Genomic DNA, 72,089 nt, shown 5'->3' on the forward strand with positions numbered 1-72,089 from the left:
TCACGTTTTGAATTTCAACGGGATCGAATGAAATCAACGGAATCGAATGAAATTTGTATGAGGGCTATACTCAAAAGTGGTCCGATATGGCTCTTTTGCATACCGTCGGATCTACATCAATAACAACCACCTATACCGGACGAACATCGCTAGATCGACTCAGAATTTCAACACGATCCAGAAAACATATAAACTTTATGAGGTCTGAGACCAATATTTCGATATATTACAAATGGAATGACAAAGTTATTATACCCATCCTATAGTGGAGGGTATAGAAATAACCTCAAAGATCAGAATCCGTTTAGATTTGTTCGGGAGCCACCGCGATGCAATGGTTAGCATACCCACTTTGCATACATAAGGTCGTGGGTTCAACCCCAGTTTCGACCGAGCACCAAACAGTTTTTCAGCAGTAATCCTGGTGACAAAGCTGATGGCCCCAGTTGCCAATGCTTTTTTATATCTTTATACTAATATTATATTTACAATAAATTTAGTATCAACTATAAATAAATAAAATAAATAAAGCTTTTCTCACAATAATGCTGGTGACAAAGCTTCTCTAAGTTCTTTAACCGCAATATGGAAAGCCGTTCGGACTCGACTATAAAAAGGACGTCCCTTGTCCGTGAACTAAAATAGAATCGGGAAGCACTCAGCGATAAGAGAGAAGTTCACCACTGTGATATCTCAATGAATCGGGCTGCCACTATACCTGACCTGACCTTGTGCGAATTGGTTACCTTTGTCACGAATTATGGCCTTTGCAACAGGATCTTACTTCGGCTCAAAGATTAATGCTATTGATTTTGGAAAAAATTGGTTCAAATGTACACCCTCACAAAAAATCGCTTCTGTAACATATACTCCCAAACATATTTTGCTTCAAGCATATACATTTTTTGGTATTGCCCAAACATTTATATGTTTGATCTCTTCCAATATATAATATGTTTGAAAGCATATTGGTCTAAACAATATATGTTTGGGTAGTCTAAGTCCCAAACATTTTGTATTTTTGCATCCAAATTCAATAATGTTGTCTTCCAAAAATCAATATGTTATTATGTGAACATATAATATGTTTGGAAGCATTTTGCACCCAAAAATATTATATGCTTAAAAAAATTCTCCCAAACAATATTGTGCTCAAAATTTTATTTATTTATTTATATATTTACAATCATAATGAATTATGAAAATAAACAGGTAATATAGGTGCTAACAACATAGGTTTTCGACCTGAATGCTCAAAATTTTGTTTCTGCCTAATTGTATATTCCCCCACATCTTTCTCACTTCCACGAGCTTTTTTAGTTCTTAGCACCTTTTTCTGTAATACAAACATTGTAGAAGAAATTATTCAATTGTATGATTTTTTATTTTATTTTAATTTTACCTTTTGCCGGACGGGGATTAGAACAGCGGACCACACAGTTTGTAAGGATCAAAGAAGTAGCCCAAGGAAAAATAAAATGTTAATTTTGTAATAACAAGCAACAACCACCAACTTAATTCAATATCGCTCCCTGTTCAATAGCGCTCCAGGCTACTAAACACATATATGTTTATAGGCTATTTCTAAATTAATATATGTTTGCATCCAAGCATATTATATTTACAAACATTTTATGTCCCAAACATAATATGTTCTAACATATTAACATATATGTCCCAAACATGTCATGCTAGCTTATGAACATTATATGCTTGCACTCAAAAATATTGTGTTTAAAAATTTGTGTTCCAAACATATAATGTTTATAGCCAAACATATAAAAAACAGTCTTTTTCATCCGTGTAGATAAAGCTGTCATATATAGTTATCACCAATCTGGTCATAATTTGCGTGTTTAAATTCGGTACATCCGAATATTTGATGACCCTTACAAAATTTCAGCCATGTCGATACAGATTTTTAAAATTACGTAATTGCAAACAAAACTTCGTAAAAACTTCAAAGGTTTTACGAAAAACAAGTATATACGGCCGTAAGTTCGGCCAGGCCGAATGTTATGTACCCTCCACCATGGATTGCGTAGAAACTTCTACGAAAGATTGTCATTCACAATCGAATTACTTGGGTTGTGGTATCTTAAAACTTCTTAACATCGTTTTCTAAATTGTGAGTTAGTCCATACGTGGTATATATTAGACAAAAAAGTTATGTATAGTTAAGTCTACAAATAATTACGAATCGGTATGGACTTTTTGCACGGTACGTAGAGAGCCAGAATTGAAATACGGGGGTCGCTTATATGGGGGCTATATAGAATTATGCACATGATATGGACCAATTTTTGTGTGATTGGGGATCGATTTATCGATATAGACCGATATGGACCTAGTTAGGCACGGTTGTTAACGGCCATATACTAGCACAATGTTCCAAATTTAAACTCACTCGGATGAAATTTGCTCCTCCAAGAGGTTCCAAAACCAAATCTCGGGATCGGTTTATATGAGGGCTATATATGTTTATGGACTGATATGGACCACTTTTGGCATGGTTGTTAAATATCATGTACTACCACCACGTACCATATTTAAACCAGATCGGATGAATTTTGCTTTTCCAAAAGGCACCGGAGGTCAAATCTGGGGACAGGTTTATATGGGGGCTATATATAATTATGGACTGATATGAACCAATTCCTGCATAGTTGTTGGATACCATATACTAACATCACGTACCAAATTTCAACCGAATCAGATGAATTTTGCTCTTCCAAGGGGCTCCGGAGGTCAAATCTGGTGATCGGTTTATATGGGGGCTATATATAATTATGGACCGATGTGGACCAATTTTTGCATGGGTATTTGAGACCATATACTAACACCATGTACCAAATTTCAACTGAATCAGATGAATTTTGGCCTTCCAAGAAGTTCCGGAGTTCAAATCTGGTGATCGGTTTATATGGGGGCTATATATAATTATGAACCGAGGTGGACCAATTTTTGCATGGTTGTTAGAGACCATATACTCACACCATGTACCAAATTTCAGCCGGATCGGATGAAATTTGCATCTCTTAGAGGCTCCACAAGCCAAATCGAGGGATCGGTTTATATGGGGGCTATATATAATTATGAACCGATGTGGACCAATTTTTGCATGGTTGTTAGAGATCATATGGTGACACCATGTACCAAATTTCAGCTGGATCGGATGAAATTTGCTTCTCTTAGAGGCCTAGAAAGCCAAATTTGGGGGTCCGTTTATATGGGGGCTTTACGTAAAAGTGGACCGATATGGCCCTTTTGCAATACCATCCGACCTACATCAATAGCAACTACTTGTGCCAAGTTTCAAGTCGATAGCTTGTTTCGTTATGAAGTTAGCGTGATTTCATCAGACGGACGGACGGACAGACATGCTCAGATCGACTCAGAATTTCACCACGACCCAGAATATATATACTTTATGGGGTCTTAGAGCAATATTTCGATGTGTTACAAACGGAATGACAAAGTTAATATACCCCCCCCCCATCCTATGGTGGAGGGTATAAAAAGTAATATACACCCTCAAAAAAAATCGCTTCTTTAACATATGTTCCAAACATATTTTGCAGGAAGCACATATATTATTGCATACTGCCGAAACATTAATATGTTTGTTTTATGTGAACATATTATATGTTTGGAAGCATTTTGAGCCAAAAATATTATATGCTTGGAAGAATTTTTCCCAAACACGATTGTGCTCATTCCCTAACATACTCGTAATTTTCACTTCCACGAAATTTTTTAGTTATTGGCACCTTTCTCTGTAATACAAATAATGTTGAAGAAATTATTCACTTTTATAAATTTTTTAAATTTTACCTTTCGCCTGCACGGAGAATCGAACCGAGGACCATACAGTTTGTAAGCCAACACACTATCCACTGGGCTACGTAGCTGTTATAGTCACCAGTAGATAATTATCGTTTTAAGTTACATTTATATAGCATAGTTTGCAGCGCCCACGAGCCCATGCAAACATAACATTATTTAACAGAAACATACATTTGTTTGCCACGTGGAGCAGTGGTTAGCATGCCTGCCTTGCATGCAAAGGGTCGTGGGTTCAATCCCTGCTCCGACCGAACATTTTTTTTTGTTTTTTTTTTTTTTAATTTACACATTTATATTTATACTATATTAATTTTTTTTTAAATGAAACATCGAAATGTGCGTTATTAAAGATTTATAGTCAGTAACAGTGCTTGATATAAACGAAATTGAATGATTTTTGGATAAAATATTATTTTTTATTGCAAAAATAACAATCTTGTAATAAAAAACTGTTTTTGTACAAAACTTTAAAATTTGGAAGGAATTCAAAAACTAACAAAAGAAGAACGTGGAGTCGAGTATAAACATACATACATAATTTTATAATATAAACATAAATTTATTTAGGAGTGAACAGTTTTTTACTAGCATTTAACACCATCGCTCTAAAATTCCTTTTATTTTTCTTTAATAATTCATTTTAAAGAAAATAAACTTTTTAAATTGTTTTAGCTGTAAAAGTCGAACTTAATACCCGCTTTTATATTTGATGGTGTCCGTCAACTCCTCTTGGACTACTTTTTAATAAAGAGAAAGTAAACTTTGTTTTTTTACATTTTACTATGTAATTTTTCACTATTTCCTCCTTATTTCATTTTACCGTCCCAACTCTAAAAAGAGTATAGTGCCCTTTCGTTATTTTTATGAAGACCCCTGATTTCTTTTAACGAACCAAGAAAAAAATAATGCCAAAATGATAAACAAAACACATGTCCACACATACATAAAATGCTGCTCTCAAGGCGAAAACATAAGCTGTTTGTTTTTCAAATGTCTATTCTCTTGGTTCAGAATGTATATTCTCTTTATTCAAATTAAAAAATATTTAAACTTAAACATATCAAATTTTTGGCCTTATCATAAAACAGTTTTCCGAAACAACATACAAGCGGTTTCACAGAAATTGTTCTCTTTTGACTCTTTTGCTGTGTTATATTGATATCTTTCGTCAACTCTCCCGGTTTCCATCTCTATTTCTCTCTATACTCTCTCTGTCGCTTTGAATAAAATATCACAACATATGTATGTTTAGTTGAAATTTGTAAATTTATATATGTTTGTATTCACACATATGATTTTTATGAAACATTCATTCCCCAAACATAATATATTCTAACATATTAACATAGATGTCCCAAACATTTAGTGTTAGTTTAGGAAAATTACATGTTCGCACTTAAATATATTGTGGTTTAAAATCGTGCCCGAAACACATTTTGTTTATATCGGAACATATGAAAAACATATTTTTCTAACAGTGTAGTTAGATCGTTTCGTATAAATATTTTGTGTTGTTTTGTTTTCAGCTTAAAACCATTGCGTTGTCTAAACTACAAGACTAACTTAACCAACAGAGGAAAAGTATATTTGTCACATTTATAGATTGCAAGATGATTGGTTGGACAGCCGTTTCTTAATGGCCACGTTCCTCATCAGCATCCTCTACTTGCAGCAAAACTATCAACCAATCATCAGAATAAATTCGGGTAGTTCACTAAACCCAACGAACCTCCCGAAAAAAGATGTTCGATAGTCGGCATTGCCTAAATATTCATAAAAAGCTCCCATTCCTCCATACGTTCATTCCACATAAAGCATAAACACACATGTATTGCTTTTTATTTATAAACTAATTTAAAGCCAATTTTTATGGATTTTCTTTTTCATTGCTTTACAACAATTTTCCATAAATGAGAAGCCAGCGAAATTCCATAAACATTCCAGGATAAAAAGATTTTCTTATGCTGTGGTCGACATTAGCGATGACAAAAAAAAAAACTCTAACGTCTTCATTTTGAATTCAGCGCTAAACAAACACATTTATCCGCATTTCAATAAAAGGCCAATTCACCATTAAACCAGTTTGCCATTGTGTATATAATTTTTTGTCTGTCTTTTTAATAAATAACGACTTAAATGGCGGTAGGAGGCGTCAGTAATCGTTTGTCAGACGCGTCCGCTTGAAGGTCTTCTTCAATACAATTCAAGAAGCCTAAAAGTGCTAGGTATTTCCCTTTAGAATACCACTCTTTAAATTTACATAAAGCAAATATTTACATTTGCTTAAGTGCGAAAAATGTTTATTTCCTCAGTATTGTGTAAATATTTTTATAGCATTCATTTTCATTCGCTTACACTTGATGTACTTGTCGTACTGACTCAAATCTCGCCTTCTCTCTCCGACTTCAATTTAACCTCATCACCATCAACGTCATCAGTTGAGCCTTTCGTAGCAGGCGGTGGATGTTATAAACCAGCGACGGCGACCCATTGTATGGCATTTCCAACAAAAAACAAAGGATGATTTCTAGCAATCACACCACCCCCCCATCACACTTCTTACCCCCTGCCTTCAACTTATCATCTTTCTTTTAACATTCCATTGAAGGTCTTTGTCTTTTGGTCTTACGAATCATCGACATCCTTAATTTTTCATTAATTAACATAAGTTAACAACAAAGGCAGAAGAAGATGGTGTTGTCCTTGTTACTGTCATTTGGTGTTTGGTGTTTTAATGTTGCAAAGTACGAATTTATTTGTTCGCTACAATGAACACGTAATTGTCATAGGGTTGCCCTACTCGAATTTGGTGTGAATTTTCTGAGTAATGTAACAAACACATGTAAGCTGCAATACAAACCCAAAGAGGGTGGGACGATAATGGCGGAAAAAAATCATCTAACTCAAAAAAAAAAAACAAAACAAGTATATACGGCCGTAAGTTCGGCCAGGCCGAAGCTTATGTACCCTCCATCATGGATTGCGTAGAAACTTCATCTAAACACTGCCATCCAAAATCGAATTACTTAAGTTGCGGTAACGCTTGCCGATGGCAAGGTATATTAAAACCTCCTAACACCATCTTCTAAATTGTATGTAAGTCCATACGTGGTATATATTAAATCAAAAAAGATCGATCCAATACGTATATAATTCAGTTTGACAAAGTAGACATAAAATTTTGACAAAATTTTCTACAGAAATAAAATTTTAACAAAATTTTCTATAGAAATAAAATTTTCACAAAACTTTCTATAGAAATAAAAATTTTGACAAAATTATCTATAGAAAGAAAATTTGACAAAAATTTCTACAGAAATAAAATTTTAACAAAATTTTCTATAGAAATAAACTTTTGACAAAATTTTCTATAGAAATAAAATTTTGACAATGATGAAAATTTTTTATGAACCGAATAAAATTTTAACAAAATTTTCTCTAGAAATAAAATTTTGAAAAAATTTTCTATAGAAATAAAATTTTGACAAAATTTTCTATAGAAATAAAATTTTGGTAGATTATTTTTGGCTCTAGTGGCAACCATGATTATGAACCGATATGGACCAATTTTTGTGTGATTGGACCAATTTTGGTATGGTTGTTAGCGATCATATACTAACACCACGTTCCTAATTTGAACCGGATCGGATGAATTTTGCTCCTCCAAGAGGCTCCGGAGGTCAAATCTGGAGAACGTTTTATATGGGGGCTATATATAATTATGGACTGATATGGACCAATTCTGGCACGGTTGTTAAAGATCATATACTAACACCATGTTCCAAATTACAACCGGATTGGATGAAATTTGCTTCTCTTGGAGACTTCGCAAGCCAAATCTGGGGATCGGTTTATATGGGGGCTATATATAATTATGAACCGATGTGGACCAATTTTTGCATGGTTGTTAGAGACCATATACCAACATCATGTACCAAATTTCAGCTGGATCGGATGAAATTTGCTTCTCTTTGAGGCTCCGCAAGCCAAATCTGGGGATCGGTTTATATGGGGGCTATATATAATTATGGACCGATGTGGACCAATTTTTGCATGATTGCTAGATACCATATACCAACACCATGTACCAAATATCAGCCGGATCGGATGAAATATGCTTCTGTTAGAGGCTCCACAAGCCAAATCTGAGGGTCCCTTTATATGGGGGCTATACGTAAAAGTGGACCGATATGGCCCATTTTCAATACCATCCGACCTACATCGATAACAACTACGTGTGCCAAGTTTCAAGTCGATAGCTTGTTTCGTTCGGAAGTTAGCGTGATTTCAACATACGGACGGACGGACGGACGGACGGACGGACATGCTTAGATCGACTCAGAATTTCACCACGACCCAGAATATATATACTTTATGGGGTCTTAGAGCAATATTTCAATGTGTTACAAACGGAATGACAAAGTTAATATACCCCCATCCTATGATGGAGGGTATAAAAAAACACAAGTATATACGGCCGCAAGATCGGCCAGGCCGAATCTTATGTACTCTCCACCATGGATTGCATAGAAACTTGTACTAAAGACTGCCATCCACAATCGAATTACATGGGTTGCGGTAACACTTGCCGATGGCAAGGTATCTTAAAACTTCTTAACACCGTGTTCTCAATTGTAAGTTAGTGCATCCGGGGTATATATTAAACAAAAAAAAACGGCCGATTTAATATGTAAATAATTCAGTTTGACAAAATTTTCTATAGAATTAAAATTTTGACAAAATTTTCTATAGAATTAAAATTTTGACAAAATTTTCAATAGAAATAAAATTTTAAAAAAATTTTCTATAGAAATAAAATTTTTACAAAATTTTCTATAGAAACAAAATTTTGACAAAATTTTCTACAGCAATAAAATTTGACAAAATTTTCTATAGAAATAAAATTTTGACAACATTTTTTATAGAGAAAAAAAAATTTAAAAAATTGTCAATAGAAATAAAATCTTGACAAAATTTTCTATAGTAATAAAATTTTTACAAAATTATCTATAGTAATAAAATTTTGACAAAATTTTCTATAAAAATGAAATTTTGGCAGATTATTTTTGGAGATCGGCTATATATAACTATAGACCGATATGGACCAATTTTGGCATGGTTGTTAGCGGCCATATACTAGCGCAATGTACCAAATTTCACCACGTACCAAATTTCAACCGGATCGGATGAATTTTGCTCCTCCAATATCTCCGGAAGTCAAATCAGGGGATCGATTTAAATGGGGGTTATATATAATTAAGACCGGTATGGACCAATTTTTGCATGGTTGTTAGAGACCATATACTAACACCACGTAACAAATTTCAACCGGATCGGTTGAATTTTGCTCTTCCAAGGGGCTCCGAAGGTCAAATCTGGGGATCGGTTTATGTGGGGGCTATATATAATTAAGGACCGATATGAAACATTTCCTGCATGGTTGTCAGAGACCATATACTAACACCACGTGCCAAGTTTCAACCGAATTGGATGAATTTTGCTGATCCATGAGGCTCCGCAGGTCAAATCTGGAGATCAGTGTATATGAGGGCTATATATAATTATGAACCGATGTGAACCAAAGTTTGCATGGTTGTTAGAGACCATATACTAACACCATGTACCAAATTTCAGCCGGATCGGATGAAATTTGCTTCTCTTAGAGGCTCCGCAAGCCAAATCTGGGGATTGGTTTATATGGAGGCTATATATGATTATGGACCGATGGGGACCAATTTTGGCATGTTTCTTAAAGACCATATACTAACACCATGTAACAAATTTCAGCCGGATCGGATGAAATTTGCTTCTCTTAGAGTCCCCGCAAGCCAAATTTGGAGGTCCGTTTATATGGGGGCTATACGTAAAAGTGGACCGATATGGCCCATTTGCAATACCATCCGACATACATCAAAATCAGCTACTTGTGCCAAGTTTCAAGTCGTGATTTCAACAGACGGACGGACGGACATGCTTAGATCGACTCAGAATTTCACCAAGACCCAGAATATATATACTTTATGGGATCTTAGAGCAATATTTCGATATGACCCTATGGTGGAGGGTATAAAAATAATAGGATTAGAGAATTGTGTCTTAAATTGTTCGTTGCAGTTAGTATTCACTTTCACACGGTACTTTAAATCGAAAATGAGCCATAATTTTTGGTTTTGGGGTTGATTTTCATGCTTCAGTTATATTTTGTTGGGACTCCGTTTCATGGGGCTCATATTTATTATGAAACGTCACCCCACATTTGTACGCCTGTTTTATTTGGGGTTTGTGGCCTTATTTTCATTGGTTCCATATTCATAGCGCTCTTATAACCTTTTCAGATTAGTTGATATTCTAGACAACTTTACCCAGAGTAAAGTTCGTTTTTGTTAAATCTCGCAACTTCTCCAAGCAGTAAGAACTCATACCACAATCTAATCAGTAAAAAATTTAATTTTCTTCATTATGCTTCATTGCTGTCGTGATTTGGAGTCTTGAGTTTTCTCTACAGATGTTAGCTCGTTTTTATATCATGACCGAGAACATTTTGCAGATTAAAGTTAAATAAAGTTTTATATTAATGTTAGTTAAAAAAATGACTTTATAAATGTTGGGCATGGTATCACGACATAATGCAAATCAAAACGTTTTATCCAAATCAAACATTAAAATTTATATAAATGCAAGATGTTCGACTCAATTTCCAAAACGCATATTTGCCCTTTGAATATTACGTCCCTAAATCATATTGACATTAGGGAAAAATAAATAATTTTCAAAAATTACTTCAAGCAAAACGTATGCAATTAATAAATTATTCTAAAAACTAGAATTAAATTTCCTCTTGCACTTTCCTCAATTCGCTGGAAAACACATAAATCATGTTCAACACAAATATTTTCACTTGAACATGAAAAACGATCAAAATCCTTTGAAACTTACGTTTGATGGCGGGTAATCCTTCGTTGGTTGCTTGGCTGCCTGGCTCGTTGGTATGTACACTGACACTGAATAACTTCAACTAAAACCACACAAAATCATAAGAACGGAACATTGCTCCTGGCAATCTAATAAGCGAGTGAACAAACGAACGAACGCATACTCGAAGAATCTTTGAGATATTTGCCTTGCAAGGATGCCTTGCAATGAAGGTTGGGGGAAAAAAACCATGCTAAAGATGGATAAAAGCAAAGAGTGTGAGGAATATTAAAAACTACGAAGAAATTGAACTGACAAGAACTTGTGGGAAGGGCTTGAAAATGCGTATATGGTAATTCCATATGAAATCGGTGGTAAATTTATTTTATTGAATTTCATATGAAGTGGCATTGAGAAATAAATATTTGTGAACGCTCAATAAATTTTCATTTGAAATTTTCGTTGAATTTAAAAACAACCAGTAAGGAAAGTCTAAAGTAGGGCGGGGCCGACTATATTATACACTGAAAAAAAAGCATACTCGGTTCCAAAGATTTTGTCTTTACTTTAAAAAATTTGGTATTGATTGCGAGCCAAAGAAGCGGAGAATACAAGTAAGGATACTTTTAAGACACAATTCTCTTTTAAATTTAGGTTTTATGTACTTGCTTCTAGGAAGCAAATTTTAATTTTTCGCTTTCTCAGCTTTTTTTCTTCATATGCTATCAAAATCCTTTAAAAACGAGTTAACGGCAACTTTATTTTCCAAATTAGGACTCGACTTCCAGTAGAAATTATGCTATGTTTGAAGTGAAAAACTTCTTTAAAATAAAGTTTTGAAAAACATGTCCTATATTTGAACAATTTTTTGCTTTGTAGTCAAGATGCAAAAAGACAACAAATTTAAAGACAATTTCATTAAATTTAAAGAATTTTTCTGAATTATTAAAGTCAAGTGGATCTTAGCCTATAAATTTTTTCTTTCATGTTAAGATACCCATTTTTAAGTCAAATCACTTAATTATAAGGACAATACGACTTCATTGAAAAGTTTATCGACTTGTGGACAAGGAAAATAACTTTATTTTAGAGAAATGCGTCTTCTATGCTAAGCAAAATTTGTATTCGTATTTTAAAGACATGAAATCTTTGACCTCACGACAATATTTTTTTCAGTGTACCCTGCACCACTTTGTAGATCTAAATTTTCGATACCATATCACATCCGTCAAATGTGTTGGGGGCTATATATAAAGGTTTGTCCCAAATACATACATTTAAATATCACTCGATCTGGACAGAATTTGATAGACTTCTACAAAATCTATAGACTCAAAATTCAGGTCGGCTAATGCACTAGGGTGGAACACAATGTTAGTAAAAAACAAGTAAGGAAAGTCTAAAGTCGGGCGGGGCCGACTATATTATACCCTTCACCACTTTGTAAGTCCACATTTTCGATACCATATCAAATCCGTCCAATGTGTTGGATGCTATATGAAGCCATACACATATATTCTGTATATCTGAGCAGATCTGTACAGAGTTCCGCAATACTTATAGATTTTACATTTAAGTCGGCTACTGCGCTGAGGTGGAACACAATGTTAGTAAAAAACAAGTAAGGAAAGTCTAAAGTCGGGCGGGGCCGACTATATTATACCCTGCACCACTTTGTAGTTCTAAATTTTCGATACCATATCACATCCTATATATAAAGGTTTGTCCCAAATACATACATTTAAATATCATTCGATTTGGACAGAATTTGATAGACTTTTACAAAACCTATAGACTCAAAATTTAAGTTGGCTAATGCACTAGGGTGGAACACAATTTTAGTAAAAAACCAGTAAGGAAAGACTAAAGTCGGGCGGGGCCGACTATATTATACCCTGCACCACTTTGTAGATCTAAATTTTCGATACCATATCACATCGGTCAAATGTGTTGGGGGCTATATATAAAGGTTTGTCCCAAATACATACATTTAAATATCACTCGATCTGGAAGAATTTGATAGACTTCTACAAAATCTATAGACTCAAAATTTAAGTCGGCTAATGCACTAGGGTGGAACACAATGTTAGTAAAAAAATATGGGAAACGTTTAAATCTGAAGCAATTTTAAGGAAACTTCGAAAAAGTTTATTTATGATTTATCGCTCGATATATATGTATTAGAAGTTTAGGAAAATTAGAGTCATTTTTACAACTTTTCGAGTAAGCAGTGGCGATTTTACAAGGAAAATGTTGGTATTTTGACCATTTTTGTCGAAATCAGAAAAACATATATATGGGAGCTATATCTAAATCTGAACCGATTTCAACCAAATTTGGCACACATATCTTCAATGCTAATTCTACTCCCTATGCAAAATTTCAACTAAATCGGAGTTAAAAATTGGCCTCTGTTGTCATATGAGTGTAAATCGGGCTTTGCACACAAAAATACTTTGCACACAAAAATACATCAACAGACAGACAGACAGACAGACAGACGGACAGACAGACGGACAGACAGACGGACAGACAGACAGACGGACATCGCTCAATCGACTCAGCATTTAATTCTAAGCCGATCCGTATACTAAAAGGTTGGTCTATGATTACTCTTTCTTGGCGTTACATACAAATGCACAAACTTATTATACCCTGTACCACAGTAGTGGTGAAGGGTATAAATATGGGAAACATTTAAATCTGAAGCAATTTTAAGGAAACTTCGCAAAAGTTTAATTATGATTTATCGCTCAATATATATGCATTAGAAGTTTAGGAAAATTAGAGTCATTTTTACAACTTTTCGACTAAGCAGTGGCGATTTAACAAGGAAAATGTTGGTATTTTGACCATTTTTGTCGAAATCAGAAAAACATATATATGGGAGCTATATCTAAATCTGAACCGATTTCAATCAAATTTGGCACACATGACTATATTACTAATTGTACTCCTAGTGCAAAATTTCATCCAAATTGGGCCAAAACTCTGGCTTCTGGGGCCATATAAGTCCATATCGGGCGAAAAATATATATGGAAGCTATATCTAAATCTGAACCGATTTCAATCAAATTTGGCACGCATAGCTAAAATGCTAAATCTACTCCCTGCGCAAAATTTAACCAAATTGGGCCAAAACTCTGGCTGTTAGGACCATATTAGTCCATATCGGGCGAAAGATATATATGGGAGCTATATCTAAATCTGAACCGATTTCAATAAAATTTTGCACACTTGACTATACTACTAATTGTACTCCTAGTGCAAAATTTCAACCAAATTCGGCCAAAAATGTGGCTTCTGGGGCCATATAAGTCCATATCGTGCGAAAGATATATAAGGGAGCTATATCTAAATCTGAACCGATTTGGCTGATATTTTTCAAGATTTTCGAGTTTCATAAAATATTTGGATGTACGGTATTTCAAGAAAATCGGTTGATAAACACGCTAACTATGACCACATCTGGGATAAATATATATGGCAGCTATATCTAAATCTGAACCGATTTTTTCCAAAAAAAAGCGATTGTCTCGATTTGAGGAGGATAGGACTTAAATTGCGAGCTGTACTTTGTGCACAAAATTACATATACAGACAGACGGACGGACGGACAGACAGACGGACGGACGGACGGACGGACGGACAGACAGACGGACATCGCTAAATCGACTCAGAATTTAATTCTAAGCCGATCGGTATACTAAAAGATTGGTCTATGACCACTATTTCTTGGCGTTACATACAAATGCACAAACTTATTATATCCTGTACCACAATAGTGGTGAAGGGTATAAAGACCGATATTCAGTTTGACAAAATTTTCTATAGAAATAAAATTTTACCAAAATTTTCTATAGCAATAAAATTTTGACAAATTTTTCTATACAAATAAAATTTTGACAAAATTTTCTATAGAACTCAAATCTTGACAAAATTTTGTATAGTAATAAAATTTTGACAAAATTTTCTATAGAAATAAAATTTTGACAAAATGTTCTATAGAAATAAAATCTTGACAAAATTTTGTATAGATATAAGATCTTGACAAAATTTTCTATAGAAATAAAATTTTGTTAGATTATTTTTGGGGATCGGCTATATAACATATTACTATAGACCGATATGGACCAATTTTGGTATGGTTGTTAGCGACCATATAGTAGCGCAATGTACCAAATCTTACCACGTACTAAATTTAAAATGGGTATCGGGTATCGGTTTACATGGGAGCTACATATAATTATGGACCGATATGGACCAATTCCTGCATAGTTGTTAGAGACCATATACTAACATCACGTACCAAATTTCAACCGACTCGGATGAATTTTGCTCATCCATGAGGCTCCGGAGGTCAAATCTGGGGATCGGTTTATATGGGTGCTATATATAATTATGTACCGATGTGGACCAATTTTTGCATGGTTGTTAGAGACCATATACCAAAACTATGTACCAAATTTCAGCCAGATCGGATGCCACTTTGCCAAGTTTCGAGTCGATAGCTTGTTTCGTTCGGAAGTTAGCGTGATTTCAACAGACGGACGGACATGCTTAGATCGACTCAGAATATCACCACGACCCAGAATATTTATACTTTATGGGGTCTTAGAGCAATATTTCGATGTGTTACAAACGGAATGACACCATACACCACCATAGGTGGAGGGTATAAAGAGGTTGACAAGATAAATATTATAAAGATTTACTAAATTCGTATTTCCTTCAAAATAGCTCTTAATTTCTATTGCGAACTCCAAGATTTCCCTTCAAACTGCGAAATTTTCATTAATAAGGAAAAATAAAAATAATTATGTCCAATGAATTTTCTTGAATTTGTCATAAACTATTTACTTATTTTGTCATATCGGCGTGATAGGGAGACTTATAATAAAGTTTAGTTCAAATTTTCAACATTTTCCTTCGACAATGCCTTTGCTCATTTTCGTACAAATTTTGAAAATTTCTTCATAAATTATTCACATATTATGTGTAAAAATTAAATTCATATAATTTTATTTATCATGCCAATTTTTTTCATTTCAGATTTTTGAGTCGAAAATTTCAAAAATTTTTTTTTTTTTTAATGATCCGACATTTTGTTAAGGAATTGCCCTCGATATATACGCATGAAATACATATTTGTTTTTTATGATTTAATGAGAATCACAGAGGACAACAAATTTCCGCCTGGTTGGAAAATGTATTGATTTTCCATCTACAAGGTAAACTATGAATATTTAAATAGAGAAAATAGATGCACATACTAAGATAGTCATATTCGTGGAAATTATTATTTTTTATAAATGTTCCCTTGAAGATTCTTATCTTGTTGCTTGAAAGTAATTAATTGTAACATATTCGTTATCTACATAAACAGAACTTGTAAAAATAAGATTGTTTATTATTATTTTTTTCTTAAGAGTAGAATTATCCATCAAAACATGGAAAAGAAAAGAAAACTTTTTTGGTAGAAATAGTAAATAAATTTTCTCAAAAAAAAGAAAACAAATTAGGCATTTGTTAGCAATGAATTTTACTTTAAATTGTACTTAAAACTTTTACTTTTAGAAAGTAGGTTAGAAAAAAGTGTAAAAAACAACAAACCCAAAAACAAAATTTAAAAGACGGAAAAATAATAAATTGTTTCAAATTTACAACAAAATTTGAATGACAATAAAATCACTCTATTTGTGCTAAAGTGAAGAATCTGATATTTAGCGGATCGACACGTGAAGTTGATTTACCCACACTTTTATAAATATATGTTTTTCATATGTTCCGATGTAAACAAAATGTATTTCGGGCAGAATTTTTTAAACACAATATATTTAAGTGCAAAAATATTATGTTTCTAAACTATCATTAAATGTTTGGGGCACATATGTTAATATGTTACGAGAATATACTATGTTTGGGACATGAATGCTTCATAAAAATAATATGTGTGAACACATTAACACATAGTTAAAAATTTCGAGTAAACATATATATGTTGTGATATATTATACAGAGAGCGACAGAGAGAATATGGGGAAAGAAATAGAGATGGAAACCGGGAGGGTTGACGAAAGATATCAACATAACACAGCGAGAGAATCAAAAGAGAGCAATTTCTGTGAAACTGCTTGTACACAGAAAAAAATATCACCAGAATATTTCCAATTAAAAAGTTAATTGAAGTTGAATGTTTTTTCAATTAATAAATTAATTGATACAATTATCTTTTTAATCAAGATAGAAACATTAGGTTAAAAAAATTAATTGATAGAATTAACTTTTTAATCAAATTCAAAAGACTAAGTCAGTTAAAACAAGTATATACGGCCGTAAGTTCGGCCAGGTCGAAGCTTATGTACCCTCCATCATGGATTGCGTAGAAACTTCATCTAAACACTGCCATCCACAATCGAATTACTTAAGTTGCGGTAACGCTTGCCGATGGCAAGGTATCTTAAAACCTCCTAACACCATCTTCTAAAAGATCGATCCAATACGTATATAAGTCAGTTTGACAAAGTAGACATAAAATTTTGACGAAATTTTCTACAGAAATAAAATTTTAACAAAATTTTCTATAGAAACAACATTTTCACAAAATTTTCTATAGAAATAAAAATTTTGACAAAATTTTCTATAGAAAGAAAATTTTGACAAAAATTTCTACAGAAATAAAATTTTAACAAAATTTTCTATAGAAATAAACTTTTGACAAAATTTTCTATAGAAATAAAATCTTGGTAGATTATTTTTGGCTCGAGTGGCAACCATGATTATGAACCAAATAAAATTTGAACAAAATTTTCTATAGAAATAAAATTTTGACAAAATTTTCTATAGAAATAAAATTTTGACAAAATTTTCTATAGAAATAAAATTTTGACAAAATTTTCTATAGAAATAAAATTTTGACAAAATTTTCTATAGAAATAAAATTTTGACAATGATGAAAATTTTATTATGAACCGAATAAAATTTTAACAAAATTTTCTCTAGAAATAAAATTTTGACAAAATTTTCTAAAGAAATAAAATTTTGACAAAATTTTCTATAGAAATATAATTTTGGTAGATTATTTTGGGCTCTAGTGGCAACCATGATTATGAACCGATACGGACCAATTTTTGTGTGATTGGACCAATTTTGGTATGGTTGTTAGCGATCATATACTAACACCACGTGCCTAATTTGAACCGGATCGGATGAATTTTGCACCTCCAAGAGGCTCCGGAGGTCAAATCTGGAGAATGTTTTATATGGATGCCATATATAATTATGGACCGATATGGACCAATTCTGGCACGGTTGTTAAAGATCATATACTAACACCATGTTCCAAATTACAACCGGATTGGAAGAAATTTGCTTCTCTTGGAGACATCGCAAGCCAAATCTGGGGATCGGTTTATATGGGGGCTATATATAATTATGAACCGATGTGGACCAATTTTTGCATGGTTGTTAGAGACCATATACCAATATCATGTACCAAATTTCAGGCGGATCGGATGAAATATGCTTCTCTTTGAGGCTCCGCAACCCAAATCTGGGGATCGGTTTATATGGGCGCCATATATAATTATGGACCGATGTGGACCAATTTTTGCATGGTTGTTAGAGACCATATACCAATACCATGTACCAAATTTCAGCCGGATCGGATGCAATTTGCTCCTCTTTGAGGCTCCGCAAGCCAAATCTGGGGATCGGTTTATATGGGGGCTATATATAATTATGAACCGATATGGACCAATTTTTGCATGATTGTTAGAGACCATATACCAACACCATATACCAAATTTCAGCCAGATCGGATGAAATACGCTTCTCTTAGAGGCTACACAAGCCAAATCTGGGGATCGGTTTATATGGGGGCTATATATAATTATGGACCGATGTGAAGCAATTTTTGCATGGTTGTTAGAGACCATATACCAACACCATGTACCAAATTTCAGCCGGATCGGATGAAATTTGCTTCTCTTTTAGGCTTCACAAGCCAAATCTAGGGATCGGTTTATATGGGGGCTATATATAATTATGGACCGATGTGGACCAATTTTTGCATGGTTGTTAGAGACCATATACCAACACCATATACCAAATTTCAGCCGGATCGGATGAAATATGCTTCTGTTAGAGGCTCCACAAGCCAAATCTGAGGGTCCCTTTATATGGGGGCTATACGTAAAAGTGGACCGATATGGCCCATTTTCAATACCATCCGACCTACATCGATAGCAACTACTTGTGCCAAGTTTCAAGTCGATAGCTTGTTTCGTTCGGAAGTTAGCGTGATTTCAACAGACGGACGGACGGACGGACGGACATGCTTAGATCGACTCAGAATTTCACCACGACCCAGAATATATATACTTTATGGTGTCTTAGAGCAATATTTCGATGAGTTACAAACGGAATGAAAAGGTTAATATACCCCCATCCTAAGATGGAGGGTATAAAAAGTGATGAACATTTCTTAATCCAAATAAAAACTCTAAGTCAATTCAGAAAGTAGTTGAAAATAGTTACCTTTTTAAATAAAAAATTAATTGGGGGTTGCATTCAAAATCAATTAAATTTTTAATTAATTGAAAATTGCTAATGACATCAATTAATTTTTTAATCAAGGAGTTTTTCTATGCCCAATTAAAACTGTGATTGATACTATCATTTTCGTGATTGAAGACATTTCAATTAAAAAATTAATTGGATCAATTAATTTCATGATTGAATCAGAAAAATAATTTTTGTGTGTATGTTGTTTCGGAAAATTGTTTTATGTGTTCATTTGTTTTGGCCATGCGCTTGGTATGTTAATAAGGCTTCGCCAAAAATTTGATATGCTTAAGTCTAAATATTATTTAATTTGAATATTAAAATGAGTATTCGGAGTAAAGAGAATAGACATTCGGAATGAAGAAAAAAGACATTAAAAAAAAAACAGCATGTGTTTTTGCCTTGAGAGCAGCATTTTATATATGTGTCGACTTGTGTTTTGTTTGCCATTTTGGCAAAAGAAATCGGAACGTATGACGAGTAAGTCAAAATATTCAAACAAAGAAAGTCAAAACTAAACAAGTAAGGAAAGTCTAAAGTCGGGCGGGGCCGACAATATTACACCCTTTGATTACAAAAATGGACAGACGGACAGGCGTACATGGCCCACCCTGAGCATTTTTGCCAAAGACACCATGTGTCTATCACATCTCCTTCTGGGTGTTGCAAACATATGCACTAACTTATAATACCCTGTTCCACAGTGTGGCGCAGGGTATAAAAATGTCATTAAATATTAAATTGTATTCATAAAATGTGATTTGAGCACAGTTACAGCATTTATAGTTGCATCAGAAAGTCTATATCTGATTTTATTTACAAGTTGGCCTTACACAGAAAAAGCGCGTTCACTTTCCACAGATGTTCAGATTTAAAATGTTCTGTGATTTTTCACCACTACCCTCTAGAAATTTCAAATCTTTTTTTATTGAACATTTCCTTGGTGCATTAGTTTTATTATCAGGTGTTGTATTTGCTTTATTAATTGCAGCATTTAAGATGTCTTCGAATGCTCCTTTTTCAATATTTTCGTTATTCAAATCATTCTGATTTTCTTCATAAGGCGGTTCAGAAAACAGCAGACGTTCAAAAAGATTTTCAACAAAGGCAGTCACAGCATTTTTCGATGTGCGCGAAAATATTTTATTATACCCTAAACCACATAGTGGTCAGGGTATAATAAGTTTGATCGGCCAAAAAATGTGCCTACCAGAAATATTGATTTTAGACCCCATAAAATATATACCGATCGACTCAGAATCACCTCCTGAGTCGATCTAGCGCTTGGTGTCCGTCCGTCCGTCCGTCTGTCCATGTATTTGTTGTTCACAGGATTCCGGTCGCAATTATTAACCGATTTTTATGAAATTTGGTACAGGGAGTTTTTTGGGCACAAGGACGAACGCTATTGAATTTGGAATAAATCGGATCAAATTTAGATATAGCTCCCATATATATGTATCGCCCGATTTCGACAAATGGGGTCACGTTGCGCGTTTTTTCAAACGAATCGTCACCAAAGGTAATATTTTCCATCGCCCTTCAAGTCTGCAAAATTTCATCCAAATCGGTTCACATTTAGATGTAGCTCTCATATATATGTATCGCCCGATTTTCTCAAATTTGGCCACAAAAACCTTTATTTATCAACCGATTGCTCAAAGTTGGCTAAATATAATCTTCTATAGCACTAACTATATGTGCAAAAAATTATCGAAATCGGGTCAGATTTAGCTATAGCTCCCATATATATGTACCGCCCGATTTTTCTAAATTTGGCCATAAAACCCTTATTTGTCAACCGATCTTACCCAAATTTGGCTAAATGTAGTCTTCTATAGCACTAACTATATGTGCAAAAAATCATCGAAATCGGTTCAGATTTAGATATAGCTCCCATATATATATAGCCCGATTTTCCCAAATTTTGCCATAGAACCCTTATTTATTAACAGATCTTACTAAAAGTTGGCTAGATCAAGTCCGCTATAGTGCAAAATTTCATCGAAATCGGTTCAGATGTAGATATAGCTCCCATATATGTATCACCCGATTTTGAAAAATTCGCCCCTAATAACCTTATGTTTGACCATACAGGCCTCATTTCTTAACTGGGGCCAAATCACCGCAGTCGAAATCGAGTAATTCGTCATCGTAGTGTAGTTTACGCGGATCACCGCAGTCGTTATCGAATTGTTTCTACTCGAAGTTGAACACGATAGGTAGCATGCTATCGAAAACGAAGTATGTACTGATTTTTGAGCAGAAAAAAGGTAAACAAAAAGAAAAAAGTAGGTGAAAATGTAATTATTATTCTATTTTGGCAAAATACATTTAAGAAAATATAATATTACTTGCATTTAGCGACACGGATCAAAGAAAGGAATGCTCAGTAGCCGCTTCAAAAAAAACTTATTTTTTCAAGAACATATTTAAAAGTTTCTTTTGACAGATGAAAACGTTTTTTAAATCTATGGATGTTAAAAACACAATTAGTTAAAAGCACTCACTTTAAAATTTACTAAAATTTACTTTAAAATTACTCTACTTCAGGCAATGCTAAAGGACTGCTTTTGTCACGAATATTTTTCCTTACTAATGCCACTTTGTACTCATCCTCTGAATCCGAAGACGAGGAAAATAAAAAAAACAAGTATATACGGCCGTAAGTTCGGCCAGGCCGAAGCTTATGTACCCTCCATCATGGATTGCGTAGAAACTTCATCTAAACACTGCCATCCACAATGGAATTACTTAAGTTGCGGTAACGCTTGCCGATGGCAAGGTATCTTAAAACCTCCTAACACCATCTTCTAAATTGTATGTAAGTCCATACGTGGTATATATTAAATCAAAAAAGATCGATCCAATACGTATATAATTCGGTTTGACAAAGAAGACATAAAAATTTGACAAAATTTTCTACAGAAATAAAATTTTCTATAGAAATAAAATTTTCACAAAATTTTCTATGGACCAATTTTCGTGTGATTGGACCAATTTTGGTATGGTTGTTAGCGACCATATACTAACACCACGTGCCTAATTTGAACCGGATCGTATGAATTTTGCTCCTCCAAGAGGCTCCGGAGGTCAAATCTGGAGAATGTTTTATATGGGGGCTATATATAATTATGGACCGATATGGACCAATTCTGGCACGGTTGTTAAAGATCATATACTAACACCATGTTCCAAAATACAACCGGATTGGATGAAATTTGCTTCTCTTGGAGACTTCGCAAGCCAAATCTGGGGATCGGTTTATATGGGGGCTATATATAATAATGAACCGATGTGGACCAATTTTTGCATGGTTGTTAGAGACCATATACCAATATCATGTACCAAATTTCAGGCGGATCGGATGAAATTTGCTTCTCTTTGAGGCTCCGCAACCCAAATCTGGGGATCGGTGTATATGGGGGCCATATATAATTATGAACCTATGTGGACCAATTTTTGCACGATTGTTAGAGACCCTATACCAATACCATGTACCAAATTTCAGCCGGATCGGATGCAATTTGCTCCTCTTTGAGGTTTCGCAAGCCAAATCTGGAGATCAGTTTATATGGGGTCTATATATAATTATGGACCGATGTGGACCAATTTTTGCATGGTTGTTAGAGACCATATACCAACGTCATGTACCAAATTTCAGCCGGATCGGATGAAATATGCTTCTGTTAGAGGCTCCACAAGCCAAATCTGAGGATCGGTTTATATGGGGGCTATATATAATTAAGGACCGATATGGACCAATTTTTGCATGGTTGTTAGAGACCATATACCAACGTCATGTACCAAATTTCAGTCGGATCGGATGAAATTTTCTTCTCTTTGAGGCTCCGCAAGCCAAATCTGGGGATCGGTTTATATGGGGGCTATATATAATTATGGACCGATGTGAACCAATTTTTGCATGGTTGTTAGAGACCATATACCAACACCATGTACCAAATTTCAGCCGGATCGGATGAAATATGCTTCTGTTAGAGGCTCCACAAGCCAAATCTGAGGGTCCCTTTATATGGGGGCTATACGTAAAAGTGGACCGATATGGCCCATTTTCAATACCATCCGACCTACATCGATAACAACTACTTGTGCCAAGTTTCAAGTCGATAGCTTGTTTCGTTCGGAAGTTAGCGTGATTTCAACAGACGGACGGACGGACGGACGGACGGACATGCTTAGATCGACTCAGAATTTCACCACGACCCAGAATATATATACTTTATGGGGTCTTAGAGCAATATTTCGATGTGTTACAAACGGAATGACAAAGTTAATATACCCCCATCCTATGATGGAGGGTATAAAAACACACAAAAACAATATAAATATCTCAGAAATAACATAATTTGATAACAAAAAATTATTTTGAAATTCTTCTATCTTCCAATTTCTTATTACCATATGTTTACAGCAATGTAAAAAAAAGTAGTAGACAAAATAAATTATGATCGAATGCGGTGATCCAAAAATTTAATGCGATCGAAATGTTTCTCTATACGAAACAGAACTCGATGACGAATGCGGTGATTTGGCCCCTGATCTTACTCAAATCTTGCACAAGGTAACCTTTTGTGGTATTAATCAAACCCGCAAAATATTATGCAAATTGGTACAGATTTAGATATAGCTTCCATATATATGCATCGCTCGATTTTCCCACATTTGGCCATAGTACTCTTATTTATTAACCAATGTTACTAAAATTTCAAATTTTGATGTACTAGCCGATCGTACTTATACGTACTTGTAGCTCTTACATAAGAATATTGTCCACACTAATTTAACGATTTTCTCTTTTTATACCCTTCACCACTACTGTGGTACAGGGTATAATAAGTTTGTGCATTTGTATGTAACGCCAAGAAGGAGTAATCATAGACCAACCTTTTAGTATACGGATCGGTTTAGAATTAAATTCTGAGTCGATTTAGCGATGTCCGTCTGTCTGTCTGTTGATGTATTTTGGTGTGCAAAGTACAGCTCGCAGTTTTAGTCCGATTGTCCTAAAATTTGGTATAGGGTCCTGTTTCGGCTCGAAGACGATCCCTATTGATTTTGGTTCAGATTTAGATATAGCTGCCATATATATTTTTCACCGATCTGGTCATAATTGGCGTGTATATCAACCGATCTTCCTCAAATTCCCTACATCCGAATATTTTATTGGTCTCGAACAACTTGCAAAATATCAGCCAAATCGGTTCAGATTTAGATATAGCTCCCATATATAGCTTTCGCCCGATTTACACTCATTTGCCCACAGAGGCAAATTTTTAACTCCGATTTAGTTGAAATTTTGCACAGGGAGTAGAATTAGCATTGTAACTATGCATGCCAAATTTGGTTGAAATCAGTTCAGATTTGGATATATCTCCCATATATAGCTTTCGCCCGATTTACACTCATATGACCACAGAGGCAAATTTTTAACTCCGATTTAGTTGAAATTTTGCACAGGGAGTAGAATTAGCATTGTAACTATACGTGCCAAATTTGGTTGAAATCAGTTCAGATTTGGATATATCTCCCATATATATGTTTTTCTGATTTCGACAAAAATGGTCAAAATACCAACAATTTCCTTGTAAAATCGCCACTGCTTAGTCGAAAAGTTGTAAAATGACTCTAATTTTCCTAAACTTCTAACACATATATATCGAGCGATTAATCATAAATAAACTTTTGCAAAGTTTCCTAACTTTGTGTTTACTAACTTTGTGTTCCACACTAGTGCATTAGCCGACTTAAATTTTGAGTCTATAGATTTTGTAGAAGTCTATCTAATTCGGTCCAGATCGAGTGATATTTAAATGTATGTATTTGGGACAAACCTTTATATATAGCCCCCAACACATTTGACGGATGTGATATGGTATCGAAAATGTAGATCTACAAAGTGGTGCAGGGTATAATATAGTCGGCCCCGCCCGACTTTAGACTTTCCTTACTTGTTTAATAATACTCAATATTAGTGGCATACTAACTCCGTAGGCGCAATATCAACACAGCCAGTGTTGCAAGAAGTAGGGGAAATTCCCTATATGTAGTGTTTTTCTAATATTTAGCGTCTTGTAGGGACGTAGGGCCACAATGTAGGATATTTTCACTCAACACAATTTGTAATAATTTTTACTTTTTGGTGGCTCTAGAGGAGGAAACTAGAAGCCGGCAAGGCTTGATCTTTAACAATGTGTGGTAAACTTTATTCCTGTAGAAAATTTTGTCAACATTTTATTTCTATAGAACATTTTGTCAAAATTGTATTTCTATAGAAATTTTTTTCAAAATATTATTTCTTTAAAAAATTTTCTAAAAGTTTTATTTCTATAGAATTTATTGTCAAAATTTTATTTCTATAGAAAAATTTCTCACAAAAATTTGTTTATAGAAACTTTTTCCAAAATTTTATTTTTATAAAGATTTAGCAAAAAAGATTACTAATTTGGGTAGAATTCTACCAACTGTGGCAACCGTGGTGGTAATACAAATTTATATTCTAAGTTATATACGTTGCATATTCATGTTTTAAGATAATAAATTACTTAGAACCATTTTTGGTTTGTAATTTTTTTTTTTTAAATTTAACAAAAAATATAGCTGGGAAATTATTTGGGCATGTATGGGAAAGTAGGGAACTTTTTTTGTCCTTGTAGGGTAAACCGAACATTTTCCCTGGCAACATTGACTATGAGCTATAGTCAGATTGACACAAAGCACCCATAGACATGTACCCCTCAATTTTCTTAAATATGCAACTGCGGTTTATCTCCCAGACCTATATGTTACCCCACAAATGCTTGTGATTACTAATTCGGTAATGGTGGTTTAGGGTATGATATAGTCGGCCCCGCCCGACTTTCTACTTTACTTACTTGTTTTATTATTATTTTGGTCGTCGTCATCAAAATAATCTGGGTACTTCAAATAGTTAACCAATGTGTATAGTTTTTTATCACGTCTCTCTTCAATTCGTAACTTCAGCGCATTAAACATTTTTTGGCCCAGAGTACTCGGAATTGTTTGAATCTCTTCAAAAAGGGAAGTTAGAATAGCATCAGCTGTAATTATATTAACTTCCCGACAACTTAATGCTTCCACTGCCAATTTTATTGGTTTCAATATTTTAACCAAGTCATTTAGAATTATTATATTATCTTCTACCCACAAATCTCCGAGCTCCAAATCAATTAAACTCTTTTTTATTGAGTTTTTTAAAAGCAAAAATTTCTCGACTATGGGTACAATTCAGTTCCATCGGGTTACAGTATCCAACTCAAGTACAATCTCCTTTTTGTGTTCAGCAACTATGTATTTTTGTAACATACTGTTTTTAAAAGGGCTTTTTTAAAATATTTTTAAAATTTTTCGAGTATTTTGCAATACTTGTTTGTAGTCACCATTAATTGCAAAATCGTTTCGGGAAGTTTAAATGACATCTTCGAAATCGTCATCGGCTTCTGTAGATTCTGAGTTCGATATGCCTACTAAATCCTTTTTACAAAAAATGTCTGTGACAGCCAAATGTATGACATGAATTAAGCAAAACATTCCATTGACAGGACGAACGAATTTTTTCATGACATTGGGTCCGTCTGTCGTAGTACATACTATATGTTTTTCGAATTCAATATTGTATTCTCTTAATCGAGACTCCATCAGCTTTGTTATTTCGACGGCTCCACTCTTACCAGGAATACCAGGAATATGTACCATTCCAAGATTGAAAAATATGTTGTCGTCACCAAAGAGGCAAATATTTAAATATTTTCGATTGCGGATGCTGGTCCACTCGTCCATTGTCAGAGAGAATCTACCACGTTCATCGAGTTTGGTCTTAATTCGTTTTTTGATTTCGACTTTTACTTCCGAGTATTTATTTATTAATAGCTACTGAACTTGCCGTTCTTATTTCGGGAATTAAGGCTAATCGTGTGATTGACTGCCGTATAAAGACGCTTCTAGTAATTGCCCTTATAGAAAAGCCATCTATGGCAAACAACTTAGAAATAATGGTAGAAACATCTTGTTTTTTCTGCAGATCTAAAGTTGGCTGTGTTCGTTTTATTTTCGAAGGAATTTCGTCCTAGTCCTCGTTTTCTTCCAAGTTATTTTTGTGCATTGCTTTCAGGTGTCTCCTTACATGACAATATTTTGGAACACAAACTACATGTTGCTGTCTCATTACGGTTTTCCTTGAAAAATTTCCAAACGATTGATTTTTCCATCTAAAAAAAGTTATAGATTAATAAACAAAAACGGCGTTGCCAGAAAATTTTGATCTGGCAACGCCGTTATGAGCAGATAAATAAAATCGCGGTCGGCTGAACTAAAATTTGCTTTTAAAGTATAAAAGAACTGGAGATACATTAAAACGTGTAGAATATCTTCTATATTGATTTTGGAAAATTGGACAGTTAAAGGTTTTTGTTAATCAACATTATTTACTGAGCTAGTAGCTGAAGTTATATTCACGATACACATAACCTCAAACACCTGTTGCTGATTGTGTATATACATTATGGCTCCTGCTGATATTTGTGCTCTAGCTGCATGTGGGAAGAACATATGCAAATCTCAAGCTAGTGTAAGTTGCAGCTTGTGCTCGAAATGGTACCATGCCGCATGTGTTGGTGTTACAATGGATGAATTTAATGTCATTGCAAAGAGTAAAGGTGTAATTGGGTATGTTTGTACTACTTGCACTGAGACTTCCCGTTCTAGAGACCCTTTGGTTCTCAATGAATTGCGTAAGGGATTGGCGGATATCCAAGAAAAATTTGATTGAATACTGTCTGAAGTCAAGGCTGAAGTGGGAGATCAGCTTAAAGATTTAAGGAAGGACCTGGATGAATACAGGCAAGATGTGAAACAAGTTGAGGCTATGGTTGTTGATAAGTATCACATACTAGAGGATCAGAATGAAATATTGCAGAGACGCTTGAACAGAAATGACATTATTATAAATGGCCTGCAAAAATATCAACCCGATATACTTAATATGGTTATTAAAATATTACGTCGCTTCTGTGAAAATTTTGGAGAAAGTCACATAACATCCTGTACCTTCATCAATAATGGTAAATCAGTGCTTGTCAAGCTCAATTCTGCCATTAAAAGAGATTTAGTTATGGCAAATTACTTTAGAACTAGATCTCTATGTTTATCCGATATAATAGCTACTGACATTCAAAAACGGATATTTCTGAATGATCACTTAACAGTAAGAGCTGGGAGACTTGCTTTTAATTGTCGTAAACTGAGAAGAGCTAAACTAATAAGCAAGTTTAAAATTTTAAATATGAACGTTGCAACTGTGAAAGTGACTCTCAATGACGGAAATGAGAAGATTTTAGCACATAGACAATTTTACACCTTCTTCAAGCTGGATGATGCCGAAGTAGATGGGGGATCTGTTCAATAAGACTGGTTAGTCATTATATTGATTATATTGAATATAGTATTATAACCTTTTTTTTATTTTCAATTATCTCTTTATGAAATTATTTACTTATTAGTTAATAATATTCTACTTACTTTAGAAGATACTGTAAAGCTGAACTTTATTAAGCTTTTTACAGTACATGAATAGTGCTCAATGCTCTTGTCATATATATATTGTTATTTGTTTGCTCTGAACTTGTTTTTGTTGTACCATAAGAACAATGCATTTTTGAAGTTAAAGCTAACTCAGTTATTATTATCTGGCATTAATAGATGGCAATCAAGAGCGAAACATTTTAAGCTATGTGCTTGCATAGCATTAAATGTTTCATGGGCAAAGCTTTCTGTTGTATCTCATTTATTTTTAAGTAACTACAAATTAGTATATGTAGTAAATGTTCAACCGTAGCAAGGATTAATTTAACTGATCTCAAAGAAGATTGCACAATGAATTTTTCTTTAATAGAAAACCTTGGATCCATCATAAATGATAATAGCAAATTGAGAGAATTTTCTTTAAACTCAAATAAATTGTTGAAGGTAGGACATATGAACGTCCAGAGTTTAAATCCGTCTTTTCGTTCCTCTAAATTTGATGAGTTTAAATCTTTGGTGAATGATTCATTACGGGACGTTATAGCAATATCGGAGACATGGTTAAAACCCCATATATCTGACTATTCCATGAATATACATGATTATTTGTTGATTAAAAATGATAGGTTGGACATGAGAGGAGGTGGTGTGGCGCTCTTTATTCGCAAGGGTATATCTGCTAGAGAGGTGTATAGGTATTCGAACCCATCTACATATGAGGCCCTTTTTGTTGAGATCTGCATAAGGGGAGATAATGTGATCGTTGGAGTTGTATACGTACCACACGGCAATTTAGAGGGTATAGATATAGTGCTGGGAGATATTAGCGCAAGATATAAGGATATTGTTATTTTGGGGTATTATAATATGGACATGTTCAGCCCCTCTAAGGCTTGTCGTATACGAGATCTTTGTCACAGCTGTGGATTAAGTTATTTCCATAATCGTTTGCCTACCCATTTTGATATGCGGTATAATTCTACTTCATTGATCGACTTTGCAATCGTCAGTGATATTGATTTTGTGAAATCTTCTAGGCAATTTGTAACACCTTCTATATCACATCACTCGTTTATATATTTAAGCTTTGAGGTTTCTGTCAAAGTTACTGAGACATCGGCCTATGTAAAGGATTATACAAAGATCAATCTAGATTCTATATACGATTTTATGACTGAGGAGATTTTGGAAACTTTGAATAGAACGAACAACGTTGATGTGCAACTTGATATTTTTAACAGGCTGTTATTTAACATGCACGATAATGTTTCTGTCAGGAAAATAGAATATAGGGATAATACCTATTTTATGGACTTGCCAGACGTTAGAAGTGCTTGTAGAGTGCGTCATTTGTCATTTAAGGCGTTTGTTGAAAACCGCAGCTCAGAAACCTGGAGGACATACTGTAGGTACAGGAATAGAGTGAAATCTATTTTGAGGAAACATAAGAAAAGATATTGGACAGAGCGTTTTAGCAGTCGCGACAAGAGATACATATGGGATGCTATTAATAAAAGATTGTGCGGAAGGGCTAGACAAGCAACGGAACAGTTTGACTCTAATTCTCTTAATCAGTACTTTGTTTCCCAGCAAACAATGATATTGGATAGAGTGCCGCATTTTGAATCATTCCCTGATACTGGATTTTCTTTTAGATGTGTGGATGCGATCGAGCTGAGAAACGCGTTTTGTTTTATAAAATCGAATTCGTATGGTGCAGATAGATTACCGTTGAAATTCTTGAGGATTATCTACCCTTTCATTGAACCATTTCTTCTAACCATTGTGAATACTATTTTGACGACTTCCGTGTACCCTCAGAAGTGGAAATGTTCACGTGTTGTTCCGATAGGGAAGAAAAGAGTTGTGAACTCAGTTGAAGATTTTAGGCCAATCAGCATACAATGTACATTATCTAAGGTTGTCGAGATAATATTGAAAGGACAAATCGTGGAGCACTTGGATTCAAATAGTTTATTAAGTGACAGGCATTTTGGGTTCACCCCTGGACGAAGTACAAAGTTATTACTCTTGTCAATGACGGATAATGTAAGGAGAGCTTTGAATGAGAACAAACTCTGTACTATGGTCTCGTTACGTTCAATTTTGCTTCCACTTCTTGTAGGTTAATATATTCATATTTGATTAACCGTGAACAATTTGTTTGCGTTGGCAAAAGAGAGTCCTTGGTTGAGAAGTGCACGAGTGGGGTACCACAAGGATCCGTCCTTGGGCCCTTATTGTTCCTGATTTATGTAAACGATTTTGTTGAATTCATAGATACTTCGAACTGTTCAGTATATCCTTTTGCTGATGACATCAATTTGGTTGCTCGTGTGACAGGCAATTCAGTGATTCTCATCAGGCCACTATGAATTATGTTTTATCTAGAGCTTCGAATTGGGCTAGGGCTAACTATCTTAAACGAATAAAACTAAAGCGATAAACTTTTGCTCGCGGAATGATCATTTTGAATTTGATATTCGCTTCGATGGGATTGCAGTTGAGTTTGTTGACGCTTTAAAATGCTTGGGTGTTACAATTGATAAACAATTAAAATTCGAATATCACATTTCTGAGATATCTTCTAAAGTATGCTCCATATTACGTTGCTTATACAATTTAGATTGTTATCTTCCTGTTTCTGTTAAGATAAATCTAGGGCATTCTCTTCTAATGGCACATATTCTTTATTGTTTGGAGGTATATTCTGGTACTACCCTGCAAAACATAAAAAATCTGCGTGTTATATTCAATCGAATATTGAGATATATTTTTGGGATCAAGCCACATGATCATGTGTCAGATCGTGCTTAAGAATTTCTTCACTGCGGGCTTGAAAGCTTTTTGGTTATAAAAGATTTGTTAATGTTGCATGATATAGTTACAGCTCAAAAGCCCTTCGAAATTGCACAGTCGTTTTGTTTCTCACGATCAACTCGGAATCCTATTATTATAATGCCAAGAATATGATCAGCTGTTTTTGAAAAGTCTTTTTCGGTACGGGTGTCTAGATATTGGAATAGTCTCCCACTTACGTTGCGAAATTTTTCTCATTCCAAACATAAATTAAAATATCTATATTTAGATCACTTTCCAGTAACACAAATTTATATATATTTAATATAAATAATTATTAAATACCATTTATATATATAATCAGATATATAATATATTTAAATTGAATTATTAAATATTATTTTTATTATAATTTTCTATCTGCTCATTGCGTTGTAGTATTACTATATTAATCATATATGGCCCTACTGGGCTAGATTAAATAAATAAAACAAATGAAAATGAAATGAAAATTACATTTTTTGTCTTCTTACCTTCAAACAACCTGTGTTTTTTTCCTATGAAGTTTTTCCACAAGCATAGAGTGTGCTACAAAAGTAAACACTGACAACAAATGTTTTCTATCAGCTGTTTTAGCTGTTGTATGAGATGAGTTGCCGCATTTAAAAAATATGGAAAGTAAAAAAAAATTCCCGGGAATTCCCGGGGAAAAAAACCCTACTTATAAAGTAAACTACTACTTTACTTGCTTGTTTTAGGTTTGATCCAAATATTGTTGAAAGATTTTGAATGGATGTTTGTCATTCCATAGCACTATATTAAATTTACGAAACCTCTAAAGGTATCTATATTAAGACAGAACAGAAAAATAATGGGCTGTGATTTTGAAGAAATTGGGTTTTTGTAAACTTTAAACATTTTGTCACAAAAAAAATCAGATGAGGAAGTTTGAACGAAGAGAAAACAAAAAAGGACAACGTTTCCAATACCCGTTGTCACAACGGTTTTTTTGTCTTTGTTTTTATTCCGGAACATGTATAGTTTCCTTATAAGAAATTTCCAATTTGTGGTATAGTTTACTCAAATGCTTAGAATTCCATAGAATTAGGAAATCTAAATTTATTGATATGAATCACAAACTCGTATTACTACAGAGATAACTCCTCAAATGCATTTTCTATTTTTTGCCTTTCTACATATTCGTCGATATGTAAATATTCTCCACAAAAATTCTTGAATTTTTCCATGAAGTTGGGAAATGAGCATGGTTTCCTTGAAGTCATTCATACATAGTAATTCATCATTCTCTAGGAATACTACAATTGCCAAGAAAATTATATTTTAGTAGTGAACTGTTCACCAGTTATGCAATCAATTCGCCAGAAACGTCGCAACTTTACAAAATATGATGGAACTGCATATTCGTAGAAAATATAATTGTAATATCCAAGTTGAATAGTAAAGGTATAAAAGGATTGTGGCGACATGATAGTCACATACAGTTAACTCAACGTCAATCTATATTTGGTTGGATAAGATAAATCGGCCGACGATTAGGAAAAAAAAATTAATTTACTTCTATAACTCTTCAAAACAATACGTAGATGCTGAAAATGTTGCTTTCCCAGTCACGGAGGCGTACAATTTTCAATCACTGTATCTTTATAACTATAGCACTAGTATTTATATTTGTTTGCACCCTAGACAACGTTCAAGCGGTTCAGCGTTATTGTGGCGATAATTTGGCACAAGCATTAAGTTTACTTTGTGTTCACGGCTATCACTCCAAGCTAAGGAAGCGAGCAGGTATTATTCTATTAAACCCCATTTTCATGTAGCTCCGTTAGGCTTTAATTGGCAGTTAACAGAAAGAAGAAAAAAATGACAATATCTTCTCACCGGTTAACTTTAAATGAACAATTTTCATCAGTTAAGTTCCTAACTGGCATATGGAATATAACGGTACGATGACAGGTTTGTCCATAGTATGGCATAAAAAATCGTTAACTAACGTAGCCCTAATGGAGCTTCATGGAAATGGGGTAAAACATATAACCAGGTATCAGTCCGATAAACCGAGTTGATGAACCAATCAATTTGTTTAATATACATTATTTCAATATACAGTGAAACCTCTAAAACTTGGACACTCTGAAAACCCACCTCCCTCCCAGTTGTGTGGGGACGTTTGCTATATTAACACATTAAATTTAACCTCTCATACCTGTACACCTCCCAAATGTGGAAAAAATTTAGGCGACCATGGGTGTCCACCTTTCAGACGTTTCACTGTAAATAGATTTTAGAATTATTTTCATTCGAAGCACAATTTAAAATGGTTTGAGAATTTATTGCGAACAAATTATAAGAGACTGTGATCAATCAAAGTTTTGTCCACTACTTTTTTCCATCTTTTAGGCAACATACAGATACCGCGACGAAAAACAACACGTCTTTTGACGAAATCAGCGATGTTTTGGCTTCCTCATATGAACAATTATGTATAGCGCCTATATAAACCGATCACCAAATGTGATTTCCGAAGCTTCCAGGAGGTAAAAATTTCATTTGATTCAGTTGAAATTTGATATGTGGTATTATGTTGCCTCTAACCACTTACAAAAATATATCCCCCATATAAACCGGCCCACAAATGTCTTTTCCGGAGCATTCAGGAGGTGCAAATTTCATCTGATCCGATTGAAATTTGAATCGTTATGTCACTAAATGTTTTCTAGTAATCTCGCAAAAATTGGTTCATAATTATATATGGCCCCGATACACAAAAATGGCTCTGCGGTAGTTTGGCTCATTTAAGGCGAAGCGCTGTCTTAAGATAAGCGATATGTTTTAGTGCCTCCAAACTTCCCAGGACACAAAAGTCCAAGGCATTGTGCGGTAGAAATGAAATGAGGAATCTCCTTTTAAAGCCATTCTTGGTTGAGTCGTACTGAGTCCTGGTAGAATCTTTTTCTTTGACTCACAATCAATACCAAAATCCTTAAAAGAAGATCACAATTTTTAAATACAAGTATACATTTTTTTAATGTTCGCGAGTAAGTGACAGAATTTTTCGCTTCATACATCAGTTTGATGCCTTCTAATAAAAAAAATAGTTTTAACCCTTTTGAAATTATTAGTAGGACCTAAGATTTCAAATCCACACTGATATTAAAAACGAAATGCGTCATTAAAATTGAGCCATCGAAACAAATTGGTAAATACAACGAAATTTCTCGTTATTATTAAAGTTCCTGTTAAATATTTCGTTCTATTAACGAACATTTTCATTGTCCTAATGAAAATATTTCGTTATATTAATGAGAAATATCTTTGGTTTAGCTGGATCGGATGAAAATTAACACCACGTACCAGATTTAAACTGAATCAGATGAATTTTGGTCTTCCAAGAGGCTCCGGAGGTAAAATCTGGTAATCGGTTTATATGGGGCCTATATATAATTATGGAGCGATGTGAACCAATTTTTGCATGGTCATTAGGGACCATATACTAACAACATGTTCTAAATTTCAGCCGGATCGCATGAAAATTGCTTCTCTTAGAGGCTCCGCAAGCCAAATCGGGGGATCGGTTTATATGGGGGCTATATATAATTATGGACCGATGTGGACCAATTTTTGCATTGTTGTTAGATACCATATACTAATACCATGTACCAAATTTCAGCCGGATAGGATGAAAATTGCTTCTCTTAGAGGATCCGCAAACCAAATTTGGGGGTCCGTTTATATGTGGGCTATACGTAAAAGTGGACCGATATGGCCCATTTGCAATACCATCCGACCTACGTCAATAACAACTACTTGTGCCAAGTTTCAAGTCGAAAGCTTGTTTCGTTCGGAAGTTAGCGTGATTTCAACAGACGCACGGACGGACATGCTCAGATCGGCTCAGAATTTCACCACGACCCAGAATATATATACTTTATGGGGTCTTAGAGCAATATTTCGATGTGTTACAAACGGAATGACAAAACCTATGGTGGAGGGTATAAAAAAATAAAGATTTTTGTTTACCGACCTTTCTGGTTGGTTCAATAAATAATCGAGTAGGTTGAACGGTTAAAACTAGAAATGCCCATATGTAATAGGTACTTTAGTTATGTTAATGTGGTATCACAATGGGCTGAATAGTCTAGGTGAGCATGACAATAAATCAACCTGCTACTTTAACTTAACCTAACCTTTTGCGACTTTGCGGTTTTAATTCTAGGATAACTAAATTAAAATTAGAATACAAATCTTATTTATCGAATTGTCATTTTCTTTTCGCAGTATTTTAATAAAACTACTGACGTGCAAAAAATGTCACTCTAAATATCCAAATTATAAGGGATACTTCAAAGTAAAAACTGTATTCATAATTGCAAAAAAAAAAAACTTTAAACGAAAGATGAAAAATCCTCAAAATAAATCTTACCCTGTATTTGAAGCGTTTTTATGATAAATCTAAAGATTCAATATTTCAGGACAAGTTCTTCATCAATCAAATCAAAAATGTGTTTCTTTACTTAATTCCTTAATTCAAAGACGTAGGACTTTAACGGAATCGATTAAACGCCTCTTGTGTGAGTGTTCTGCATTTTGTGCAAGGCGTAAGCAAATTTTAGGGGCATATAGCTTTAGATTACTGGCGGACCTGGAAAACGTTAACCTAAGCAGTCTGCTAATGTTTTTGGAACAATCTGGTTGGTTCAACAGAAGAAAATAATCGAGAAGTTTCAGTGGTTAAATCTAGAAGTGCACATATGTCATAGTTACTTTTAGTTAATGTGGTATCACAATGGACTGAATAGTCTTAGTGAGCCTGAAACTTAATCGGGCTGCGACTTTAACCTAACCTAGGACCTTAACGGAAGGACGCAAATTTCCAAAATTTTCGTCCTAAATTTAATAAACAAAATTTTTGAAACTAATCATTCTTTTAATTAAAATTTCATAATTTTAAAGAAATTTGTCCTTAATATTGTGTAAATTGTCCATCCTAAAATGTAGGCTGGGTAATCTTTAATACCATGTAAATTAATTTTCAGTGCATGAAGAAAAAACTTGAAAAAATGAATGAATCCAAATTTGTTTCTTAATATCCATAAGAATTGTTTCTTAATTGTAGTCTTACATCAATTTTATGCTTCTTTCGCTCGGAATTACTACCAAATTAGTTAGTGTAGGTTAGGTTAGGTTAGGTGGCAGCCCGATATATCAGGCTCGCTTAGACCATTCAGTCCATTGTGATACCACATTGGTGAACTTCTCTCTTATCACTGAGTGCTGCCCGATTCCATGTTAAGCTCAATGACAAGGGACCTGCTTTTAATAGCCGAGTCCGAACGGCGTTCCACATTGCAGTGAAAAAAAGTGAACCTACCAGAAAAGAAAATTTTAGTTAATTTTAGAAAAAAGTAGGTAAATTTTAGAAAATTTTAACTAAACTTAGAAACGCAGATGTCGCACCGCATTCACAAAAACAAGTAAATAATTTTCGATATACTCAAGAAATGTTGTTAGAAAAAAACAAGTAAGGAAAGTCTAAAGTCGGGCGGGGCCGACTATATTATACCCTGCACCTTGTAGATCTAAATTTTCGATACCATATCACATCCGTCAAATGTTTTGGGGGTTTGTCCCAAATACATACATTTAAATATCACTCGGTCTGGACAGAATTTGAGAGACTTCCACAAAATCTATAGACTCAAAAGAGAGAAGTTCACCAATGTGGTGGCAGACCTAACCTAACCTAGACTCAAAATTTAAATCGGCTAATGCACTGGGGTAGAACAAAATGTTAGTAAAAAATATGGGAAACATTTAAATCTGAAGCAATGTTAAGGAAACTTTGCAAAAGTTTATTTATGATTTTCGCTCGATATATATGTATTCGAAGTTTAGGAAAATTAGAGTCATTTTTACAACTTTTCGACTAAGCAGTGGCGATTTTACAAGGAAAATGTTGGTATTTTGACCATTTTTGTTGAAATCAGAAAAACATATATATGGGAGCTATATCTAAATCCAAATTTGGCACGCATAGCTACAATGCTAATTCTACTCTCTATGCAAAATTTCAACTAAATCGGATTTAAAAATTGGCCTCTGTGGTCATATGAGTGTAAATCGGGCGAAAGCTATATATGGGAGATATATCTAAATCTGAACCGATTTCAACCAAATTTGGCACGCATAGCAATAATGCAAATTCTACTCCCTGTGCAAAATTTCAACTAAATCGGTGTTAAAAATTGGCCTCTGTGGTCATATGAGTGTAAATCGGGCGAAAGCTATATATGGGAGATATATATAAATCTGAACCGATTTCAACCAAATTTGGCACGCATAGCTACAATGCTAATTCTACTCACTGTGCAAAATTTGAATTAAATCGGAGTAATAGATTGGCCACTGTGGTCATATGAGTGTAAATCGGGCGAACGATATATATGGGAGCTATATCTAAATCTGAACCGATTTCAATCACTTGACTACACTAATAATTGTACTCCTAGTCCAAAATTTCAAACAAATGGGGCCAAAACTCTGGCTATTAGAACCATATTAGTCCATATCGGGCGAAAGATATATATGGGAGCTATATCTAAATCTGAATCGATTTCAACCAAAATTGGCACGCATGGCTACAATGATAAATCTACTCCCTGTGCAAAATTTCAACCAAATTGGGCCAAACCTCTGGCTTTTAGGACCATATTAGTCCATATCGGGCGAAAGATATATATGGGAGCTATATCTAAATCTGCACACTTGACTATACGACTAAGTGTTATGTTTGTACAAAATTTCAAGCAAATCGGTATAAAACTCTGGCTGCTGGGTCCATATTAGTGCATATCGGGCGAAAGATATATATGGGAGCTATATCTAAATCTGAACCGATTTCTTCCAAAATCAATAGGGTTCTATTCTGACCCAAATTTGAAGGCACAAAAATGTGTTCACAGACAGACGGACGGACATGGTTATATCGACTCAGGGACCCACCCTGAGCATTTTTGCCAAAGACACCATCTATATATCTCGTCTCCATCTGGGTGTTACAAACATATGCACTAACTTATAATACCCTGTTCCACAGTGCGGCGCAGGGTATAAAAAATAATTATTGTTCGCTTATTAAAAAAAATTTCGTAGTTTGAAGGAAAAAATTGGAGTTCAAGATTGCAAAAATGTCTCTAGTGTCATCATAAGCGTAGGAATGACTCTGGGGATGGGCTTAGGCCCCCCAGAAAAATCCGATCCGGCTGAAATTTGGTACATGGTGTTAGTATATGGTCTCTAACAACCATGCAAAAATTGGTCCACATCGGTCCATAATATATAGCCCCCATATAAACCGATCCCCCGATTTGACCTCCGGAGCCACTTGGAAGACCAAAATTCATCTGATTCAGTTGAAATTTGGTACATGGTGTTAATATATGGCCTCAAACTCCCATGCAAAAATTAGGTACGTGGTGGTAGTATATGATATTTAACAACCATGCCAAAAGTGGTCCATATCAGTCCATAATCATATATAGCCCCATATAAACCGATCCCGAGATTTGGTTTTGGAGCCTTTTGGAGGAGCAAATTTCATCCGAGTGAGTTGAAATTTGGTACATTGTGCTAATATATGGTCGTTAACAACCATGCGTAACTAGGTTCATATCGGTCTATAGTTATATATATCCCTCAGATAAATCGATTTCCAATCACACAAAAATTGGTCCATATAAAGTTCATAATTGTATATAGCCCCCATAAAAGCGACCCCCATATTTCAATTCTGGCTCTCTACGTATCGTGCAAAAAGTCCATATCGATTCCAAATTATTTGTGGACTTAACTATTCATAACTTTTTTGTCTAATATATACCACGTATGGACTAACTCACAATTTAGAAAACGATGTTAAGAAGTTTTAAGATACCACAACCCAAGTAATTCGATTGTGGATGACAGTCTTTCGTAGAAGTTTCAACGCAATCCATGGTGGAGGGTACATAAGTTGCGGCCTGGCCGAACTTACGGCCGTATATACTTGTTTTTTTTTTTTATAAATTTATTGTCTATTTATGTTGAAGTCTGATTTGTTTACAAATTTTTATAAAATAAAACATTAATTTACCCTATAACTTCAGTGTATTAATTTTTAGCTAGGAAAATTGTTTAGCTACCCTAATGAGTGCCATACGAAGTTCAAGATGGGCGCACTATTGGTAAAATTTACAAATTTTGAAAAATTCGGAGCTATTTTGTGGGAGTCACGAATTTAGTAAATCTTTATGCTTATTTGTCTATATTTTTCCCCTGCTTTAGTTAATTTTACCAACGAATGCGAAAAATTATTAAAGTCATGGAATCTTTCTTAAAACGTAATAATTCCATGAGTGCAAAGTCTTTGGTTATGTTTTGTTTTTCAGTGTACGCTCTATCATGAGGGAGAATGAGTTACGGCTCAATATAACTCAGCGTTTATTTATTTTCTATTAACATCTTTTCCATATTTCATCTGGACCTCTTTTTTTTTGGTATTGGCAAATCCTTATTTGCTCTTATATTTCAGGAAATGGTTTTGATTATGGCGATACAAGAAATGACATTTTGCCTTTGGATGCATTTGACAAGTTGCAATCGTCGAGTTCTAACGGAGTTGAAGAGAAATCGGAAATGTTTGCAAGTCGCTATTTGGACAGACCATTGATGATGGCTCAAACCCATAGGCTTCATAGGCGACACAGCATCGGTGCTTATGACGAGTGCTGCCGTAAGGGTTGCACTATTAACGAGATGACTGCTTATTGTTATGTGCCTTAAAAAAGATTCGTCAGCAACAGGCGGCCAGAAAAGCACTTGATAGACCGACATATAGAGAGAAAGAGAGGAGCAATTGTATCAACTTACTGCGAAATTACAAAAATTCTTATCGAAAAAATATGTGCACAATTTATCATATTCAATATATTTAAACGTAATAAACATTCGCCCATTTAGAATAAAAGAAATTAAAAGAGGACTTTGATAGAAAACCAGTTTATGGCATTTTCGATGTCTTTGCTGTAGTCATAAATTATTCTAAAATATATATGTAGATATACATAACATTCTTATTATATTCGTATGTATGTTGAACATTTAAAGAAAATATTTTGCTTTCGCATTCTCCTTGTAAGAGAAAACAGCAAAAAACAACAACAACAAAAAAAAACACAATCAAATTGTCCAAGATGGACTTTCCGTTTGTTTAATTCTCTAATTGTGTTTGGAAAATAAATTTTATCAAATCTTGGCCATCATAATGATTACCTGGGAAACAAAGTCTTTTCTACATTCTTGAGGGACTGGCCATGGCAACACAGGACTCATTTTGAAATTGCTCCTTTTGAAAAAAAGGCAATCTCTTTAAGGCCAACGTATAATAACGACAATGGTCGGTCAGTAAAAGAAAAATGGATTGTTTGATAATGAACCCTGATTGTGAATTGTTATTTCTTTTACTGCCTTTTTTGTGCAACTTTCACGAATAGATATACAATCTTCTTTCTTATTTCATTGCTTTTTTGATTCTTCAGAGACCATTCAATTGTGTTGTAATTTCATAACAAAAACAAAAACGAAATTAAATAAATTGTTGTGGGCCCTAAAATATAATTTTATTTCTACTGTTACAGATTAAAGATAGGATTTCAGAAATTTAGTAAAAGCATCCCCATTTGTTACTATAGCGTATATCGAGTTACTTATTTACTGACTTTCTAATCTCTATTTGTACCCTAAGCGGAGGGTGCAATAGTCCTGTTTCTAACTGAAATATTAGTCCTCGATCTTCTATACTCTTCTACTGGGTTCCGAATAGAAGGACCAATTATCTGGTTGGCGGGGAAGGGGTTTTGGTTGCAGTTCATAACCTATTCCCTTCGTCTGTTGTTGATATTCCAGGTTATGATGAGGATGAAATTGTTTGTGTTAAGGTTTGTATAAGTAACCGCACCTTCTTTCTTGTATGTTTGTATATCCAGCCTGATACTAGTCAGGATGTGTATTCGGGTTATGCTCGGCATCTGCGATGTGTTAATGAAATTTCCTCTACTGACGATATTCTGATTGTTCTTGGCGATTTTAATTTTCCTAAGATCTCTTGGACTCCTTGTGTGGACTCTAACTTTCTTCTTCTCCAGACATTTGAACGATTCAACTCTTTCCTTGACATTTTGTCCGATCTTGCTTTGTCTCAAATTGATAACGTTCTTAACACTCCTAAGAGAATGCTTGACTTGGTATTTTGTAACGTCGCTGACATCTCTAGAGTGGAACCCTTCGCAAATCCTAAAGACGCTTACCATCCTACTCTTTGTATTTCTATAGTCGTGATATTACGTCCCCTAATTCTACTCGTAGGATACAATTTGATTTTAGAAAATCTAACATAATAGGACTTAAGGGTGCTCTTAGCCGTGTTGATTGGTTATTTGATTGCAATACTTTAGTCTCTCAGGTTTCTGGTTTTTATCATATTTTTGACAATCTGATGACGACTTTCGTTCCCTTATCTAATAGACAGTAGGATCTTGGACCTCATTGGTTTACGAAGGAACTTCGTCGTGTTCGTAAGTTAAGAAATAGTTTTTACAGGGAATTTCATTTGAGTGGCAAGTCTATTGATTTTCTTAACTACTCAGTTGCTAGATCCAATTTCGTCAGTCTCAACAAGAATTGCTATGAAAGTTATATGAGTAGAATGCGCTGAACTCCAATCCTAAGAGTTTTTATAATTTCGTTAATTCGAAGAGAAGGACACGAGCTTTTCCTAGTTTCATGAGATATAAGCACACAATGATGAGAGAGTGAGTGCTGATATGTTCGCTGATTATTTTAATGAGTCCTATGTTGATAGTTCGATTGTTGAATCGGATTATCCGTATTTCGGAAACTGAGGTTCTTAACGGATTAAGATCCTTACCGGTAAATTACGAGTATTGCCCTGGGCCTGATGGTATACCTTCTTTGATCCTGAAGGAACGTGCGGATCTCTTATATACTCCTCTGACGCGTTTGTTTAACTTACCTTTGAGGGATAGTAGCTTCCCAGACATAAGGAAGATTAGTTATGTCATTCCCTTGTTTAAGAAAGGTAGTAGGACTGAAATTGGGAATTACAGAGGTATTGCTAAGTTAAGTGTTAAACCAAAACTGTTTGAGCTTTTGGTAACAAGGAGAATTTCGTGCTCCTTTCCAATATTATATCAGGTTGTCAACATGGTTTTATGAGAGGTAAGTCTATTGTGACTAATTTGCTTCAATTTGTTGGTCATGTGTTCGAATCATTCTATCAAAGACGTCAATTAGATGTAATCTGTACGGATTTCAGCAAGGCGTTCGACATGGTGAATCATAGGCTGCTAGTGTACAAATTAGATGTTTTAGGATTTCCACCTATTCTTCTCCGCTGGATCGATTCCTACTTGCATGGTAGAACTCAGAGAGTTGCATTTAACTTTTTGGAACAATGGATGGTGTGAATACTGCTTTTAATTTACAATTTGTTAGATCTGAGGAAATTGTGAATGTAATTAGATCAATGAAAGGCGGCAAAAGTCCGGGATTTGATGGCTTAGTTCCAAATTTGTTGCGAGTTAGGGAGCATGAGATCTCTGGGATAATTACTAGAATTTTTAATAAATCTTTGGAGAAGAAATTTTATCCAGACATTTTAAAAACCCATAAAATTTTTCCGATTCCGAAAAAACGGGATGCGAGAGAAGTGATTGACTTTAGGCCAATTTCTGTATTATCTTGTGTTGATATTGTTTTTGAGAAGATTATATTTCAACAGCTGTCAGAATATATCCATGACAATAAAATATTATTTGAACGCCAGTATGGTTTCAGAAAAGGTTCGGGTACAGAAGACGCAGTGGTTAACGTTGTGGAAAGTATTTGTAGTGGAATTGATAGTGGTTTCAGGGGCGTTGCTGTGGTATTTTTCGATTTTTCGAAGGCCTTTGACTTAGTTAAACATGATATTTTATTGGAAAAGTTAAGGAATATAGGAATAGCGGACGATTCGATTTCGGTTTTTAAGGACTTTTTGAAGAATAGGGTACAATTTGTTCAAGTTGGCTCAGAATCTAGTGGTAAATTGCCGGTTCTACATGAAGTTCCTCAGGGTAGTGCATTGGGTCCTTTGCTTTTCAAGATCTATATAAATGATCTTCACAACATTGGTTTTTATGGGAAATTATTCTTATTTGCGGATGATATTTGCCTTTTATACAATTATAACCACGAAAGGGTTCTACAGGCACAAGCAGAATATGACGCGTCAATGTTGGTAGAGTTTGCTAGATTAAATGGACTAGTTGTCAATGCTGGGAAGACAAAATTTGTTAAATTCAGGCCGCATTTGCGAAATGAGGATGACGAGTTTACAATTATTGTCGATGGGACTCGGGTAAGAGAATCTAATACAGTGAAGTACTTGGGAATTAGTATGTGCCATAACATGTTATGGGATAGTCACATAGCTGAGATTAAAAATAAGATTTCTTCTGCCATTGGGCTTTTGTATAAATTCAGGAATAAAATGAGTACGAAAGTGAAACTTATGATGTATCAGTCGCTTATTCATTCTCATTTAACGTACTTACCAATAGTTTATGGTTCAGCGTCAGACGCATCTCTTAGATGTCTACAAATAGCACACAATAAGGCCTTAAAGTTGGTGTTCAATCTGCCACAACGTTTTTCAACAGTTGAATTATATAAACATATTGCAAAGGATATATTACCGGTTCGTGGTTTATATAAACAAAAGATCTTGATATATATGTTTAAGACTTTGAACTCGGGCGATGCTGGATCTGTAATGTTCCATCGAAATATAGATCGAAATGGTAGAATTACTAGACATGCAAACGATATAGCTGTTTCCAGATGCCGATTAGAACTCACAAAACAACGTATTGGCTACTCGGGACCCACTGAATATAAGAAATTACCTGTTTACTTAAAAAACTTATCTTCAATTTCTATGTTTAAAAAGGAGATAAAACAATACCTTTTGCTAAATGTTGAAACACTTTTAATGTAATTATTTGATTTTTATGATTTACGGCCATTTTCATGTAGCTTAGTTAGGCTTTAACTGCCAGTTAACAGAAAGTAAATTGCAAATATCTTCTCTCCGGTTAACTTTAACTGAAAAATTTTCGTCAGTTAAGTTCCTAACTGGCATATAGAATATATAGACAAGATGATGACTTCGTCCATAATACGTTTTAAAAGTTGGTTAGTTAATGGAACACTAACGGAGCTTTATGAAAATGGGGGTTAATATGATTATTTGAGTTAAACGTATATGTAGTTATTGTTAAATTTGCCTTTTATGCCCCTAAAAAGTCTATAAGGCGCTGGGGCTTTAATATGAATTTTGTATAGATAAATGAATTAATACATAAATAAATCAAAAAAAAAAAAACTATAGTGTTTATTTTGTATGTTTCCATTACTTTGTCTACCAAAATAAAATATGGTGAATTTAAAGTGTTTAATTTTAATTGTTGGTTTTATTTCAATTTCTTACTCTATTTTGTGTGTATGTATGTATATGTGTAAATTCAGTGCTATATCCCTGTAGAAAATTGAGCTGACTTTAAGCTAACAAATGGTTAATCAAAACTGAGTTACATGTGACTCAAAAACTCACTCATTTCTCATCTAAAATTCTATTCAGTTTTAACACGCGTTGTCATTGGAACGAGTCAGTTCTCACTCACCTCTGCAAAAGTTTCAGCTAACCAAAAGTTTGCTCAAAATGGGTTAGCTTTTGGCTGATAATATACAAGGACACTATAAGTTAGCTTCTAACTCATTTGTTTATAGTGAGCTATCTGGTTAATAAAATTATTTTTTATTCATTTTATTCTGAAGTAATTATAAGCTTACTCAGTCTTTGTAACTATATTAAATAATGAATAAAATGTAAAATATAATATAAGTTCTAATATTAGGCTTGAATTTTGTCTTAATATCTTTCGCTTCTCTTTCCTTTGAGATTGTGTTGTAGCTTGCTGATTGATAGTGGCATTCACCAAAAGCCTTGAAAGCATTTCCCTGGTTATTTTCCTCTATTACAAAGAATTGCATCTAAAGGGTGATACGGTCAAAATTTGGTCAAGGGAAAACGCGTGTAAATCGGTGAAATCGTTTATTTAAAAAATCAAGTTAAATTTCTTTTTCAAGTTCAATTAGTATAAAATTCAGGAAAAATATTCAGTTAGGTTTTCGCTTTTCCAAATCCGAATTGCCGGGCCTCACGCTTGACACCTGCCATCAGATTCGTACTTAGCAGTTTTTTTGGTCTTCTTTATGTTCCGCTTGACAATAGCCCAGTATTTCTCAATTGGGCGGAGCTCTGGCGTGTTGGGAGGGTTCTTGTCCTTGGGAACCACCTGCACGTTGTTGGCGGCGTACCACTCCATGGCCTTTTTACCGTAATGGCAAGATGCCAAATCCGGCCAAAACAGTACGGAACAACCGTGTTTCTTCAGGACAGGCAGCAGACGTTTATTCAAACACTCTTTCACGTAAATTTCTTGGTTGACAGTCCCGGAAGCTATGAAAATGCTGCTTTTCAAGCCACAGGTACAGATGGCTTGCCAAACCAGATATTTCTTTGCGAACTTTGACAGTTTTATGTGCTTGAAAATATCTGCTACCTTTCCCCTTCCTTTTGCCGTATAAAACTCCTGTCCCGGAAGCTGCTTGCAGTCGGCTTTGACGTAGGTTTCGTCGTCCATTACCACGCAGTCAAACTTCGTCAGCATCGTCGTGTACAGTCTCCGGGATCGCGCTGTGGCCGTCGTATTTTGTTTATCATCGCGATTTGGAGCCACTACCTTCTTGTAAGTCGATAGTCCGGCTTGTTTTTTGGCACGATGCACGGTTGTAGACGATACACCCAGCTTATTTGCGGCATCTCGGAGAGAGAGGTTAGGGTTTCGCTTGAAACTACCGGCAACTCTCTTTGTCGTCTAAGCGGCTTCCGGTTTTCGATTTCCCCCCGATCCAGACTTCCTGGCTGTCGACAAACTCTGATTTGGCAACTTTTAGCGATTTTGCCAGCTTTGCGTGCGAGTAGCTCGGATTTTCGCGATTCGCGAGCAAAATTTTGATACGCTGCTCTTCTTGCTTGGACGGCATTTTGACAACTGAAGAGTGAATTCCAAAATCAAAATAGGAGCAACATTCTACACACACACACACCTTCAAAATGAGGGGTGTTCAGGTTTTTTAAATGCAAAATTGAAAGAAATACGTCAAGTTTATATTGACCAAATTTTACCGTATCACCCTTTACAAATAACAATAAGAATATATAAGAAGAGAATGATAAATTTATTTACTACTATACCCATTAAGATCAGTACTATGTTCGCTTACCACTAAAAAGCAAACAGCCAATTGAAAAAAAATAGTTGGGAGTTTCCATTTATTCCGTCAATGATGGGTTCTACATAAAAAATTACAAATTTCAATTATTAAATTGCATTTTAGTTATGCATTTAAATGTTAACATACTTACCGCAATCCATCGGAAAAATGCAAAAGTCCTCTGAAATATTTATTTAAAAATCTAAATGACATTTATAGCAGTGAATATATTTTTATACCCTCCACCATAGGAGGGAGGGTACATTCCGTTTGTAACACATCGAAATATTGCTCTAAGACCCCATAAGGTGTATATATTCTGAGTCGTGGTGGAATTCTGAGTCGATCTGAGCATGTCCGTCCGTCCGTCTGTTTAAATCACGCTAACTTCCGAACCAAACAAGCTATCGACTTGAAACTTGGCACAAGTAGCTGTTATTGATGTAGGTCGGATGGTATTGCAAATGGGTCATATCGGTCCACTTTTACGTATAGCCCTGATATAAACGGACCCCCAAATTTGGCTTGCGATTGCTCTAAGAGAAGCAAATTTCATCCGATCGGGCTGAAATTTGGTACATGGTGTTGGTATATGGTCTCTATCAACCATGCAAAAATTGGTCCACATCGGTCCATAATTATATATAGCCCTCATATTAACCGATCCCCCGATTTGGCTTGCGGAGCCTCTAAGAGAAGAAAATTTCACACGATCCGGCTGAAATTTGGTACATTGTGTTAGTATATGGTCTTTAACAACCATGCAAAACTTGGTCCACATCGGTCCATAATTATATATAGCCCCCATATAAACCGATCCCCAGATTTGGCTTGTGGAGCCTCTAAGAAAAGCAAATTTCATTTGATCCGGATTAAATTTGGTACATGGTTTAAGTATATGGTCTCTAACAACTGTGGAAAAATTTGTCCACATCGGTCACTATTTATATATAGCCCCCATATAAACCGATCCCCCGATTTGGCTTGCGGTGCCTCTAAGAGAAGCAAATTTCATCCGATCCGGCTGAATTATGGTACATGGTATAAGTATATGGTCTCTAACAACCATGCAACAATTTGTCCATATCGGTTCATAATTATATATAGCCTCCATATAAACCGAACCTCAGATTTGTCCTCCAGAGCCTTTTGGAGGAGCATAATTCATCCGATCCAGTTGAAATTTGGTACGTGGTGTTAGTATGTGATCTCTAACAACCATGCAACAATTTGTCCATATTGGTCCATAATTATATATAGCCCCCATATAAATCGATCCCCAGATTTGATCTCGGGAGCCTTTTGGAGGAGCAAAATGCATCTGATCCGGTTGAAATTTGGTACGTGGTGTTATTATATGGTCGCTAACAACCATGCCAAAAATTGGTCCATATCGGTCTATAGTTATATATGAACGATCCCCAATCACACAAAAATTGACTTTTGTCCCCATTTTGAGGGATGTGTCAATAAGGCAACTGGTCTTTTGGGTTTCATTAAGATACGGTCTAAGGAATTTGTTGATCCTTATCTTACGAACAGCGTCTGACTACCTTCGACGTTATGTTTGGATTTCCTAAGGCCTTTATTGCTGTCTGACTGTCGATGAAGAAGCTGATATCGCCTCGTCAACAGTAATTCGACAGTACCTCCGCCTGAAAGATGCTGCAACTACCATCCATTTTGTACGAATCCCTAATTCCCAACTCTTTACAGTAAATACCACTACCTGTGCCTTCCTCGATTTTCGAACCACCCGTATAAATATTCAGGTCTCCAAAATGTATACGTCCCTCTTTCTACTACTCTATACTTGATATTATCGATCTCAACTGGCCCTCATATACATGCTGAGTCGCCATAAAGTATCTCGTCCAACTGACGCAACGAGTTCCCTGTGGCTGTATTCCCCGTTTAAGAGCGAGTCCAGGATCTTTAGCCTCATGAGTATCACCTCCGCTGTTTTCCTGATATGCAGTGGGCAGTACCTCTAGAGCCGCAGAGGCCCTTTTGGGACATACTTCGTAGTAGTGAAGGGTATAATATAATCGGCCCCGTCCGACTTTAGACTTTACTTACTTGTTATACCCTCCACCATAGGATGGGGGTATATTAACTTTGTCATTCCGTTTGTAACACATCGAAATATTGCTCTAAGACCCCATAAAGTATATATATTCTGGGTCGTGGTGAAATTCTGAGTCGATCTAAGTATGTCCGTCCGTCCGTCTGTTGAAATCACGCTAACTTCCGAACGAAACAAGCTATCGACTTGAAACTTGGCACAAGTAGTTGTTATTGATGTAGGTCGGATGGTATTGCAAATGGGCCATATCGGTCCACTTTTACGTATAGCCCCCATATAAAAGGACCCCCAAATTTGGCTTGCGATTGCTCTAAGAGAAGCAAATTTCATCCGATCTGGCTGAAATTTGGTACATGGTGTTCGTCTATGGTCTCTAACAACCATGCAAAAATTGGTCCATATCGGTCCACTTTTACGTATAGCCCCCATATAAACGGACCCCCAAATTGCTCTAAGAGAAGCAAATTTCATCCTATCCGGCTGAAATTTGGTACATGGTGTTAGTATATGGTCTCTAACAACCATGCAGAAATTGGTCCATATCGGTCCATAATTACATATAGCCCCCATATAAACCGATCCCCCGATTTGGCTTGCGGAGCCTCTAAGAAAACCAAATTTCATCCGATCCGGCTGAAATTTGGCACATGGTGTTAGTACATGGTCTCTAACAACCATGCAAAAATTGGTCCACATCGGTCCATAATTATATATAGCCTCCATATAAACCGATCCCCCGATTTGGCTTGCGGAGCCTTTAAGAGAAGCAAATGTCATCCGATCCCGCTGAAATTTGGTACATGGTGTTGGTATATGTTCTCTAATGACCATGCAAAAATTGGTCCACATCGGCCCATAATTATATATAGCCCCCATATAAACCGATCCCCAGATTTGACCTCCGGAGCCTCTTAGAGGAGCAAAAGTCATCCGATCCGATTGAAATTTGGTACGTGGTGTTAGAAAATTGTCTCTAACAACCATGCCAAAATTGGTCCATATCGATCCATAATTATATATAGCCCCCATATAAGCCGATCCCCAGATTTGACCTCCGGAGCCTCTTAGAGGAGCAAAATTCATCCGATCCGGTTGAAATTTGGTACGTGGTGTTAGTATATGGTATCCAACAACCATGCATGAATTGGTCCATATCGGTCCATAATTATATATAGCCCCCATATAAATCGATCCCCAGATTTAGCTTGCGGAGCCTCTAAGAGAAGCAAATTTCATCCGATCCGGTTGCAATTTGGTACGTGGTGTCAGCATATGATATCGGTTCATAATCATGGTTGTTACTCGAGCCAAAAATAATCTACCAAAATTTTATTTCTATAGAAAAGTTTGTTAAAATTTTATTTCTATAGAAAATTTTTGTTAAAATTTTATTTCTATAGAAAATCTTGTCAAAATTTTATTTCTATAGAAAATTTAGTCAACATTTTATTTCTATAGAAACTTTTGTCAACATTTTATTTCTATAGAAAATTTTGTCAAAATTTTATTTCTATAGAAAATTTTTTCCAAATTTTATTTCTAGAGATTTTTTTTTCCAAATTTTACTTCTATAGAAAATGTTGTCAAAATTTTATTTCTATAGAAAATTTTTGTTAAAATTTTATTTCTATAGAAAATCTTGTGAAAATTTTATTTCTATAGAAAATTTAGTCAAAATTTTATTTCTATAGAAAATTTTGTTAAAATTTTATTTCTATAGAAAAGTTTGTTAAAATGTTATTTCTGTAGAAAATTTTATCAAAATTTTCTTTCTATAGAAAATTTTGTGAAAATTTTTTTCGATTGTGGATGGCAGTGTTTAGAAGAAGTTTCTACGCAATCCATGGTGGAGGGTACATAAGCTTCGGCCTGGCCGAACTTACGGCCGTACATACTTGTTTATTATACGGCTTTAGCTGCTCGATTGTCGTCTTTCAAAGTTATGGTCACCTTATAATATATCACCCAATAAATAAAACACCTATAAACATCTTCAGTGACAATAAAATTACTTTTGCCTTTAAAATGCCATAAAAAAAAGTATAGCCATAAAAACTTTCCCATTCTTACTGACATTATACTTATCCTTCTTTTCGTTCTTTTCATTCCAGATTGTTTTCTATGTCCTATTTACTTTTTCCAATGACAAATGAAGGAACGAGCTAAGAAAGTATTTCACATCGTGGCTAAAAAGGAAATAAACAACTCAGCATAAGTCATGTAGCCGCATTTAACGGGGATTTCTATAGCCTCAAAAGAACAACAACAACAACAAAAACAAAAGAGTGAACATAAAAAATAAATCCTTCGAAAGACCAACGACACACATATACATATAGAACTCAAAATGCAACAAACCAAGTGAAATTTACAGTAAAATGATGCCATTGTTCAAATGACAACAATAACTCAAGCAAGGACAATATCTAAGTGAAAAGTTAAACTGTAAAATCAATTACAACAACCAAGTATAAAGAAGCAATGAAACAAAATGAAACCTCCATATCCATATCCACTTCACAAGTAAATTTCGTTTATCACAAAGTGAACGATACCACGCCGAACCAGTGTTGTCAGTATTGGGGATTTACCCCCGAAAAATTTGGGATTTTTCTGTAAGAATGGGGATTAAATTTTTTTGGTTGGGGTTATTTATGGAGATTTTTCGAACTATACCCCGTTGATAGAAATATGATCTAACATACATTACATTTTAGATGCGAAAATCAAATACTTTTTTCCACATCCTCAAAGGACCTTAAAGAGCCTTAAGTTCGGTCGGTCTGAATCTTAAAAACACACAAAAAAATATTTTTCTGATTCAATCACGAAATTAATTGATCCAATTAATTTTTTAATTGAAATGTCTTCAATCACAGAAATGATAGTGTCAATTAAAAAATTAATTGACAGTCAATTAAAAAATTAATTGATACTATTGATTTGTGTGATTGATTTTTATTTCAATTAAAAAATTTGTTGATTCAATTAAATGTTTAATTGAATATTTTTTAAAACTCAATTAGGATTTTAATTGGAAAAATTTTCGTGAAATTTTTTTCTGTGTACTCAACCACCATGAATCAAAGCTAATAGTTTGTTTTCAAAAACATTTTGTGGTAGCGGAATATGATCACCCCAAACATTTTTCAAAAGAAAAATGTTATTTTTGCACGATGAGCATGGAACATTTTTGTCGCAAAAATGTTGTTACTACAAATAGAGACTACACTGAAAAAAAGATTATACAAGGACTCGAAATTTACGCAATGTTAAGAACAAAATTCTTTAAAATGAGTTTTAATTAAATTTTTAATAATTTATTTAAAAGAAAGCTAATAATCTTTGTTTAAATTTTTATACCCACCCTCAAAGAATGGTGATGGGGGTATAATAAGTTTGTCATTCCATTTGTTACACATCGAAATATCGATTTCCGACTATATAAAGTATATACATTCTTGATCAAGGGGAAATTCTAAGACGATATAACCTTGTCCGTCTACCTTTCTGTCTGTTGTAATCATGCTACAGTCTTAAATAATGAAGCTATCGTCCTGAAATTGGGCACAGATTTGTCTTTTGTTTGCAGGCAGGTCAAGTTCGAAGATGGGTTATATCGGTCCAGGGTTTGATATAGCACCCATATAAACCGACTACCCTAGTTGAGGTCTTGGGTTCCTAAAAACCTATTTTCTATCCGATTTCAGTAAATCAAATGGATGTGCTGATAATGGTGTCTATACGTTTCGGTATAGCCCCCATATAGACCGATCTCCCGATTTTATTTTTGGGTGTCTAAAAACTGTATTTTCTATACGATTTGCCTGAAATTGGATATCTAATGGTATTTGGGGACCAAAAATAGGTGTGTCAAAAATGGTGCCTATCGTACCATGTTTTGGTATAGCCCCCATATAGACCGATCTTCTGATGTTACTTCCTGGGCTTCTAGAAACCGCATTTTCAATCCGATTTGCCTGAAATTTTAAATCTACAGGTATTCTAGGACGACAAATAGTTGTGGTGAAAATGGGGCATATCGGTCCGTGTTTTCCTATACCTCTAATATAGACCGATCTCCCAATTTTAATTCTTTGGTTTCTAGGAACCGTACTTTCATTCCGATTTGCCTGAAATTTGAAATTTAGAAGTATTTTAGAACCACAAATAGTTTTGCCGAAAATGGTCCCTATCGGTCCGCGTTTTGCTATAGCTCTCATATAGACCGATCTTCCCATTTTACTTCTTGAGCTTCTAGAAATTGTATTTTCCATCCGATTTGCCTGAAATATGAACTCTAGAGGTTTTTAGGGCCATAAGTAGGTGTTCCGAATATATTATGCATCGGTAGACATTTTGATATATCCCCCTTAGAAACCCGCCCTCCGATTTGGGGTTTAGATTCTGTAGGTTTTTCAGAACCACAATTAGGTGTGCTGAATTTGGTTTGGCATGTCTTTGGCTTAGCACCCATATAGACTGATCTCTATATTTAACTCCTTAGATTAGGTTAGGTTAGGTGGCAGCCCGATGTATCAGGCTCACTTGGACTATTCAGTCCATTGTGATACCACACTGAAAAAAATATTGTCGTGAGGTCAAAGATTTCATGTCTTTAAAATACGAATACAAATTTTGCTTAGCATAGAAGACGCATTTCTCTAATATAAAGTTTTTTTTCTTTGTCCACAAGTCGATAATCTTTTCAATGAAGTCGTAATGTCCGTATAATTAAGTGATTTGACTTAAAAACGGGTATCATAACATGAAAGAAAAAATGTTTGGGCTAAGGTCAACTTGACTTTAATAATTCAGAAAAATTCTTTAAATTTAATGAATTTGTCTTTAAATTTGTTGCCTTTTTGCGTCTTGACTATAAAGCAAAAAATCATTCAAATTTAGGACATGTTTTTCAGAACTTTATTTTAAAGATGTTTTTTGCTTGAAACATAGCATAATTTCTATTGGATTTCGAGTCTTAATTTGGAAAATAAAGTTGTCCTTAACTCGTTTTTAAAGGACTGTGATAGCATATGAAGAAAATAAGCTGAGAAAGCGAAAAATTAAAATTTGCTTCCTAGAAGCAAGTACACAAAACCCAAATTTGAAAGAGAATTGTGTCTTAAAAGTATCCTTACTTGTATTCTCCGCTTCTTTGGCTCGGAATCAATACCAAATTTTTTAAAGTAAAGACAAAATCTTTGGAACCGGGCATGCTTTTTTTTCAGTGCACATTGGTGAACTTCTCTCTTATCACTGAGTGCTGCCCGATTCCATGTTAAGCTCAATGACAAGGGACCTCCTTTTTATAGCCGAGTCCGACCGGCGTTCCACATTGCAGTGAAACCACTTAGAGAAGCTTTGAAACCCTCAGAAATGTCACCAGCATTACTGAGGTGGGATAATCCACCGCTGAAAAACTTTTTGGTGTTCGGTCGTAGCAGGAATCGAACCCACGACCTTGTGTATGCAAGGCGGGCATGCTAACATGTTTCAGTTAAAGAGAAGATATTTGGAATTTACTTTCTGTTAACTGGCAGTTAAAGCCTAACGGAGCTACATGAAAATGGCCGTCAGTATTATTTTGCTTTAAATTGTTTTTGGACTCAAGAATAGTTAGTAAAATTGTTTTTGGACTAAAGAATAGTTAGTAAAATTGTAGTTTCAAACAAATTTCTTTGAAAATTATTTCTACATTGGGGACGAATGTGGTAAATTATCATGGTATTGAGATTAAACAAGTATATACGGCCGTAAGTTCGGCCAGGCCAAATCTTATGTACCCTCAACCATGGATTGCCGATGGCAAGGTATCTTAAAACTCCTTAAAATCGTCTTTTAAATTGCAAGTTAGTCCATATGGGGTATATATTAGGCACAAACAAGTATATACGGCCGTAAGTTCGGCCAGGCCGAAGCTTATGTACCCTCCACCTTGGATTGCGTAGAAACTTCTACTGAAGACTGTCATCCACAATCGAATTACTTGGATTGCGCTAACACTTGCCGTTGGCAAGGTATCTTAAAACTTCCTAACACCGTCTTCTAAATTGCAAGGTAGTCCATACGTGGTATATATTAAACTAAACAAGTATATACGGCCGTAAGTTCGGCCAGGCCGAATCTTATGTACCCTCCACCATGGATTGCGTAGAAACTTCTACGAAAGACTGTCATCCACAAATTTCAACTCACATGGTTGTTAAAACGGATGAATTTTGCTTCTCCAAAAGGCACCGGAGGTCAAATCTGGGGATCGGTTTATATGGGAGCTATATATTATTATGGACTGATAGGAACCAATTCCTGCATGGTTGTTCGATACCCTATACTAACATCACGTACCAAATTTCAACCCAATGGGAAGAATTTTGCTCTTCCAAGGTGCTTCGGACGTCAAATCTGGGGATCGGTTTATATGGGGCCTATATATAATTAAGGACCGATATCAACCAATTTTTGCATGGGTGTTTGAGGCCATATATTAACGCCACGTACCAAATTTCAACTGAATCAAATGAATTTTGCTCTTCCAAGAGGCTCCGGAGGTCAAATCTGGTGATCGGTTTATATGGGGGCTATATATAATTATGGACCGATGGGAACCAATTTTTGCATGGCCATTAGAGATTATATACCAATACCATGTACCAAATTTCAGCCGGATCGGATGAAATTTGCTTCTCTTAGAGGCTCCGCCAGCCAAATCGGGGGATCGGTTTATATGGGGACTATATATAATTATGGACCGATGTGGACCAATTTTTGCATGGTTATTAGAGACCATATACACCATGTACCAAATTTCAGCCGGATCGGATGAAATTTGCTTCTTTTAGAGGCTCCGCAAGCCAAATCGGGGGATCGGTTTATATGGGGGCTATATATAATTATGGACCGATGTGGACCAATTTTTGCATGGTTATTAGAGACCATATACACCATGTACCAAATTTCAGCCGGATTGGATGAAAATTGATGCTCTTAGAGGCTCTGCAAGCCAAATCGGGGGATCGGTTTATATGGGGGCTATATATAATTATGAACCAATGTGGACCAATTTTTGCGTGGTTGTTAGAGACCATGTACTAACACCATGTACCAAATTTCAGCCGAATCGGATGAAATTTGCTTCTCTTAGAGGCTCCGCAATCCAAATCGGGGGATCGATTTATATGGGGGCTATATATAATTATGGACCGATGTGAACCAATTTTGAATGGTTGCTATATACCATATACTAACACCATGTACCAAATTTAAACCGGATCGGATGAAATTTGCTTCTCTTAGAGGCCTCGCAAGCCAAATTTGGGGGTCCGTTTATATGGGGGCTATACGTAAAAGTGGACCGATATGGTCCATTTGCAAAACCATCTGACCGACATAGATAACAACTACTGGTGCCAAGTTTCAAGTCGATAGCTTGTTTCGTTCGGAAGTTAGCGTGATTTCAACAGACGGACATGCTCAGATCGACTAAGAATTTCACCACGACCCAGAATATATATATATATATATATATATATATATATATATATATATATATATATATATATATATATATATATATATATATATATATATATATATATATATATATATATATATATATATATATATATATATATATATATATATATATATATATATATATATATATATATATATATATATATATATATATACTTTATATACTTTATGGGGTCTTAGAGCAATATTTCGATGTGTTACAAAGGGAATGACAAAGTTAATATACCTATGGTGGAGGGTATAAAAAGGCCGATTGAATACGTATATAATTAAGTTTGACAAAAGTTTCTATAGAAATAAAATTTTGACAACATCTAAGAAGTAAAATTTGGAAAAAATTTTCTATAGAAAAAAAATTTGGACAAAATTTACTATAGAAATAAAATTTTGACAAAATGTTGTATAGAAATAAAATTTTGACAAAATTTTCTACAGAACTAAGATTTTGACAAAATTTTCTGTAGAAATAAAATTTTGACAAAATTTTCTAAAGAAATAGAATTTTGTTAGAATATTTTTGGCTCGAGTGTGATTGGTGATCGGCTATATATAACTATAGACCGATATCGACCAATTTTGGCATGGTTATTAGCGGCCATATACTAACACCACGTTCCAAATTTCAACCGGATCGGATGAATTTTGCTCTTTCAAGAGGCTCCGGTTATCAAATCTGGGGAACGGTTTATATGGGGACTATATATAATTATGGACCGATGTGGACCAATTCTTGCGTGTTTGTGAGAGACCACATAGTAACATCACGTACCAAATTTCAACCGGATCGGATGTATTTTGCTCCTCCAGAAGGCTCCGGAGGACCAATCTGGAGATCGGTTTATATGGGGGCTATATATAAATAATGACCGATATGGACCAATGTTTTCATGGTTGTTAGAGACCATTTACTAACACAACTTATAAAATTTTAACCGAATCGGAAGAAAGTTGCTCCTCCAAGAGGCTCCTGAGGTCAAATCTGGGGATCAGTTTATATGGGGGCTATATATAATTATTGACCTATGTGGACCAATTTTAGCACGAATGTTAGAGACTATATGCTAACACCACATACCAAATTTCAACCGGATGGGATGAAATTTGCTCCTCATAGAGTATCCGCAAGCCAAATCTGGAGATCGGTTTATATGGGGCTATACATAATTATGAACCGATATGGACCAATGAGTGTTAGAGGTCATATACTAACACCATGTACCAAATTTCAACCGGATCGGATGAAATTAGCTCCTCCGAGAGTCTCTGCAAGTCAAATCTGGGGGTCGGTTTATATGCACTGAAAAAAATATTGACCTAAAGGTTAGGTTAAAGTGGCAGGCCGATTAAGATTCAGGCTCACTTAGACTATTCAGTCCATTGTGATAAATATTGACCTAATATGGAAGATTATGCAACTTAAATTTTAGGACTCGAAATTTACGCAATGTTAAGGACAAAATTCTTTAAAATAATGACATTTTAATTAAAAGAAAGTTTATAATCCTTGCTTCAAAATTTTTTTTTTCATTAAATTTAGGACACAAATCTTGAAATTTTGCGTCCCTCTGTTGAAGTTGTGGATATACATTTTTAATTTAAAGAAATCGTCTTTAACTCAACTGACATATTGAATTTTTAAATTTAAGATAAAAATGCTTCAAATATAGGGTAAGACTTATTTTAAGGATTTGCATCTTTGGTTTAAAGTTTTTTTTTGCATTAAGAAAACAGTTTTTACTTTGAAGTACTTGGTATAATTTGGATTTTGAAACTGGAATTTGTTTGTACATGAATACCTTTATTAATATATCGCAAACAGAGAATAAAAATTCGATGAATGAGATCTGTATCCAATTTTAATTTGATCGATCCTAGATTTAAAGCCAGGGAGGTCTCTAAAAAATGTCTAAAGAAGCCGCATCTTTCAGAATCAATACCAAAATCCGTAAAGAAAGGTCAAAATCTTTTGATCCAAGTAAACTTTTTTTTTTGAGTGTGGGTGCTATAGGTGAACTTGGTCCGGTATGGCCCATTTGCAATACCATTCTACATCAATAACAAATACTAGTGCCAAGTTTCAAATCGATAGGTTGTTTCGTTCGAAAGTTAGCGTGATTTCCAAAGACGGCCGGACAGCCGGACAGACTGACGGACATGCTTAGATCGACTCAGAATTTCACCACGACCCAAAATATATATACTTTATGGGGTCTTAGACAAATATTTCGATGTGTTACAAACGGAATTGTAGAGGGTATAAAAATGCTTGTTTACATTACTATGAAAAATCGTCAACTTATAACTAAGTTACATTGAAACATCAACATATCGTCATAAAAACGTGAAAAGAAAACACTTGAGTCAACTCATAACTACGTTACTTTAAATCGTCGTCAAATCGTCACTAGTCAAATTTACCATCAAAAATCGTCAAAATGACGAAAAATCATCAGAGTTACATTGAATAAAATTGTTTTTTTTTTTTTAATTTTTAAATAATTAAAGATATATTTTTTCAAGTTTAAAATTGAATGGATATATGATTATTGGTCCACTAAAGCCACTTACCAACCAATATCTATATTGAAATTATCGACTATTTAATGAATTTAAATGTCAATATGTACTTTTTCAAAAATGTATAGGGCATTTTTGAATTTGAAAAAATACTGGCAACACTTCGCCGAACGACATGACCAACGACAATGGCAAAATGTTTACTTATGCGACAATAAAACACAGAGAAATGTCAAAATAAATATTTGCTTGTGTATGTATTGCTGGTCACCGAAACACCTGGACAAAAAAACAAAAACAATTCTTGTTTTCTTCCTTTTTCGCCATTTGATGATTGTGCAACAATGAAACTAAATAGAAACCAAAACAATAATAAATTACATTTAAATGGAAATAAATGGAATTTAATCAACAAACTGCCATATACCCCGGTACCAAGGACTTTCGGTAAAAATACAACCAATGGCAGTAGTCACCATAAGCAACTACCATCTAGACCTTCATATCGTATATGCGCATACTACGAATTTTCAATATACTCGAGAACGAATAAATTTTTCTCTTAGTTATTGCATTTCTTTTATAATTGAAATTGTTAAATTTGTCGAAATCAATTTTTAAAGCAATAACAAAAAGCAAAACTCAATTATGCGGAATGTTGGATTAAACTTTCAGTTTTTAGAATTGTGTCAAATTCATAGTTCATACATGAAACATGGGAAAGGGATTCAAGAGATATTAATGTGTTGCAAGACATGGTTTCAATTAAGTACAATAGATAACGAATATAGAAAGTCAGGAAAACTACAGAATGACATTGTCATTCCATTTGTAACACATCGAAATATTGGTCTTATATCTAACAAAGTACTACATTGAAAAACAAGCATGCCCGGTTCCAAAGATTTTGTCTTTACACTAATGATTTTGGCATTGATTCCGAGCCAAAGAAGCGAATAATTCAAATAAGGATACCTTTAAGACAGAATTGTCTTTAAAATTTAATTTTTGCGTACTCGAATCTGGATGGGGGTATATATAATTATGGACCAATTTGAACACGAATGTTGGAGACTATATGCTAACACCACATACCAAAGTTCAAACGGATCGGATGAAATTAGCTCCTCCTAGAGTCTCCGCAAGTCAAATCTGTGGGTCGTTTTATATGGGGGCTATACGTAAACGTGGTCCGATATTGCCCGATATGGGGGCTATAGCATACGTACGTGGTCCATTATACTATCCGACCTACATCAATAACAACTACAAGTGTCAGTTTCAAAGTCAATAGCTTGTTTCAAAATATAGCTCCAAGACCCCATAGACCGATATATACCGATCAAGAACTAAATTATATACGTATTTAGTCAGCTTTTTTGTCTAATATATATCACGTGTAGACTAACTTACAATTTACAATACGATGTTAAGAAGTTTTAAGATACCTTGCCATCGGTATGTATTACCACACTGACTCTGTCATTCACAGTCTTTAGTAGAAATTTCTACGAAATCCATGGTGGAGGGTACATAAGGTTCGGCCTGTCCGAACTTATCCAGCAAAAAAGCGTCTCCTAAAAAGTAATGAAAATGTTCTTTTTGGATCCGGAAGTGGTGCAAAATTGACGCAGAAGCCATGCATACTCACAATTTTTGACACACGTCTTTATGGTTCTAAAATACCTCTAGATTTTCAATTTCAGGCGAATTGGATAAACATTTTTATAAGTTTTTTATAAGCCCAAGACCCCAAATCGGGATATCAGTTTATATGGGGACTATATAAAAACCTGGACCAATATAACCCATCTTCGAACTTGATCTGCCTGCAGACGAAAGACGAGTTTGTGCAAAATTTCAGCACGATTGCTTCATTATTTAAGACTGTAGCGTAATTACAACAGACAGACAGACGGACATGGCTATATCGTCTTAGAATTTCTCCCTGATCAAGAATATATATATATACTTTATATAGTCGGAAATCGATATTTCGATGTGTTACAAACGGAATAATCTTATTATACCCCGTCACCATTCCATGGTGGTGAGTATGAAAACAGCACAAACGAATGAATTTAAATTTGTTTCCTAGTTTCAAGGACGCAAAAATTATATTTAAATTATACCCTGTACCACAGTAGTGGTGAAGGGTATAAAGAGAATTATGTCTTAAATTTATCCTTACTTCAATTCTCTGCTTCTTTGGCTCGGAATCAATACCAAAATCATGGTATAAACACAAAATCTTTGAAACCATCCAAGCTTTTTTTATCAGTGTAGACACTACCCCCAACATTTCAAGCAAATCGGAAAACTTTTTAAAAAAATCGGACATGTTACCCTCCCCGATGAGATATCAAAAACTGAGGTTTCCTATTTCTGCCACATGATCACCCCTACGTTCTCGGAAAATTACAAATGTATCGGCTCCGGTGATTCATTGGTGTTATCAGATTCCATTTTTAGTTCAAAGACAACGGACCTGCTATTTATAGCCGAGTCCAAGTTTATGTTTGTAACACCCAGAAGGAGACGAGATAGACACATGGTGTCTTTGGCAATAATGCTCAGGGTGGGTCCCTGAGTCGATAAAACCATGTCCGTCTGTCTGTGAACACATTTTTGTGATCAAAGTCTAGGTCGCAATTTAAGTTCAATCGCCTTCAAATTTGGCACATGTTCCTAATTTGGGTCAGAATATAACACTATTGATTTTGGATGAAATCGGTTCAGAGTTAGATATAGCTCCCATATATATCTTTCGCCCGATATGCACTAATATGGACCCAGCAGCCAGAGTTTTATACCGATTTGCTTGAAATTTTGTACAACCATAACACTTAGTCGTATAGTCAAGTGTGCAAGATTTGATTGAAATCGGTTCAGATTTAGATATAGCTCCCATATATATCTTTCGCCCGATATGGACTTATATGGCCCCAGAAGCCAGATTTTTGGCCGAATTTGGTTGAAATTTTGCACTAGGAGTAAAATTAGTAGTATAGTCAAGTGTGGAAAATTTGATTGAAATCGGTTCAGATTTAGATATAGCTCCCATATATATCTTTCGCCCGATATGGACTAATATGGTCCTAAAAGCCAGAGTTTTGGCCCAATTTGGTAGAAATTTTGCACAGAAAGTAGATTTAGCATTGTAGCTATGCGCGCCAAATTTGGTTGAAATCGATTCAAATTTAGATATAGCTCCCGATATGGACTAATATGTTCCTAGAAGCCAGAGTTTTATCCCGATTAGCTTGAAATTTTGCACAAGGAGTACAATTGGTAGTATAGTCATGTGTGCCAAATTTTATTGAAATCGGTTCAGATTTAGATATAGCTCCCATATATATTTTTCGCCCGATGTGGACTTATATGGCCCCAGAAGCCAGAGTTTTGGCCCAATTTGGTTGAAATTTTGCACTAGGAGTACAATTAGTAATATAGTCATGTGTGCCAAATGTGATTGAAATCGGTTCAGATTTAGATATAGCTCCCATATATATTTTTCGCCCGATGTGGACTTATATGGCCCCAGAAGCCAGAGTTTTGGCCCAATTTGGTTGAAATTTTGCACTAGGAGTACAATTTGTAATATAGTCATGTGTACCAAATTTGATTGAAATCGGTTCAGACTTAGATATAGCTCCCATATATATCTTTCGCCCGATATACACTTATATGGACCCAGAAGCCAAAGTTTTATCCCGATTAGCTCGAAATTTTGCACAAGGAGTACAATTGGTAGTATAGTCATGTGTGCCAAATTTGGTTGAAATCGGTTCAGATTTGGATATATCTCCCATATATAGCTTTCGCCCGATTTACAATCATATGACCACAGAGGCCAATTTTTAACTCCGATTTAGGTGAAATTTTGCACAGGGAGTAGAATTAGCATTGTAGCTATGCGTGCCAAATTTGGTTGACATCGGTTCAGATTTAGATATAGCTCCCATATATATGTTTTTCTGATTTCGACAAAAATGGTAAAAATACCAACATTTTCCTTGTTAAATCGCCACTGCTTAGTCGAAAAGTTGTAAAAATTACTCTAATTTTCCTAAACTTCTAATACATATATATATATCGATTGATAAATCATAAATAAACTTTTGCGAAGTTTCCTTAAAATTGCTTCAGATTTAAATGTTTCCCATATTTTTTTACTAAAATTGTATTCCACCCTAGTGCATTAGACAACTTATATTTTGAGTCTATAGATTTTGTAGAAATCTACAAAATTCTGTCCAGATCGAGGATATTTATATGTATGTATTTGGGTCATTTGACGGATGTGATATGGTATCGAAAATTTAGATCAACAAAGTGGTGCAGGGTATAATATAGTCGGCCCCGCCCGACTTTAGACTTTCCTTACTTGTTTTTATTAGAATAATATGTCAGGCTGGTACAACAATAATAAATGACAATACACACTTTATAATGATATTAAAAAGTTCAGAAGTTTGTCATTTATAAGAATAAATTCTTGTTGTACCAGCCTGACATATTATCCAAATAAAAATAAACAAGTATATACGGCCGTAAGTTCGGCCAGGCCGAATCTTATGTACCCTCCACCATGGATGGCGTAGAAACTTCTACGAAAGACTGTCATCCACAAATTTCAACTCACTCGGATGAAATTTGCTCCTCCAAGAGGCTCCAAAACCAAATCTCGGGATTGGTTTATTTTGGGGCTATAAATGATTATGGACTGATATGGACCACTTTTGGCATGGTTGTTAAATATCATATACTACCACCACGTACAAAATTTCAACCAGATCGGATGAATTTTGCTTCTCCAAAAGGCACCGGAGGTCAAATTTGGCGATCGGTTTATATGGGAGCTATATATAATTATGGACTGATAGGAACCAATTCCTGCATGGTTGTTGGATACCATATACTAATATCACGTACCAAATTTCAACCGAATGGGAAGAATTTTGCTCTTCCAAGATGCTCCGCAGGTCAAATCTGGGGATCGGTTTATATGGGGCCTACATATAATTATGGACCTATTTCGACCAATTTTTGCATGGGTGTTTGAGGACATATACTAACATCACTTATCAAATTTCAACTGAATCATATGAATTTTGGTCTTCCAAGAGGCTCCGGAGGTCAAATCGGGGGATCGGTTTATATGGGGGCTATATATAATTATGGACCGATGTGGACCAAATTTTGCATGGTTGTTAGAGACCATATACTAACACCATGTACCAAATTTCAGCCGGATCGGATGAATTTTTTTCTCTTAGAGGCTCTGCAAGCCAAATCTGGTGATCGGTTTATATGCGGGCTATATATAATTATGGACCGATGTGGACCAATTTTTGCATGGTTGTTAGAGACCATATACTTACACCATGTACCAAATTTCAGCCGGATCGGATAAAATTTGCTTCTCTTAGAGGCTCCGGAGGTCAAATCTGGTGATCGGTTTATAAGGGGGCTATATATAATTATGGACCGATATAGACCAATTTTTGCATGGTTGTTAGAGACCATATACTAACACCATGTACCAAATTTCAGCCGGATCGGATGAAATTTGCTTCTCTGAGAGGCCTCGCAAGCCAACTTTTAGGGTCCGTTTATATATACTTTATGGGGCCTTAGATCAATATTTCGATGTGTTACAAACGGAATGACAAAGTTAATATACCCCCCATCCTATGGTGGAGGGTATAAAAATAAGTAAAAATTTCTTTTCGCGATAAAAATTTGTTTGGAAGAATAGTAAATTATTTTGCTATAAAATTCGGACTCTGCCTTAAAATTCAGGTCCTTTGTCTTTGAACTAAAAATGGAATCTGATAACACTAATAAATCGGCTGAGCCGATGTCGCAACAATAGCTGGGAGGAAAATATTAACCATCAAACAATTTTGGTTTCTTGTTAAATAAGGGAACATAATGAGACTATATATATTTTGTCAGAGTTCTTATCACATTTGCATCTTCTTGTCATCCTACCTGTCTTTTGACTAAAAATAAAATTAATTGATTCTAAATACATTTAGTCCATCTGTTAAGTATTTATGATTAATTCATTTTGATAGTTGAACAGAGGCAAGAATAATCAATTTCCATTGTTTTTCTGACTTAATTGCTTCATCAAAACGACATTAATTGTTTTTGTTTTGTTGTATTGTTGTTGAAAGAAAGCCTGTTGTTGAAATAATTGAAAACATCAGCTTTGATAACAAATGGCTTTTGACATCTTACCATAATTTATCAGGGTTAATTCCTTCTAATACCCTCCAATTTGCTTACAAAAGAAATTGAAACGTAATAGGGAAGGTATTTGTATTCAAACTCGTTGAACCGCAAATATTCTTATGTCGAAATTAATTTAATTCTATTGTTATCTTTTATTTCATCTACAACTGACTATTGGGTATGGTTTGCAGTGGAAAGCCCATAGTTGAGAAATTAACAAGGCCAATTTGAGAATACTTTAAATTCATTCAAAATCATCACTTATTCAATTTAATTAGCATAAATATAATGAACAGGAAATAAGCATGAATGAAAATGAATGTGAAGATGATTGAAACAATGGGAAAATTTGCAGAAAATTACTATTTTGGTTACTATACATTAACATAACATTTTGAAATTATTGGATTTTGGAAATGTATTCTGCCAATTGCCAATGATTTTCTTCATGTCGAATATGGTGATTTTTTGATATCATTTGACGTAAAATGCTTTAAGTTATTTTCATTCAATCGGATGAGAATGTTGGCCACGAATCAATTTCAATCAAACGTAATTTTTGAACAAGTATATACGGCCGTAAGTTCGGCCAGGCCGAATTTTATGTACCCTCCACCATGGATTGCGTAGAAACTTCTACGACAGACTGTCATCCACAATCGATTTACTTGGGTTGTGGTATCTTAAAACTTCTTAACATCGTTTTCTAAATTGTGAGTTTGTCCATACGTGGTATATATTAGACAAAAAAGTTATGTATAGTTAAATCTACAAATAATTACGAATCGATACGGACTTTTTGCACGATACGTAGAGAGCTCTCGCTTATATGGGGGCTATATACAATTATGAACTTGATATGGACCAATTTTTGTGTGATTGGAAATCGATTTATATGAGGGATATATATAACTATAGACCGATATGGACCTAGTTACGCATGGTTGTTAACGACCATATACTAGCACAATGTACCAAATTTCAAGTCACTCGGATGAAATTTGCTCCTCCAAGAGGCTCCAAAACCAAATCTCGGGATCGGTTTCTATGATTATGGACTGATATGGACCACTTTTGGCATGGTTGTTAAATATCATATACGATCACCACGTACCAAATTTCAAGCAGATCGGATGAATTTTGCTTCTCCAAAAGGCACCGGAGGTCAAATCTGGGGATCGGTTTATATGCGGGCTATATATAATTATAGACCGATATGGACTAATTTTTGCATAGTTGTTATAGACCATATACTAACACCATGTACCAAATTTCAGCCGGATCGGATGAAATTTGCTTCTCTTAGAAGCCCCGCAAGCCAAATCGGGGGATCGGTTTATATGGGGGCTATATATAATTATGGACCGATGTGGACCAACTTTGGCACGGTTGTTAGAGACCATATACTAACTCCATGTACCAAATTTTAGGCGGATCGCATGAAATTTGCTTCTCTTAGAGGCCTCGCAAGCCAAATCTGAGGGTCCCTTTATATGGGGGCTATACGTAAAAGTGGACCGATATGGCCCATTTGCAATACCATCCGACCTACATCAATAACAACAACTTATGCCAAGTTTCAAGTCGATAGCTTCTCTCGTTCGGAAGTTAGAGTGATTTCAACAGTCGGACGGACGTGGTGGCTAGATCGACTCTGAATTTCATCACGACCCAGAATATATATACTTTATGGGGTCTTGGAGCAATATTTTGATGTGTTGCAAACGGAATGACAAAGTTAATATAACCCCATCCTATGGTGGAGGGAATAAAAAGTACGTTCCAAAATCGTGAACGGGTGGTAACAAAATGAAACAGAAACGTTCGTGAAAAATTAAAATGTCCATAAGCGTTCACGATTTAATTTTTCCTTGGTCATGAAAAGTCTGAAGATATTCGTTAGACGTTCTTGTGGCAAATCCTTCGGTATTGCAATGTGCTAAGGCGACTTTTAACACGTTTGGTTCTAGTCACGGTAGCGGATTTTTTATAAATTCGTAACCATAAAGTTTTCAGATCATGAGCTCTGACATCAACGCATGATGTCATTTTACCGTTGTCAGATTGACACCGTCTGTTCTCTGCACTGAAAAAAATATTGTCGTGATGTCAAAGATTTCATGTCTTTAGCATAGAAGACGCATTTCTCTAAAATGAAGTTATTTTCCTTGTCCAAAAGTCGATAAACTTTTCAATGAAGTCGTATTGTCCTTATAATTAAGTGATTTGACTTAAAAATGGGTATCTTAACATGAAAGAAAAAATTTATAGGCTAAGGTCAACTTGACTTTAACAATTCAGAAAAATTCTTTAAATTTAATGAAATTGTCTTTAAATTTGTTGTCTTTTTGCATCTTGTCTACAAAGCAAAAAATCGTTCAAATATAGGACATGTTTTTCAAAACTTTATTTTAAAGACTAGCGGGAGCCACCGTGGTGCAATGGTTAGCATGCCCGCCTTGCATACACAAGGTCGTGGGTTCGATTCCTGCTACGACCGAACACCAAAAAGTTTTTCAGCGGTGGATTATCCCACCTCAGTAATGCTGGTGACATTTCTGAGGGTTACAAAGCTTCTCTAAGTGGCTTCACTGCAATGTGTAACGCCGTTCGGACTCGGCTATAAAAAGGAGGTCCCTTGTCATTGAGCTTAACATGGAATCGGGCAGCACTCAGTGATAAGAGAGAAGTTCACCACTGTGGTATCACAATGGACTGAATAGTCTAAGTGAGCCTGATACATCGGGCTGCCACATAACCTAACCTAACCTAAAGAATAGCAGTCGAGTCCTAATTTGGAAAATAAAGTTGCCGTTAACTCGTTTTTAAAGGACTTTGATAGCATATGAAGAAAAAAAGCTGAAAAAGCGAAAAATTAAAATTTTCTTCCTAGAAGCAAGTACACAAAACCTAAATTTAAAAGAGAATTGTGTCTTAAAAGTATCCTTACTTGTATTCTCCGCTTCTTTGGCTCGGAATCAATATCAAATTTTTTAAAGTAAAGACAAAATCTTTGGAACCGAGTATGCTTTTCTTTCAGTGCGTTTGACACCGCATTAGTGTTGGTTCACATTCATGAACAGATCGTTTTGAAATGTGCACGCAGTTCATGACTTTTTCTATGAGTGCGGTTGGTTTTCTCGATTTCTTGGAAGACAACTGTATACCACTCTACTATGTTCTAGTGATACAATTACGACATGTCCAGATCAGAGAATGAAGCCGCCGAGTCGCGCCGCCGATTTTAGCCGTCGCCGACCCGTTTTTAGCAGTCGACGCCGCCGCCGAATATGTCGACTCATCTCGACTCAAATTTAGCCGCCAATTAATCTAAAATATTGATTTATATCAGAAAAATTTAATAACATTTGTTATAGTTTTTGCCAAAATTTTGAACTTTCCACCTTCATTGAATTAGTATCATGTTGCTATAATAGTTTTACAAAAATTTAGCTCAAAAAATTTGAATGAAATGTAAATTTGATTGTATGATTGGTTGTACAACTAATCTTATTACAATTTGGAAAAGTTCAAATTGATTTTATAATAGATAATTTTGCGCCGCCGAATAGATAATTTTTTATCGGCTTAGCCGTCAAGCCGCCGCCGCCGGAGGCAAATATTTAGTGTCAGCCGCAGCCGACAAAAATGGGTCGGCTTCATTCTCTGGTCCAGATTTTCCGAAAAAAAGACGATCATTAGCTTGGAAGTGCTACTTGCGCGAGAAACTTTTGTTAGATTTGCCTCAACAGACGACTGCTGTTTACTTTCGTATTTATACTCATAAATCGACGATGGATCATGGATGGATCATCGTAGCGATGTCATATACGTGATTCGAAGCACCGCGATCGTATTTTGGTAGCATTTCTTTTATTCCTTTTTCTTTTTAAGCGATTGACAAATTGTCTGAGATCCAACGCGACCAATTTTTATACCCTGCTCCACACTGTGGAACAGGGTATTATAAGTTAGTGCAGAAGGAGACGAGATAGACACATGGTGTCTTTGGCAAAAATGCTCAGGGTGGGATCCTGAGTCGATATAGCCATGTCCGTCTGTCCGTGAACACATTTTTGTAATCAAAGTCTAGGTCGCAGTTTTAGTCCAATCGACTTCAAATTTGGCACAAGTATGTGTTTTGGCTCAGAATAGATCCCTATTGATTTTGGAAGAAATCGGTTCAGATTTAGATATAGCTCCCATATATATATATATATATATATATGTATATATATATATATATATATATATATACATATATATATATATACATATATATATATATATATATATATATATATATATATATATATATATATATATATATATATATATATATATATATATATATATATATATATATATATATATATATATATATATATATATATATATATATATATATATATATATATATATATATATATATATATATATATATATATATATATATATATATATATATATATATTTCGCCCGATATGGACTAATACGGTCCCAGAAGCCATAGTTTTACCCCAATTTGGTTGAAATTTTGCACAGGGAGTAGAATTATCATTGTAGCTATGCGTGCCAAATTTGGTTGAAATCGGTTCAGATTTAGATATAGCTCCCATATATAGCTTTCGCCCGATGTACACTCATATGACCACAGAGGCCAATTTTTTGCTCCGATTTAGTTGAAATTTTGCACAGGGAGTAGAATTAGCATTGTAGCTATGTGTGCCAAATTTGGTTGAAATCGGTTCAGATTTAGATATAGGTCCAATATATAGCTTTCGCCCGATTTACACTCATATGACCACAGAGGCCAATTTTTAACTCCGATTTAGTTGAAATTTTGCACAGGGACAAGAATTAGCATTGTAGCTATACGTGCAAAATGTGGTTGAAATCGGTTCAGATTTAGATATATCTCCCATATATAGCTTTCGCCCGATTTACACTCATATGACCACAGAGGCCAATTTTTAACTCCGATTTAGTTGAAATTTTGCACAGGGAGTAGAATTAACATTGTTGCTATGCGTGCCAAATTTGGTTGAAATCGGTTCAGATTTAGATATAGCTCCCATATATATGTTTTTCTGATTTCGACAAAAATGGTCAAAATACCAACATTTTCCTTGTAAAATCGCCACTGCTTAGTCGAAAAGTTGTAAAAATGACTCTCATTTTCCTAAATTTCTAATGCATATATATCGAGCGATAAATCATAAATAAACTTTGTCGAAGTTTCCTTAAAATTGCTTCAGATTTAAACGTTTCCCATATTTTTTGCTAACATTGTGTTCCACCCTAGTGCATTAGCCGACATAAATTTTGAGTCTATAGATTTTGTAGGAATCTATCAAATTCTGTCCAGATCGAGTGATATTTAAATGTATGTATTTGGGACAAACCTTTATATATAGCCCCCAACACATTTGACGGATGTGATATGGTATCGAAAGTTTAGATCTACAAAGTGGTGCAGGGTATAATATAGTCGGCCCCGCCCGACTTTAGACTTTCCTTACTTGTTTTGAATGTCAAATGTTCATGCAATATTTCCTGGTGGGTTGAGTGTACTCTTAAAAATATTAATATTTCGAAGTTTATGTCTTGATCTATTTTTGTTTTATGTTAAACATCTGAAGAAAGCAGGAAAGACTTTCACAGTATGGCCTAAATACTGTGACAGTCCTTCCAGATTTCTTCAATTAGTTTTAACAATTTACCCTGAAAATATATTTGGATGTTTACAAAAACCAAGTTTGTCAAGAAATATCGTTAATTTTCATTGCTTATATTTGAAATCACTATCTTATAATTTATTAAATATTATTGATTTCAATTATTAACATTTTGGCCAATACTCTGTGATTCTCTGAAGAAAACTTTTTCAAGACTTATTACAGCAGCAACAACAACAACACAACAAATGATTAACTTTATTTTGTATATGTTCACTTTCAGGATTCAACTAATGAAATATTAATGACAACGAACCATACTAACCGAATTGAAAGCAGAAAGAAGTCAAACAAATACAGACGCTTTTTATGTCCCCACACTACACAAGAAATGTCCATTCCATCCATGGCATTCAGCAGAGGTGTTAAGGAAGAAATACATTAATATTACACAGAAATATTGGTAAATATTAAATTAATTCTAACAACCAAAGACAAAGTTACATGGAAACGAGAGCAAAACATCTAGAAACCATCAACGTCAAAATGGAAAAACTTCAAAGAAACTAACTTATAATATACTGTACGGTATAATGTCAAAAGCATAAAACGGGTCATTCCATGGCAAATTGAACTGAAAAACAAAAATTCTAAAAAAGTGATTTTGATCCCCATAATTTTCTATATCACCGAACAAACAATATCCTTTTGCGATGATGATATAAATTAGGGTAAAATTACACGGTATAAAGGGTGATACGGTCAAAATTTGGTCAATATAAACTTGACGTATTTCTTTCAATTTTGCATTTAAAAAACCTGAACACCCCTCATTTTGAAGGTGTGTGTGCGTAGAATGTTGCTTCTATTTTGATTTTGGAATTCACTCTTCAGTT

The 72,089-nt window shown here is 34.8% G+C and overlaps 1 protein-coding gene across 1 annotated transcript; it reads left to right on the top strand.

Moving 5' to 3' along the window:
• Window positions 1-29,232: 29,232 nt before the first annotated feature.
• On the top strand, window positions 29,233-40,518 carry LOC142235689 (uncharacterized). Its single transcript, XM_075306948.1, has 3 exons — window positions 29,233-30,902; window positions 31,007-31,224; window positions 40,268-40,518. The coding sequence occupies exons 1-3, from the start codon at window positions 29,233-29,235 to the stop codon at window positions 40,516-40,518; spliced, it is 2,139 nt and encodes a 712-aa protein (XP_075163063.1).
• Window positions 40,519-72,089: the final 31,571 nt, after the last annotated feature.

Source organism: Haematobia irritans, chromosome 4 (genome assembly GCF_050003625.1).
Source record: "Haematobia irritans isolate KBUSLIRL chromosome 4, ASM5000362v1, whole genome shotgun sequence".
NCBI lineage: Eukaryota > Metazoa > Arthropoda > Insecta > Diptera > Muscidae > Haematobia > Haematobia irritans.

What these genes read in the sequence shown, in the direction of transcription:
- LOC142235689 (XM_075306948.1), top strand. Translation starts at nt 29,233, where the DNA reads ATGAATTTTTCTTTAATAGAAAACCTTGGATCCATCATAAATGATAAT. An exon ending in ACCCCTGGACGAAGTACAAA is followed by an intron (nt 30,903 to 31,006) that starts GTTATTACTCTT and finishes CACTTCTTGTAG; the next exon opens with GTTAATATATTCATATTTGA. An exon ending in TTTGGTTGCTCGTGTGACAG is followed by an intron (nt 31,225 to 40,267) that starts GCAATTCAGTGA and finishes CTTATATTTCAG; the next exon opens with GAAATGGTTTTGATTATGGC.